General features: G+C 41.6%; 5 protein-coding genes and 1 pseudogene across 8 annotated transcripts; 4 read left to right on the top strand and 2 right to left on the bottom strand.

The window, feature by feature from the left end:
- Window positions 1-10,515: 10,515 nt before the first annotated feature.
- Window positions 10,516-14,446, top strand: LOC115670325 (AP2-like ethylene-responsive transcription factor TOE3). 2 transcript variants are annotated; one of them, XM_030591577.2, is made up of 11 exons: window positions 10,516-10,724; window positions 10,847-11,560; window positions 11,990-12,015; window positions 12,108-12,138; window positions 12,230-12,317; window positions 12,413-12,558; window positions 12,733-12,777; window positions 12,880-12,941; window positions 13,111-13,235; window positions 13,375-13,485; window positions 13,986-14,446. In XM_030591577.2, the coding sequence occupies exons 2-11, from the start codon at window positions 11,040-11,042 to the stop codon at window positions 14,265-14,267; spliced, it is 1,437 nt and encodes a 478-aa protein (XP_030447437.1). In that variant the 5' UTR covers window positions 10,516-10,724; window positions 10,847-11,039; the 3' UTR covers window positions 14,268-14,446. The 2 variants fall into 2 exon arrangements, with proteins under 2 accessions (XP_030447437.1, XP_030447434.1); XM_030591574.2 differs by having other exon boundaries at window positions 10,517-10,724; window positions 12,880-12,992.
- Window positions 14,447-18,030: 3,584 nt separating this feature from the next.
- LOC115670209 (uncharacterized) lies at window positions 18,031-18,815 on the top strand. Its single transcript, XM_030591424.2, has one exon. The coding sequence runs from the start codon at window positions 18,136-18,138 to the stop codon at window positions 18,727-18,729; it is 594 nt and encodes a 197-aa protein (XP_030447284.1). The 5' UTR covers window positions 18,031-18,135; the 3' UTR covers window positions 18,730-18,815.
- A 7,912-nt stretch (window positions 18,816-26,727) lies between these two features.
- On the bottom strand, window positions 26,728-36,808 carry LOC130134329 (uncharacterized). Of its 3 annotated transcripts, none has more exons than XM_056319984.1 (14): window positions 36,597-36,808; window positions 35,678-35,777; window positions 34,061-34,188; window positions 33,768-33,921; window positions 33,573-33,682; window positions 32,860-32,943; window positions 32,699-32,747; window positions 32,496-32,587; window positions 31,758-31,896; window positions 31,370-31,449; window positions 29,744-31,215; window positions 28,262-28,375; window positions 27,432-28,183; window positions 26,728-27,050 (listed from the first exon to the last, which is right to left on the bottom strand). In XM_056319984.1, exons 2-13 carry the CDS (start codon window positions 35,768-35,770, stop codon window positions 27,624-27,626), a joined length of 3,075 nt encoding a protein of 1,024 aa, XP_056175959.1. In that variant the 5' UTR covers window positions 35,771-35,777; window positions 36,597-36,808; the 3' UTR covers window positions 26,728-27,050; window positions 27,432-27,623. The 3 variants fall into 3 exon arrangements, with proteins under 3 accessions (XP_056175959.1, XP_056175960.1, XP_056175961.1); XM_056319985.1 differs by having other exon boundaries at window positions 28,262-28,372; window positions 36,597-36,807; XM_056319986.1 differs by having other exon boundaries at window positions 31,758-31,890; window positions 36,597-36,807.
- A 2,475-nt stretch (window positions 36,809-39,283) lies between these two features.
- Window positions 39,284-40,354, top strand: LOC130140537 (probable glycosyltransferase At5g20260). The gene has a single exon (XM_056320164.1). It carries the CDS (start codon window positions 39,284-39,286, stop codon window positions 40,352-40,354), a length of 1,071 nt encoding a protein of 356 aa, XP_056176139.1.
- A 2,011-nt stretch (window positions 40,355-42,365) lies between these two features.
- LOC115670255 (folylpolyglutamate synthase) lies at window positions 42,366-50,128 on the top strand. The gene is made up of 16 exons (XM_056319866.1): window positions 42,366-42,558; window positions 42,656-42,795; window positions 42,930-42,995; window positions 43,860-43,969; window positions 44,139-44,199; window positions 44,340-44,423; window positions 44,523-44,579; window positions 44,715-44,775; window positions 45,483-45,529; window positions 45,640-45,717; window positions 46,066-46,230; window positions 46,305-46,598; window positions 47,257-47,335; window positions 48,217-48,369; window positions 48,452-48,612; window positions 49,649-50,128. The coding sequence occupies exons 1-16, from the start codon at window positions 42,549-42,551 to the stop codon at window positions 49,706-49,708; spliced, it is 1,626 nt and encodes a 541-aa protein (XP_056175841.1). The 5' UTR covers window positions 42,366-42,548; the 3' UTR covers window positions 49,709-50,128.
- A 1,807-nt stretch (window positions 50,129-51,935) lies between these two features.
- On the bottom strand, window positions 51,936-54,899 carry LOC130140536 (lysine histidine transporter 2-like; annotated as a pseudogene).
- Window positions 54,900-58,520: the final 3,621 nt, after the last annotated feature.

Genomic DNA, 58,520 nt, shown 5'->3' with positions numbered 1-58,520 from the left:
CCTATTTCCTCGGGGAAACGCCGTGCCACTTAGCCACTCGCTTGTATCGCGGGGTCGAAACCCATCGCCCATCTCTCGCCTCCTCTCCACTTCGTCAACGTCGCTCGAGCCGCGCGCACTTCATCTCGTAAATCCGAAAAAACCGTCAGTGAGAGAGGTCAGCAATCGTTTCACTCAACGGGAGTAAAAATCATAATTTTGTTGATGGTTTTTCCTCGCCCGTAAGAAGATTTACGAAATATCTCCATCCGTTTAAAAGAATTCCGGGGTCGAATTCATGGGTCGCGAGCAAAAGGGGACGAAGAAAAGAAAGGCATCGTGCACGCTGCACAGAACGAGAGAGACACAAAGAGATAGGGAGAGAGAGAGAGAGAGAGAGAGGGAGAGAGATACGACTGTGGAGGGACCCAAAAGAGGTCGACGTGAAACCACTTTTGTTTCGACGAATCGAGGTCGGAGTGTCCACGTCTCTCGTCCCCCACCTTCCTCTAGCCCCAAACCTCGTACAGAAACCCTTCCGTCTGCCGACAATCCACGCCCCGAGAAAGGGCAAAAGCACACCCACCCACCCTCTCTCTCTCCATCGTGTGCTTTTGTACTCTGCTCTCTAACTTCCTTGTCCCGACCCGCTCTCTCTCTTTTCGTCTCCATCGTCGCATTTGACAGATGGAAATCCTCCTCAGTGCGTATGATGAGTCTCTCCAAGTCTTTCTATGTTCTTGCGTGTTTCGCCGGCACCGGGAGGGACCGGGTCATCGACCGCGATAGTGATGAAAGAGACGCAAACATCGTAGGACGGCCGGCGTTTGTGTCGGCGATTTCCGGCTGGAATTGACACGGATGCAAAAAGGATCGAGACTCAATTGGCCAATAACAAGGTTCATGACCGAATTGGTACAATTACAATAGGTTTATGACTTTTTTTGTTAAGTTTCTGGCGAGTGACCAGGTCATCGATCGCGACGGCGATGAAAGAGACGGTGACATCGTGATGGCATCAACGTAGGCAATCATTCACCGTCGCTTCGGTTTCTCGAGAACGGGGGATGGGTCTTGGTCGGATTTGACAATGCTTGGTCGAATATTTCCTCCATGCCTAATTTGAAACTGTACCCGCTCTTTTCTCAATCGATAAGAATCCGATGTTAGACCTCTCAAGTTTTCGTTCGTGGGATGCGAATGTTTTTTCGTTAGGAATCTCATTGTCGTAGCTGATTATTTCGTCGCATTTCTTGGATCGTGGCCATGTGGCAAGCGGCGACTCGGCGGATTAGTGCATCGGTTGAGATGTTGTGTCGTGGGGGATGATGAGTTGTACTTGCCATAATTGGAAAGTGCTTTTGGGTCGAGGAGACACTGAAATTTGAGATGGATTTTACCTTTCGAGGAAGGCAAATTGTCAACAAATAGCAATCTCGTTGGAGAGAGAAAGACATGTATAGGCCCCATCCATATGAAATTGATAAGTCCTAATCACAATCGTACGTTGTAAGTCTCGTTATAGATAGTATCTTCGCAATCGGACCCATGCAATTAATGGTCGAGACCCATTCGTCCATGTTAGGTATAGCTAGAAATTTGGAACGAACAAGAAAAGTCTCACACAAACCGTCTTTTCCATCATTGATTTGAAAATTATAACTAGAAGTTCGCTCAAATCAATAGCACATAAAGCCGTTTGTGTAAAATTATCTTTTTATATTAAGAGTGTCGCCACTAAAATTGCCCAAATCTCTTACCGTCGGCTTGAATTGGAAAAGACCGAACAAGGCAATTGTAGGTAATCGACAAAAGCGATGAGAAATTGCCGATAGGTGATATAAGAGAAAATCACCGAGTGTTGAGTCACAAGTATAGGTAAATGAAACTAGATCCAGTCGACAAAGGAATCGAAGCTGAAGTAAAAATCGATGGATCAAGGACAAGATAATTGTTCAAGTCACGAAGCCAACAATTTCGGCTACAATCATAACGAGCCATTCATTCAGTTCATGGAGCTGTAAATCTCAAAGGCCACAAATGACTATAGCTGAGAAACACGGACTATTATAACTACAACCCGATTGGGTCGCCAAGGCGCAACGGACCGATTCTCTATTTTCTTCTTGGCTAGCTCGTCCTCCCCAACCTTTATGGGAACTGTTATGTTTTGATGCCCCTTCGTCGGGTTGTAGTTTCATGAACACTTAATTTCCAATCAAATCGTTCTCTTTAGACCAAAAAAAAAAATTTGTCAGTGTGAGGCAAGTGATGAGGCCATAATCGTCGATAGTGGGTCATTTGGTAACCGTTTGTAAATACATGTTGCTATATTCCAGCACTCATGCAGGACATTATTATATTTTCTTTGTAAACAGTTCGCGTTTCGCGTTCAAGAATCAACAAAGACACCCTTTCACGTCCCGTGTCGATTTCCATGTCGACCCACATTTTGAAAAGTACTTTGTCGATATTTCTAGGCGAAACAAAGCGGATGTGCACACAAATGCCACTATTTGCCTTTACACGAGGACAGCACCCATGACTTCTATTTTTAACAACTGTTTTGACTTATTAGCATGTGAATGTTTTTCGACTCGGATTCGATTGTCCGAGAATATTTGCCAAATGTTGCCGGTGTCCCTTAAGGTATTACCTTCTTATATGTCACGGAAAGCAACATGGTCCTACATAAAAAATGGAAAGGGCATCGTTGAGCTACGATCTTGTCGAAGAATTCCATTGCTGTGTTTTTTTTTTTTTTTCAAGGAATCTTAGGGTGCGCATGAATACCATTCTGTGCCTGGGAATTATTTCTAAACAGAAATGATTTTTTTTTATTCTGTGCCCGAAAACAATTTCTGAGCATTTAAAGGCGTTTGATAAACTGTCCAAAATTTCTATTCCTAGAGTAGAAAAGAACAAATGCGTTTGGAACTACACAAAATTTCTGTTCCCAAATAATATTTTGAATTGTTTAATTTTTTTTTCTTTCTACCCATTGTCTTCTTTGGCCATGGCCGTCGCCGGCGACGGCCACGGCCAGGGCCGGCGAGGGTGTCACAGCCTCGCAGCTCCGGCGAGGCGAGGGTCCCCTTCGGCGAGGGCGAGGCGGCTCGCCGTCGCGACCCACCGCGAGGCTCGGCCTCGCCGATCTGGGCCGACCTCGCCGTGACCGACGGCGAGCCGCCTTGCCCGGCGGTGAGGGTCCAGGCGCCGCCCTCGCCGGCAAGGGGGTCCTCGCCTCCGCGGCCAGGCAGGGGGTCCCTCGCCTCCGCCGGCGGCGGCGAGGGCCGTGACGCCCTCGCTCGGCCACAGGCGTGGCCGGCCACGGCGACGGGCCACAACCCAAGAAGAACAACACAAAAGAAGAAAAGAAAAAAAAACCGATTCTCAAATTGTCTTGAAACAAGAAGCAACTTTTTTACTTCTTGTTTCTCTTCCAAACTTGTTCAAGGCACAAATTTTTGCAAAAATGTGTCCAGAACAAAAGTTTACTAAACGCATTGCGTCCCAAACTATTTCCGAGAACAAAAGAACAGAAATTTTTACTATTTGGCAAGTTACCAAACGGGCCCTTAGTCTTCTCGGGACCGCTTTCTTCGGAGCGATTCTATACACTCGGAGAGGCACCGTGCCCTTATAATCTCTCATCGTCGGATCGAAATGCAACGAATCTTGACCGTTCAACTGGTTTCAATCTAGACAGTTATGACTTCTTCTTTTTTTTTTTTTTTTCGAACCGACGGTGAAAAGCATGGGAGGCACGGTGCTTGGGACCATATGCACTCGTGCCTTTATTCGAGTGTTCAACTTTCACCTTTTTTAGACATTATCTTGAATGGCTAGAGAGCAATACAAAATTCTTGAGCTGGCAACTTTTGCCTTTGGTTACAATTTTGAACGTACCAAAATCAGATGGATCCATTTGGAAATACGCATCCTTTTGCTTTTCGCTTATTTTTATTGGGCCGATCTTCCTACAAATATCTCTCGATTTAGATCCAATCTCAATTCTATTTCGAATTCTTTTGTTGTCTAAAAAAAATCCCAAACTTTATAAGCCTCCTATTTGACACATGGAATTCGAATTATCGGTCTCTCTTGTCTTATAACATTTAAAATCCCGATAATTATTCTAATATTTGAATAATTTTAGACTAACTCAACCACATATATTATCGTTAATTTCTTAATTCTCTTAATAAATTGTCAGATGTAAGTATTCAGTTGTCAGGGGACTCGATGCGCGGCATGCACGCACTTTAATAATTTTCTTTTTAATCCAATGTAACACATAAAATAATTTCGATAAGGGAAAATAACACAGATGGTTAATGAATTTTGACCCGATGTGTAATGTCATCTCTGAATTTTTAATTTGTTCAATGTGGTCTTCTGAACTGTTAGTGAACGTTTAATGTGGTTCTTCTATTTGCTAAAACGACAAATCGGATGTTATTTTAGTGACGCGGATTATTACATGCTGAGTTGGATTTTCAAAAAATAATGAGTCAACATGTCCATTTTAGACAAGAGAAAAAAAAAATTTGTCTATCGTCATTTGACAACGTGGATTCTTATATCTTGATTCATTACCAATAGCTTATGTGGATAATCAAATGTGTAACTTTTTTTTGGGGAAAATGACATAAACAGTTCATGAACTTTGATCCAATATATAATGTGGTACCTAAACTTTTAATTTGTTCAATGTAGTCCCTGAACTTTAGCCAAATGTGTAATGTGGTCCCCGAACTTTAAATTTATTTCCCTGGACTTTTGATACAAAGTTCATGGGCCATATTGCACGTTGGGTTATAGTTTAAGGACTGTTTGCGTCATTATCCATTTTTTCTGTCCACCGCTCTCGGTTGGAAGTCACATTAACAGCTTCCATTAACTCGACCCAATAGGAAGACGGCGTTCGAGCATTTTCATATGGTTCAACAGATCGGATTGAACATTTATCGATGATTTAATAACCACATTGCACGTTAAATCGAAGTTCTCGAATCACGAGTCACGTTTCCCGATAAAGGTCGGCAAGCAGGATACAAACGAGAAGGCTCTTTATTTTATTTCCAATTTCCACGCAATATAGTCCCGGTATCCCAAAAATTCATTCCGTGGCTTTTTGCGCAACCAAGGGACAGCATATGGTCCTCTTCACTCTCACGAGTTTAATAAATAAGTATAAAAACTAAAAAAATAAAATAAATAGTTGTAATAAAGTCAGAAAGAAGGTAAAAAAAAACAGAAATCGTTCGGGACAAGAAAGCCGGCGTTAAAAATCTGTCGGCCCGGGCCCCACCCCGCGGCCACGTTTTGTTCGTGTTGGGCCTTTTATGGGGTGGAATGGAGGGCCTGATTGACGATGGACTGTTGGTCAATAGTGACTAATTTGATTGAAGTGAGAGGAGGACGGTACCTTCGCCCACGAAGACGTTCGATGCCTCCATCCTTCTTTAATTATTTAGACACGGACCCATAAAAAAAATATAGGTATAATAACACGAACAGTCTCTGAACTTTGGCTCAATATATAATTTGATCCATGAACTTTTAATTTGTTCAATGTAGTCCCTGAACTTTAACTCAATGTTCAATATGGTCACTGAACTTTCAATTTGTTCAACTTGATCCCTAAACTTTTAGTAAATATTTAATTTAGTCCCCGAACTATATGAAAATATACAATATAGTCCACGAACTTGAATTAATGGAAGGACTATATTGAACATCTTTATAAAGTTCAGGGACTATATTGAACATGTACCAAAAGTTCAGGGACCACACTGAACAAATTGAAAGTTTAGGGATCATGTTGCACATTGGATTGAAGTTTAGGGATTACATTGAACAAATTAAAAGTTTAGGGATCAAATTGCACATTGAGTCAAAGTTCAGGGACTGTTTGTGTCATTTTCCCAAAAAAATAATTATTTAGACAGGCTTTATTTAAAGGAAAATGATACAAACAATTTTTAAATTTTGACCTAATATACAATGCGATCCCTAAACTTTTAATTTATTCGATATAATCTCCCTAAAATTCAACCTAGCGTGCAGTGTGATTCCTCGACTTTTAATTTGTTTATTGTCATTCCTAAACTTTATGTGTATGTTCAATTTAGTCCATGAACTAAGAAAATTATTGTCATTTCATTAATTCAAGTTCAGGGAATACATTTAACATTTTCATATAACTCAAATTCCAAGGACTACATCGAATAAATTATAAGTTTAGAGACCGCATTACTCATTGGGTTAAAGTTCAGAGATCACGCGAACAAATTAAAAGTTCAAGTGCCACATTGCACATTAGGCAAAAGTTCAAGAACTGTTTGTGTAAAAACTCTACACTATACATGTGTGACATGTTTACCCTTCGTAAAAATTCTGTCAATGAGGACTGTTACAAATCTATCATGTCAAACGGTATTAATATGGTGCCCACGTGACTTAAGTGAAATTAAAACAACATTGTTTTGACTAAAAAGTAATCTAATGAAACTTTTATGGAGGATCAATGTGTCACACAATTACAAGTTTTGGGGTTTTTCATGTCACAAGAAAAAGTTTTGAGTAAATGTGTTATAGTGGATAGAGTTTGAGGAAAAGAAAAGTTCTGGGTAAATGTGTCAAGTGGGCGAAGTTGGAGATTTTTTGTAACTTTTTTCCTATTTTATTTTTTACAATTAAGGGTGGAACTCGGAACCTGCACGACCCCGATCCATTCTCTAGACTTGAAATCGGGAATTGGACCGGTTGGTTTCTCGGATGCTCGCTCCTGATCACAGGGGTCACTCGAGACCCGCTTTCAATTCAAGTTACTGCCCCGGTACACTCCGAAAGCTCGTTCGATGTGGATCGGGATGGGTTGTCACAATTTAGTCCAACAATATGATTTGTGCAAAGGGTACTTCGGCTTGGATGGCACGGTCTCATGGCATCACAAGAAGCTACGCAACTGCAAGATAATAATGGATTGTAGGACCATTGGCCTTGTATAGCATGTGAACGGTACCCAAATCAAGCTTAACCAAAAAAAAATCAAATAGCCTATCGACAAGTTAGTCAAATCAGGTGGTCCTGAAATTTCGAGGCACACTTAGATGCATCGATTTCCCACCTTATTGTAATGAGATTGGACCTAGGAATCGGTTGTACCCATCCAGTGGTTTCTTTTTTGGGGCCAATCTATAATATTCCAATGGTTGGACCAATCTATAATATTCCAATCTATAATACTTTTAAAGGTGGGAAAAATATGGTAATCTCCTTTCGTTTTGTAAACTGTTTATTTGGTTGCTTTGTTCTAAGTTAGGCCAAAGTATATTCTATATCCTCAAATTTCCTTACTTTAGCGAGACTCGGCGGAAAATGGCATCACGGGTTCGGAGATCCCGACCTAGATAGACGAACATAAAAAAGTGTCGTGCCGTTTCGAGCAGCCTCCGCTCGAAGCAATTTGCGCGCGGCTGGCAGCACTTGAACAGGTTTCACCTTGAGGAGATCTATAGGCTCACTATACTTTTTAATGCTACGTTGACATTCCCTTATTGGGCTGGAATGTTGCGTTGACATTTTACAAGGGGGAGTGAAGTTTAGCATTCCGCTTTCATGCAACATCAACATGAACGGGAAATTCTAACAAAAAAAAAATTAGAACGAAAAATTTCGACCAAAAAAGTTCTAAATTAATTGGACGGATGCGGCAGAGGTGGGAAGTTCGATTTCCCACTTTCTCAGGAAGGCTTGGGATGGGGACGTTTAGTTTCAGATGTGGGTTTTGATTCCCACGCTCTGCAAAGAGGTAAAACAAAAGTCTGAGAGTGAGTTGAGAGTTAGAGTGGAATAGACAAAAAAAATTCGTACGGATGTCAATCTAATCATAAACATATTAGTTTTGCAAATTAATTTAGCCCTAAATCTTTGCGCGAAATTCAATGTAGTTCTTCTGGTCAACTTCCGCCAGAAATTGTTGATGCGGCGGTTCAATAATTGCCGGATGCGTAGGAAAGCTAATAATAACAGATAAAATAATTTTATGGCAAGTAAAATGACGGGGGATTTTCTTTTTCATGTGTACGGAGAGCATGTGAGCCTATTTCATCTCAGCCTTTCAATAACGAGGATCTCACGTGAGATCTGTAAAATCCAACGGAGCGAGATCACGTCTATCGGGTGCGTACACTCCTCACGTGCCTAAGTGTTACGTATCGGTACCGTAGAGGACTGTATGCTGTTGTTCATGCCTACTTGCCTAGGAGACAAAAAGGCATCAGTCCTGTAAAATTGGGTAAAAAAAAAGAAAGAAATAAAATCTTCTATTGCCTAGACAAAATCAAATAATCCAACCACTAATATTAATGAACTGGTGACCGTTCAAGCAGACCGGTTGTTGCACCCAGTTGTGACAGAGTGGAAATATGCATAAAAATACAGAGACACACACCTACCGACCTAATTTCCTAAAAAATACTTAATTTTAGGTCCAATTTCAATTTTATCCCGAACTTTTTTTTAAAAAAAATTCTCAATTTTTACCCTAGTCCCGAATCTACCCACGATTCGAAAAATCGTTACTAATTTCTCCAAAATTATCAGCATCATGGTCAGTTAAATGCTCATCATCATAACTCGCGTCTTCATCGATGGTAGAACAACAGAATCTTAAAGAAATCAGCATTGATTTTTAGACCGCGCAAATAAATTTGGGATCAGAGTGAAAAATTGGAGATTTTCTCTTTTTTAGAGATTGAGAAAAAAAGTTCATGCTAGAATTGATATTTGACCTAAAGCTGGAATTATTTTTTTTTTTTAAGAAAAGTAGCCCCCACACCTACCCAATTTTTTTTTAAAATTTCGAGACATTCCCTACAATATGAATTATAAATTTTCCTAAGACTACTTACTCCTCAACACCCTTTAAATTTTTGGTTAATACCACGACAAATCATAAATTGGTACACTTATGACAAATTTATCATTTGTTAAATTAGATTAATACCACAAAAAATCACAAACTGGTAAACCCGTGACAAATAAAGGGGTAAAACCCTAAACTGATATACCCGTCAACTGACACGTGTCATTCGAGTCAACAACTTGACGATAAAATTTAACGGAAACTAACGGAGAGTAAATTTGTCACGGGTGTACTAGTTTGAGGTTTTTTAGTTTTGGGCAAATTTGTCATAAGTATAGCTGCTTGGGGTTTTTCGTGTTACAAATCCTTACATTTTCGACAAAAGAAACCACCCTTTAAATCTCGTAAATATTCAATCCCGGAACAGTGACCACACACGATCCGTATAGAATACAAAAGGTTCTGCGAACGTTTCGAAAGGATCCGACGAACAATGTTCGGTCGCTAATGACAGATCGAAACTGTTGCACCAACAGTTCATATTCCCTCCCCACCCAATATCGCGTCCTTTCAACATGTCTTTTAAAAAAATCGTGCCCACGACAAAAACGCTCTGCAAAAAAACCATGGCCGTATAAACGGCACTAAGGAGCACTTGCTCAACAAAAACATCATCCTCGGATAACATTGTTTATCTAATCAAATAGACAATCAGCACTAAAATTCACCACTTGTCATTTTTTTCTTGGCAGTTCGTATTCGCTGGTCGTGTTGTCTTGAGGGTATATTACAAAAGGGTTTTATTAGCATAACAGTTTTTGGACCACCGTGATAATAATATCAAGTTGTGAGCCACATATTCTCGAATAAATGGACCCCACAACGATATTATGGTTATTTGTTTTTTTTTTTTGGGACCAGAACATGCTGTTAATCTCAAGGACTATCACTTAATCATATCTCATTATAGAAAGGGTTGACCCAAGCACAATGTGATCGGTTATTTGCATCGACCCACTCGATACGCATGTGACCTGGAAATTAATGGGTTGACAGGATATGATCGTGCGGTCGATGGATCGGTACGATCGCACGGGCCCATTGTGCCAGCTGGGACGAAACCGGGTTTTTCATGAAATTCATAACAAATTGCTATAGTCCATCCACAAAGCATCACGAGACCAACAGGACGAATAATTTCCCAATCACGTACGCAGCTGATGAAATACCATCGATTGAAAACGTTAATAGCTGACACCATAGGGTTAAAAGTAGTTTTTTTCAAGCTCGTCACGAACAAAACAGCTTACACACATCTCGATCTCGTGCCGTGTCTAATGGGCTGGCTGGCTGGGCACGAACACGAACACGAACACGACCTGATTATCGATCGTGTCTTACCGGTCGGCGTGAAAATTGATCCCGACAAGATCGACCTCCTAATTTTTGTCCCATCGTGTCCACGCGATGTGTTAAAAAAATGGTCATCAACGGCCAAGGGTAATAATATATATATATTTTTTCATTTTTTCATTTTTGATAAGAGTATAGTGTTTGGTATATATAATTTTTATGAATATATATATTATACATATATATTCCCACATATATAAGTCCCATCTCGTTCCAAAATGTTCCGTCACTCGTCCCTCTCTCTCTCCCCGTTCTCTTGCAAAAAAATCTCTCTCTCTCTCTCTCTCCCTCTCTGTGTGCAGTGGAAGCGACGGACGAGCTTGCTCCGATGAGAATCGCGACGCCGGACGAATCCGAAATGCTACTCGCTCTCCGCTCTCCGGCCGACAGCGACGGCGTCTGAGCTGCTTCTTCCCGTCGCCGGCTGCTTCCTCCGGCGTCTTCCTGAGAGATCGGAGTACGTTGCCTTTCTCTCTCTCTCTCTCTCTGCTTTTGTTTGCTCTCCTCATTGATCTCTCTCTCTCTCTCTCTCTCTCTCTCTCTCTTACTTTCTCTCTCTGAGTCGTGACTCTGTTGAAGGTTAGGAGCCCTGCATCGAGTGTCGGAACCGCGATCTCGGTCGAGCTCCGTCGCTCAGCCGATAGCTCCGGCGAACTTCGATTAGCGGTGAAATGCGGAGGGGCTAAGCTGAATTCGAAGCGAGGACCGGTCGGAGCGTTAGGTGCGGGCTGTGAAGTGGAGCTAGGCGCGGCCGTTCGGTTGAGCGAGAGCGATGATGCTGGATCTCAACCTCAACGAGGAGGTCTCCACCTCGGAGTCGACGCGGAACGAGAGCCCCGTCGCGATCCTCGAGGAGCTCCCCGACGCGCCGCCGGGGGCTCAGATGGATGAGTCCGGGACCTCGAACTCGTCGATCGTCAATGCCGACGGTTGCGACGACGAGCCGTGCTCGGCACGCGCCGCCGCCGCCGACGTTCGCACTTTCACTTTCAGCTTCGGCATCCTGAAGGCCGGCGAGGGAGGTGCTGGCGTCGCAGACGACGAGGTCGACGCGACGAGGCAGTTGTTCCCGGTGATGGAGGTGGGTGCGGATATGGAGAGGTGCGGCGAATCGTCTGCGATGGACAAGAGGAACGACGTCTTCGCGGTCGATACTTGTACGGATAAGGAAGGTCCGAGGCTAGCGATGCCGCAACAGCGGAGGAAGAGCAGGAGGGGTCCGAGGTCGAGGAGCTCGCAGTATAGAGGGGTTACTTTTTATAGGAGGACCGGAAGATGGGAGTCGCACATATGGTTAGTGGACGATCAGTTTGACTTTTCGAAAATTCGATGCATCTGCTCTTATTTATTAAAATTTTTGCGGCCGTGTTTGATTTTCTATCCAATTCCTCCGGGATTGATGTGCTTGGCTGCTTGGTTTGGTTTAGTTTGATTGAATTACCCGAGTGGTTGCCGCTTTTTGTTTTACCCGGATAATAGGGACTGTCTTGAAACGGTCTGATTCCTGAACCGATGATCATTTGGCGCGATTGACTTGCTGAAATTGACAATTCGTTTGGGGAGTTGGGCCTATCTCTGGATTTTTCGTTCTGAGCATGGTTCATTTTGCTTCTGCTTGTCATGCGATTGATTTCAGTGAAATCGGATGTATGTATGAGTTGTTGAATTTTTCATGGAATTTAACTTATTGACTACGGATTTATTCTCTTATTTTTGGGACAGGGACTGTGGAAAGCAAGTGTATTTGGGTATGCATAGTCTTTTCTCGGGAAATTTGAGTTCAGTTTACTTGATGTCAGTTCACGTTTGGCAGCACTGATAATCTTTGACCTATTTGTAGGTGGATTCGACACTGCACATGCTGCAGCTAGGTAAGACATTGTCATACGTCATTAAGCTTTGTAGCTTTAGAAGGTTTCATTCATCTAAGAAGATAACATATTTGGGTTTTTGTGGACTCAGGGCCTATGATCGAGCTGCAATAAAATTCAGGGGGCTCGATGCAGACATAAATTTCAATTTGAGTGATTATGAGGATGATTTGAAACAGGTAAGATGTTTCACATGATTTAAACTTCCCACCATTGCACCATGTTAGTTTGCATTCTGGATTGGCTTAGGCTCTTTCTTGGTTGAGATTGGCAGATGAAGAATCTTGCAAAGGAAGAATTTGTACACATACTTCGTCGACAGAGCACTGGCTTTTCTAGGGGAAGTTCGAAATATCGAGGGGTGACACTGCACAAGTGCGGGCGGTGGGAAGCTAGAATGGGCCAATTCCTTGGCAAAAAGTAGGAAACTAAAAGCTTTTTCCCTTTAAAACCTGTTCCCCTTTATAAAGATTTTCTGCCCCTGTGAACTGAGGCAAGCTTTTGTGTTTATACACGAGCCAGTTTGCACTAAATATTCTGGAAAGCGAACTTTGGAGACATTGTATCTGAGTATCTTGCAATGCGTTTGTGCAGGTATATATACCTCGGCCTATTTGATAGTGAAGTAGAGGCAGCAAGGTGTCCCGACCAACCTGTGACCACATAGAGAATTCAATTCTATGAATACTCAGCCTTAACATGCTCGATCCCTCACTTATAGCTTTTGCTTCTTTGAATCAGGGCGTATGACAAGGCAGCTATCAAATGTAACGGAAGAGAGGCCGTGACCAACTTTGAACCTAGTACGTACGAGGGAGAGATGATTGCAAAAGCCAGCAATGGAAATAGCATCTGTAATCGCATATTTTGTCGCAAATGAGAAGCTTTCAGCGAACCGTTTCATTTTCATGAGAAGAAATACGTCAGGTTTCTCTACAAGGTTGATGAAGTATTCTGATGCAATTGATGCAGATGGTGACCAGGGTCTTGATCTCAATCTCGGGATATCAGCTTCTTCCAGGGGAACAATGGAAATCTTAGAGCCTTCCCAGTTCCTTGCTGACCCTGGCGACATGCATCGTGGAAGTAGTTTGAGGGTAATATTAGGGAACATTATCTCGATTTCCTTTCTCTTTCCTTTATACTCTTTAGATCCATGTATTCTATGAGGAGGTGCAGATTATTACTACTTTTCGATTTCCTATGGTTTCTGTATTCACTGAAAATGCTTCTCAGGTTGAAAACTCTGCTGCATCCTGGGGCAATCCATCTTTTGAAGGTTTTTCAATGACATCAGGACATCCTCCTCCTTGGACTGGTGTTTATCCTAGTGTCTTTCCTCACATGGTAAGTAACTATTGTTTTCCTATTACATCCTCATAGTGGAGTTGGCGTCTATCCAATGCCTTTTTGCTTTCAAGCAGCATCTCGATTCAGCTTTATGAAATTTCCAGTTGAGACAACCTACAACTGAAATGAACAGAATTTGATATAAATCTCTTATCAGAATTATCTTATTTCCTAACAAATAGGAAGTGGGAAAAAATGTGCTTGAACTGACGTGTCTGGGATTGTATGCACCGAACTAAGGTTCTGGTTAGAACATGGAGATATTCATACCAATATGCCAAGATGTCAAGTTGTACCGGAGAGATAAGTGATAATAAGAGATCGGAAAAAACAATCGACAAGTGATTTTGTGCGTGCTATTCCCTATTTTATGTGCTGCTTCATGAATAAAGCTTCAATTAATTCATAACCTTGCAGCTATCAGCCTAGAGGTTTCTGAACAGTGCTTGATGATGCATGTTTGTCCGCTGTTCTAATCCCGCGAGCCTAACTTGCAGGAAAGAGCTAAAGAGAAGATATGTGGGTTAGGCACGTCCCAAGGACTCCCTACCTGGGCAACACAAATGCATCATGGTCAGGTCAATTCTGCCCCATTACCACTGCTCTCTGCTGCAGCATCATCAGGATTCTCACTGTCGGCCGCTCCTCACTCTCCTGTCAATCTTCCCCTGCCGTTGACCGACTCAACAAGCCAAAGCAACCGTTTCTCTTTGCCCTCCTCGGCTGCCAACATCTCTCGTGGCTACTATCAGTTGATGCCTCAATGGCCTCCTAGGTAACTCTTAGATCTCTAATGAAGGGTTCGGAGAGATCAATGTTTAATTATTATTAGGAGGAAAATCTGGGCACTCTTAGTCAGCTCTCTTTGATGGCCAATGTCATGTTCATGAATTTATCCGAAAGATTAAAAAAAAGCCATTCATTATAAAACAACAAAGAGAGTTTTGATGGCGAATAACTCTGCTCGATGGTATTTGATGTGCGCGAGAAATTTCATTACACGTGTAATGCGGGTCAAATTTTGTGGATTCAAAAGAGGAATTGCGAGTTTATGATAGGCAGAGGAAGGAACCGACGTGCTCGGAGTCGATAATCTCCGAGTTCACGCTATTGTTGACGGAACCGAAAAACGAAACCTGACGCTGTGTTGCTGTTCATGTGTTGCCATCGTTGTTTCTTCCTGTTTCTAGAGAACTAGGAGGCAATGCGTTCGAGATGGTACTTCTCTTCTCCAAGAGCTATAATTGCTAAAACTGGTTGCGTCGTGAAATTGAGCTTAGACTAACCTTTCTCACCGAAAGCGGGGTAGGGACGACAAAAGGTTTGAGTGAATCAGGTGTGGACGTGCATTTGGACGGTGCATTGATCAAAACCACCACCATTAAATTTGTCAAATGGGTGGGTCGGGTCATATTCGATTCGGTCGAAAGTAGTCTTATCCAAATAGACATATTTAATATGTTTTGATCCATTATAATATAAATCTAACTATTCATATCCGATCAAATTATATCCTATCCGATTCATATTACTAAAAACACTTTCATATTTAACTCAATCTAGGAAAAATCATATCTAATTTGAGATGAGAGTGCGAAGTGAATGAGCACAAAATTAAGTGAGGGCGAGAGGGATGAGTTGAGTTTAAATAAGTTGTAAATCCATTTACGATCCATCTAATACTCATATTATCTTTATTTTAATTTATAATCTATTTAATGAATATAACTAGCTTATTTATGACTATTTATTGATATATGAGTTTTTTTTTTTGTTGTTGGTCCTACTCTATCTCTCACTCACGATACACACTCAGACTTGCGCCCCACCTCTTACAGGGCGTGGGCGTCGAAACCCACATCTTAAATTACGCGGCCCCACCCCTACCCTCTGCGAAGGTGGGGATTCGAACTCCCCACCTCCCCCTTCTCAAGTGAGAAGGGTGGCCACTGGGAGTTAAGGAATGAGTTTATGCTCTATTTTGACGGTTCTAATCACCACTTCTGCCATGTTTGCTTTCCCATGTACTTGCCTCTGGTGCCATCCCAAAATTGGCAAAACAAACTCGGGATGTTCTCAAAGATATAGATGATAAAACCAGCAAATCAAAGGAAAACAGAGGGGGAACGATGTAATGAATTTTGAAGAAAAAAAAGGAAGAAATGAAAATTGAATGGCATGGATCCACTCTCCTTTCCTTCTTCCCTACATCTCGGCGGCAGGCGTACGCATGCACCATTTGCCGCCAGCCACCGCCGTCGGCAAACTACGCTCACGCCGACCCGCTGCACCTCTCTCGCCCTTTGCGATATGAGCCTGTCATAACCATCAACAACCTCCGGTGTATGCAATCACGACCCCAAGCGAAATTCTCGCTCTGCAAAGCTATCATGATCCATTCTGTTCGGAAGTCCGCCTCAAGTGGTCCTTATCGAGGGAGACCTTTCAACCATCAAAGTACAAGAGCCGACTTCTTTGGTCATGTTTTCTTTACTGGTCTTGGTCGAATTTCATTGTTCTTTCTACTTTTTGGGAACACTTGACATTACACTTCTATGCAAATAATCATAAAATTAAACTTTTTAGAGCGTGAGGCTGAATGACAATGCTACCTCTATTCTCTACAACATAAATGAAGCTAACCCTAAGAGGTACTGCATGTGAAGTAGGCATTGGTACAGCGGATTCGTGTGAGCATGGTTTCTACTAGATAAAAAAAAAATATGCGAAAGAGAAAAATGTGAAATTTTTGTATATTTCAATGTACATAACTGTCGAAAACAGATTCCTAGAAATGCGAAAAGACGGAAACAAATTCCTAAAAGACGAAAACTCGAACCATCGAGTAACACCTAGGGGTGAGCGGCTCTCGGTCCGGTCCGGTTCCAAGGTGGAACCGGGAACCGGACCAAGAAAATCGGTTCCCAATTTTGGGAACCGCGGACCGGACCGGTTGGTTCTAGGACCGGGAACCGGTTACTTAGAGTTTAGGATTTTTTTTTGTCAAACGCTTAAGGTTTGGTTCACATTTTACTAATTTTTATTTTATGTCAATGAAGTTCACTTAGGGTTTAATTCACATTTTACTATTTTTTATCAATGAATTTATGATAATGAAGTTTACCTAGAGTTTAGTTCACATTTTATTAATTTTTTTAAAGAAAAAAATTACAAAAATATATATTAAATAGTCGGTCCGGTCCGGTCCGGTCCGGTTCCCCCTTGGAACCGGGAACCGGACCGCCCGGAAACCGGTTCCGCTTTTAGGAACCGGGAACCGGACCGATAGTCCCGAGAACCGGACCAAACTCGTCGGTCCGGTCCGGTCCGGTCCGGTCCCGGTTTGGGCGGTCCAAGTTGCTCACCCCTAGTAACACCGAAAACATTTGCAGAAACGTGCCCAAGAGAACTTGAATCACCAATCGTCTAAAGTATATCACCGGGAAGGATATACCTTGTTTTCCACGGATTAAATGCTTAAATTGCAACGTCGAGAGAGTGCGATTCTTCGATCGTCAAGTGAGAGCCTCTTTTCTTTTGAATGAGTGAATTTTTTTTCTTTTTGAGCGGGAGAATACTTGACACACCCATTCACATAGAGTGTTTCTCCCTTTTTCATTTTCCCATAAATAACTGCCTTGGTAGTTATTTCTCTCTCATGGGCCATTTCATGATTAACGGGCTGGGTTAGCCCAACATGGGCAGCCCAATATCCATAAAACCCACCAATAACGAAACGTAAGACATGGCGATTCACAACATCCACGTCAGCATGTCATGTAGGATGGCCGGCAATAACTGGACACTACATCAGCAATTTTTAACGGAAGTTGGCCGGAAGAACTACATTGGAACTTTGGTCAAAAGTTTAGAACTACATCGGCAAAATCGAAAAGCCCGGGATTGAATTGTCATCCGAGTAATAGATTTAGGACCGATTTGGTAATTTTTAGTCAATAAATGAAGCAGCTAAGCAAACCCTATGGCATCCTCTAGCATGTCATCAGTAGGTTTTGATTACATTAAGAGTTCCGCAGGGAGGTTCTTCATTGTTGCCGATTCACCAGCTAAAAACCATGGTCTTGTTTGCGATAGAGGAGAGACTTTTTGGACGGCGAAATGGGAGAATCCGAAACCCTCATGTTTAACGACTATGTTCGCCCCTTAACTAATTCAAATTATATATGACAAATGGCCGTGCGGACATGGACAGCGTCGGTGGACCTCGACTATGTAAAAGAAACTGCTCCATTTCCCGCGTTGACCAAACCTTAGAAATTGATCAAACATCGTAAGCATGTCAAAAGTCAACTCAAGCTCTCCTCACCTGCTCTTCTCCTTTTGTAGTGTACAATATTAATAATCGAAGCTTCTAATTCTCGACAGTGTGTATACATCCCTTTCGTCTAGAAAGTCAGAATTTCAACATTGGATGGCTTTTGGCGTGTGGACTCGAACGACATTTTCTAGGAAGGAGACTTGGGTCGTAATAAGTGGTCTTCGGTAGGCAACGAAGCCTATATATGAACACCCAGCTCCTCCATTCATTCCCCACAGCATCTCCAGATCTCCAAATTCGCTTAAGAGAACGCCAGTTGAAACCACGCCAAACACCATCATCTGTTCGAAAGAGAGGAGAGATCGGCGATGTCGAAGCCCGACCACGAGTCGCTGAGCTACGTGGACGAGGAGGCGAAGCGCAAGAAGAGGATGAAGTGGACGATCGGCATCACTGCCTTCGTCATCTTCCAGGTCGTCCAAGCCCTCTTCTTCGTCCTGGTCATCATGAAGTTCAAGTCCCCCAAGTTCAGGGTCGGCGAGTTCGATGTCCAGACCCTGAGCATCGGGACTCAGGCCTCGCCCTCGTTCGACATGAGCTTCGTTGCTCCCATCCGGATCAAGAACACCAACTGGGGTCCCTTCAAGTACGACGCGACTGCAGTCAACTTCACTTACGGAGGCGTTCAGGTAGGGCAAATGATGATTCCAAAGGGCAAGGCCAACTTCAAGTCCACCAAGAAGATCGATGTGAACGTGAACTTGAGCTCCGATGCTTTGCCGAGCAGTTCGAATCTCGGGAGCGAATTGAGCTCGGGGTTGATAACGCTGAACAGTCAAGGCGAGCTCAAAGGGAAGGTGACGGTCATGTTCATGTTCAAGAAGACGAAGACGTCCCAGATGAACTGCACCATGGCTATCAGTACAGCAACGAACGCGGTCCAATCCTTGTCATGTAAATGAGAGATGCGAGTGTGTGATTTTTTTTAAAATTTTTTCGATATGTCAGGTTGAATTATTTATTTTAATGAGTATTATTTTTCATTTAATTTAATTCATTATCAAAATTGACCTTAAAATTTAAACATTTAATTTCTTCTAGCTCTTAAATATGTTGTTGTGCGTGCATAATTATGTTCTTCCTACGTCATTGTCATTTCATCTTCGGTTACAGATGGACAACTGCCCTTCAAATAAGAGGGACATGTCACATGTCCTTACACATATGGAAATCCTCTAAGCATTCACATTGCCTATCAAGATTAGGTAGATTAACTATGCCAATTTGTCATGCAACTGGAAAGGCAAGATTGCCTATCTTTGGGATAATTGCATAAGGCGACCTGAATTTTACATCGTACATCAACCGTAAGTGCACTTTCATGGTCATAACCACCACCCTCCACGTTGCCGCCGCTGCAACCGCCATTGCCACCGGTATGCAACATCCACCTCATGCCCACCTTACATCGCCACCATCTACCTCACTTCGTGGCACGTTCATCACAGCTACCACCACGTTGACATTTTTAAATAATATTTTAAATTTTTTTGGTTTTTTCTTTTTTCTTTTCTTTTCTTTATTATTATTTTTTTGGACTGAGAGCCGATCGACCCTTGTCGACACTGGGCAGGGGTGTCACGGCCCGCACCAAATATGGGCAGGCAAGGGCATCGCGGCCTTCGTTGGCCCACTGGATCAGGCGAGGGAGTTGCGACCCTCGCCTGTGGTCAGTGAGGGTTGGTCGGCAACCCTTGTCGGTTCTCAATCCCAAATAAAAAAGAGAAACGAGAAGAAAAGAAAAAGGAAAAAAATAATAAAAAATTATTAAAAAACATTCATGTTGGCGTCGACCGTGTCAAGTACAACAGCCAATATCCACGTCAGTAATTTTCGGCCAAAATTGATCGGATGGACTCAATTGGCAAAGTGTGAACATGTTTAAGAATAAATTAGCACAATTGAAAAGTTTAGAATTGAATTGCAACAAGTGCAATCTTTATTTATATGTACCAGATAAATTTAAGTAAAAGCACAAGATAATACCACAAGAGTATGAACCATATAAAGAGGGTTCCTCCCCAATCGCATCAGAATTATCTAAATAAGATTCATGATTTTTTTAATTTATCAGATGTTTTACGCCCCGATATCTCTGTTAAAGATAAAGTTCAACGTTTTTCTTTGCCCTGAATCGACGTATCATTCGGTTCTGGCCTAGGTGTCAGTCTCTTAGTTCAACGGAATCCTTTAAACTCATCATGGATTATTTGATTTTATGTATTGGTATATTCGATTGCAGAAAGTGGGTTTGACAATAGAATCATGGCGGTTGGGGACCCGAAGGTTTGGCCGGCGGACAGCGGTAGAGAACTTGCGATTGAAGTTACCAACAAAGTGAGGCCCAAGTTATTACATTCCGAACTAATCTCTCATCCATTGCATCGAGATCGTCGAGTTTCTTCGAATTAAAAAGGTCTGTAATCGCTTCGTGTGTTTTTTGAGTATACTTGTAGGCTCACAGTTCGATAGGAACGTGCATTCAGCTGTACATGGACCTTGACGAAACAGTCCGCAACGTATAGAAATTCACGCCAGGATCAACTGTCGGATCACACATATTGGTAGAGATCATCTGTTTTGTTCGATAAATAATTAATGCTGCCAATAAATAGATTTGGTCCTTAACAGATTTTCAAATCGTTTCCTGAATTTTTGTTATCGTCTAACGGTTCTCATTCTGGGTCTATTGAATTCCGAGTGATAATGGTCGCGCCAAGATATTAAATTGGGAGCCAATTCCATTATGTGGGAGAAAAGCTTGGTGGGAGTTGGGGGGAGGGAGCATGCTTCGTGCATACGGTTCCAGTATATATACACACGTATACTGTGTACAATATATATACATACTCACGTAGATGGTGGAGACATACATCATTCGGATTCACAAAACCAGATCTTCATTTGTTGCACAGTCTGACAAGATCTAGGCAAATGGAGGGGAATTTCCGGGAACAAAGATTAATCTAATTGCACAACATTGGATAATCAGGTTTCTCTCATTAAGGACAAGCATGGTGTCCTACGAAGTTCTGGTTTCTCTCTTTTGGTGTATCTGGGCAAGTAGTTGTCTGATGCTACGGGGTGCGGGTGATGATTGATCAAATATCATCTTGTTATCGTTATGTGGCTCCTAATTGACATGTTTAAGTAGAAATTTACCCAACATTATGACTCCAAAGATGGCCATGGCGGCTCGGAGGAGAGAGCGCCGTCGACAGCAGAAGAGTTCAAGAGAGTGGCCGAGGAGAAGTGGAAGGAGGCTGAGCAAGGGGCCGCGAGTCAGGTGGACGATAAGATGTACGACGGCGCGAGAGAAGCGGTTCTAGGGAATGCTAACCCCGAATTGGCCAAAAAGAGGTATGGACAACCATGCTTGTGGCCGGCTAAGGAAAAAGGAAAAAGAAAAAAAATATTTTAAACAAAATTGAATTTTTTGGTAACTTTTCCCAAGAAACTCAAATCAGATTTCCATGCCAAACAATAGAAAATATATTCTAATTCATATTTAGGTTTAAGCCAAGCACCGAAAAATACTGTTATTTCCTGGAAAATGACACCCTGAAAACATTTTTCAGAAATGTCACATTTTCCGCAAAACAAACGGAGTCTTAGTATCGTAAAACTAAATTATTGTGCCCCAAATTGGATCGAAATTCTTGTAAGTGAGGCATCTGTGTCCATATTTATTTCAATTATAGAAACTCTAATCCTGTAAACAACTCTCTATTTTATCATATATGTGTGTGTGTGTAAGTGTAATGTGCTAGCAGGTTTGTGTTGGTTTTTGTTTTAGGCCGCGTCCTTTGGGTAAGAAGATGGCCGTGTCATTCCCCTTCCGTGGTGAGAATCGGGGCGTGACAAATTGATTCTCTCTAAGAATCCGTTTTAATGTCGTGAAACTGAACTACTGTGTCCTATCTTAAGTGAAATGCCAAACCCATCATCTTCGTGAGAACTAGCCTCCATCCTAAGAATTTCTATTTGTTCTCAGTTTCATGCTCCCTACTTATTTTCGGAGCTTTAAAGTTATTTATCTCACGTATCAACTATTCAGTATTAATCTTGTCGAACCCTCGTTTTTTACTCACCATTTTTCTCTATTCACAAGCATCTAATAAACTAATCCACTAATATTATCAACTAATTCTAGACTTCTAGTACAAATAGTATTTCCCATTCAAATCCCGTCATTATCTCTACTTTTAGGCTAATTCCAACTTGCACTGTTTGATTTCATGGTTGTCTCAGTCGAACCCCGTTATTTCTTTGCACAGTCAACATAGGATACTTTGATCTTTTTTTGTCTCAGTCCGAGCCAAAGTCCATTGAATCGGTTTCTTTCTGACCGTGCAAAATCCGATCTGCGTGGCATCGCATGCTCAATTACTGTTCATTTGGCAAAGTAGTCGGCTTAGTCTGTGTTTCCTCTTCGGCATGTGCAAGTCCCGAGCCCATTTTAATCAACCTCCTAATTAGTTTAGAAGTCAGGAATAAGGAAGGGAGTTGCTGTTCTTCTTCTTCTTCACGCGAGACATGCGGTCGAGGTTGGAGATTGCTCGGGAAAGGGTGGCCGCCGTAAACGTGGGTGATCGGGCGGCTGTCGATGGGGTAAGGTAGAGGTTTTGGTGGGAAGGACAGAGCTTGCAATGGATCGATTGAGAGAGGGGGGAGACTCATTGCTTAATCGCTCGCACGCTTTAATATTTCCCACACCTAGATTAAGCTCAAAGCTAGATTAAGCTCAAAGCAAATTTACAAGCATTATCTTACAATCTCTCACAGAGAATTCACTCAGAAAACTCACAGAGAGAAAATTTAGTACTCTTTGTGTTTGCTTTGTTGTATCTGATATTAGAGTAGAATTTTTGTTAGCAAGTTCACTTTAAGACAAAAGTGTAAGTAAACCTACATCTACGTAATGCTCTGAATTTTCATTGCTCTGGAAACTCGGTACCTCTTGACTCATCGGGTGCCAGCAAAGAAATCCCTATGAAAACAGACGTCATTCCCAGGATATACGTACATTGTTCTCAGTGCATCAGATACCTGTTCTAAAAATGGGTGAATCACACAAAATGATTGTCTAATTGTACGACCTGATATTCCTGAAAGTAAACAAATCTTGTACAAATGGAAAAGAATGTCCAAGCAATTTGAAACATTGGAACGATAAGATTTGCATCAAACAGTGACAATCCTTCATTCAACGTTGCCATCATCTGCAAAGCAAGAAAAGAATGTTGAGCTTTCTGCAGCAGTTGGGTATATTATAAGATCCATGTAAAGAAATTATGACAGCTATCTTACCCAAAATCGGGCAGCACTGAGAAACGGAAGAAGCTTTGAGTATGTAAACCAGCTGTGCAACTGATAGCTGCTAGACATTGCCAGTCTAAGCAAGTTAGACCTGATAACAAGAGAAATAACCGTGTTAATACCACAAATAGTTGCAGGTTTTACTGGTCACTCGCACCACAAAAATTTACGATATCTAAGGTACTTACAGAGATTTTGCAATACACTGAGCATGAGCCTACGGCACCTGAAACTCTAAGCTTGCTGCCAATGATCACATATGGAATCATCTTCACAGCCAAACGGGCTATGGACTCAACACATTGACAGACATTGTTTCGGAAAAAAAGAACTCCATGCAAACCTTCTGGAGCTAAATGCAGAGTAGAGAGCAAAATGAGATGGAACCATGCTTATATGACAGGTTGATAAATAAGTAGGATGGAAGGATGCAACTTGAAATAAAATGGCAAAGCTCAAAGTACAAAGTTACAGGCCAACAGCCATACGGTCCTGCCAGTAAAGGAATTGGGAGATGGGGCTAGAAAGTATTAGGCCTAGGGTTCGATCCTCGTGAGCACCGCACACATATGTACATAGAAAAGAGAAGTGAAAACAAAAAAAACGTACAAATTTATAGATTTTCAAAGGGACAATTACCAAAAAAGTCTTAAACCTACAATTTAACTGTGCCTTTTTTAGTTTTAAACCTTTTCACATTTTGCCAATTTAGTCCATCCAACCAATTTTGGCCGGAAATCGTTTACGTGGATGCCGGCCATCCTACATAGCACAGCTGGTACTGACATATACTTTTTTAATTATATTTTAATAATATTTAGATTTTTTTATATTTTTTTGGTTTTTTGGTTTTTTCTTTTCTTTTCTTTTCTCTACTTTTTTTTGGACTGAGAGCCAGCAAGGCTGCCACAGGTGAGGGTCGGCCCTCGCCAACACTAGACTAGGGCATGGTGGCCCTCGCCCGATGCCCTTGCTGTGGTCAATGGGGCAAAGCAAAGGCGCGCGGCCCCTGGTCCAGTTCTGATGAGGGCCACGATGCCCTCGCTTGATCTGGGCCAGGCGAAGGCACTGTAGCCCTTGCCCAAATTTGGCAAGAGTTGGCCGGCAAACCTTGCCAACCTTCAATCCAAAAAAGAGTAAAGAAAAGAAAATATTATTAAAATATGTTTGTGTCGAGATTGGCCGGAGCCTACGTCAACAATTTTCAACCAAAATTGGCCGGATTGACTTAATTGGTAAAACGTGAAAATATTTAGGGCTAAGGCTCCGTTTGAGAACTACTTTCCCACAAGGCTATGGGCTCCAAAGTCCTTTGGACAAAGGCAAATACCATTTGGCAAATTTTTTGGAGAGCTTTGGGAATATGCAATTGCATTTCGAAAAGCCTCTAAAGGCCTTTAGCCTAAGGCAGGTCTGAAGGTGTTTTGAGCTTTGAACATTTTTGGAATACAAATTCATTTTTTTCCTTCCAACTCTGTCTTTGCTATGCCCAAGGCAGGTCCAGAAGTCCTGTGACCTCAGGGTCGCTCGAACATAGGTGGTTGTCACTTGGGTCGGGCAACCTTAGGGAAGGCTGCTAGCTAGATCTAGCTCACCGACAGCCATATTTGGCCTCACCAACCGCTAAGTCCTCGCCAATTTTGAGTTTTAAAAAAAAAACAAAACAAAACAAAAGTGCTTTACAAAGTGTGATTTTTTTCAAACACCATTTAAACCAAAGTTGTTTCCCAATGCACTTTTAAATTACAATTTACCAAACACTAATTGCATTTCGCAAAACCCCTTTAACCTAAAAGCCTTTGCATTTTCCAAAAGACTTTCCCCAAAAACCAAACCAAACCCACCATAAATTGGCATAATTAAAATATTTAGAATTGAATTGACATAAATACAGTAGGTTTAGGACTTTTTTTATAATTACCCTGATTTTCAAAAGCCCGGATGGCATTTGATAGATGGGTGCAAAACTTAAGTTGGATTTTGGGATTTGCAACCTTTCCTTTTTATCTTTTCATTCAGCCCACTTGCAAAAGTTGCAATCAATCTTGAGGCTACATTTACTAGCTATTACTTTTTCCTCGTCGTATTATTTTTATTTTATTTATTGATAAAGTTGATTCACAAAATGATATGATAAATCACAATTGAATATTTAAAAAAATGGAGCATAGTTAAGCACTCAATAAGGATTTGTCATGTCATCTTTTATATAATTTTGTGTATCCGCATTTATATCTCCATCGTCATCTGTAGATTTTAAATAAGCAAACAATCGTGCAAATGCATATGTACGTCCAAAACTCAAAACATGACTGATTTTCATCGCAGATCCCAAGCAAAAGTGGAGCACTTCTTTACTATAGATCCCCCACTTTCAACCTTTTTAAGTGATGGGGTCATCCACATTATCCCTAAGCTTTTCCTACAGCAGCTTTACATCTTTTCGTTTCTTTAAATAAACATTTGACAAGCTGCGAAAAAGTGGACATCCCAAGGACCTATGATGGCACATTAGTCATCACATGGCTTCCAATTTTTCACCCTTTTTTAGTCTAAGAAATAGAATTTTTTTTACAACTTTTTTCGTGGCAGAAAACCGCAGAAATCTCTAAACATATACCCCAACTGGATATTTTAAGGCAATTGAAATTGCTACAATTTTGTCATTCTGATGAGGTCAGATGGGAGATTTTACTTTAAAAAAGGCTGGCCAAGGGGGACCTTTGTGTTATCATTCTTTGGTAACAATTGTCCTTCCAACGGTGACAGGCATGATCCGCTTTGGTGCAATTACTAGCTCTTGCTTTTTCCCTCCATCGGCAACATTCACATTTCACAACTGAGTTATAACAAATATTCACAACTACAAGGCGAATTCCCTAAGTATGACTTAATGAGATTTGCTTGTCAGTAAAAGCCACCAAATATATAGGATGAACTCTTGCAACGGACCAGTTCAAGTAGTGATTTCACCAGGTAAAAGGGAACAGTTGAGGTTCATACGATCGGGGACCGAAGGAACTCGTTAAGGTGAGAAATCGCCCGAAAGATAAGGTTTTTGGTGGTGCACACTACTCACAGTCTCGTCAAATTGTCCTCGCCACTGACCTCTTCTGAGAGGATTGAAATAACAATCCTGCCAAGGGGAAGTAGATCAAACTCAGGTACAGAAATCTCGGGATGTATCCCTGACTTTTCGAAGCTGCCATTAAGTCCACACGGGGCTACAATGAACGATAAATATATACGAGTCCCCACGACTGTTCCCATGAAAGTACATTGCACACATCATACGCTGGCACTATCTACAGATGAGGATTCACTAGTCCCAAAATGTCGTGACAACCTCTACTTTCCCATGTTCTCACTCAAAAGTGATTGCTGACCACCTGTCTTTTAAGGTTTATACTACTTGGCACGAGAAACACGATCCACCACAGTCGCCAGGAACAAGTTTTGACAGTTTCCAAACATGGAACTCAACCCCCCAACAACATGAATTCATGATGACTTTGCAAAGCGTAAAAAGAAACAACTGACTTCGCTTAGTGTCCTTCAATTACTGCTTAACTCGGGTATCACGCCAGGGACAATATATCAGTCAGGTATAAGATGAAAAACTCCAGAAGAGGTTATTGGGTACTTACAGAAGATATGCTATGCTATACGAGATTCACAGGCAAGTCATTGCAAAAAGCTCAATAAGGAGTCCATTTGTATTTTGTTCACACTGTAAATCCTATTACCCATAAAAGGACTCACTTAAGATCTCAGCTTGTGAGAGTGACAACTGGATTAATTCATATTTGTCAGGACCAGAACCCCTAATTAAGTGCATCAGCCAGAATCTGGAAGCAATCACTATTCCAACTCTGATGTCACATTCGGCCCACAACTCGCACACCTGCAAGTGCATGATAGAGCAAGACAACCAATTAGAAACTTCTTTTTAACAGGTCAGAGAATCGCAAAACTTGGATCTATTCTAAAGACGAAGGAGGATTAGATATAGACAACCACCATGCCATAGAAAGCTGTGGTATTACCATCATTCCAAGACAACCAAAACCAAGCAAGAAATGATGCTTCCACTTTCCTTAAAACTTCGAAAATTACCGCTAACTACTACTATACTAACTTTTGTATACACAAATAAGAGATGACCATATCCTCGAGACAAAAGCTATTCTAACCGCATCCTCTTTCAACATTATCATAAAAAGATGCAGAGTGGGAGCAGGCTACAAGCTTCAGTCACATTTACAATCAAAACGTCCACTTTTACCTGCTGCATTGGATACCCCCATTAACTCGGGAGTTGATCCTCAACAGGCTGCCTCCATCGAGAGCTTTCGTGAGTCTGTCCTGTGCACTAAAGTTCAATGTCAAGGAATCATCCAAAGTCATTGTCACTCCACCTACGATAATTTCCATCTCCACCAAGCCAACCAAGAAAGGTGTTGCATCTAACAAAGCATCACATCCCAAAGTTCCTGTTATAGAGATCTGAACCAGACATCCAGAGCTTGGAATCTTCATAACCATCATAAAATTTTTTTAGTCCAAGCCTTTCATTTCTAAGGAGCTGAGAGATGCCGAGGCTGTCTCCACTCTGGATGTCATTCCATCCATCCCAGTGCACATTTGTAGCTAGACCATTTCTAGCCTGTTGGAGAGTTGACTGGGAAAAGGGAGGTGTGCTGCCTACTTGTGATCTGTCCAAAATTCTAGAAGGAAGGCCATATGTACCATTAAGAGTAGAATAATTATCCCCCGAAATATATGTCAGGTTCTGGTGTGGAGAGAGAGATCCCTGCATCAACGAATGAAGTCTAGAATCACTCTCAAAAGCATTTGACTGAGGGAAAGGTTTAACATCAAAGCTCAGGTTATTGAGCCCATTCTGATGTCTCCCTTTGCCAACAGCTAATATAGCAGGATCCATGAACTCAATATCCACTGTGTTGCCAATGTTTCCAGCTGATGGTGGTTGATGTAAATTGCTCAACCAAGAGGTTGTATCGAGTAACTGATTCCCTGAAAACACAGCACAAACTGATGATACAATGAAAGCTAAATGTCGAAATATATTTAATATAATATTTGTCTACTTACGGGACATGGAGTCAAAAGAATGGTCCATTCTTTCCCGAGAAGAAAACCCTGGAGGTGGTGCCTTACTGGGCGCTGAGAAACCCGGAGGGGCCAACATTTGAGACCTTGAAACTGCTAAAAGAAAATTGACAGGGTCATACTGGGAATTTGCCAATACCACAAGAAAAGAAGAATAAAACAAGTGACCATTTAACCAACGTGAAATTTCCAGTATTGACTTGGAATCATTTGCTTTACTAACAGTTCTTGGGTTACAAGAGATTCATTATGTACAAAATTTGCAAGCCAAGGACATACAACAATGGTCACAGGGAGTTTAGTAGAAAACAGAGAGCAACATAGAATACTACCAATCCCATGCAGTGTGAGAATGCATTACTTTTCAGAGATCCAGATGTATCCACAACCAGCTATTTGAAATTATAAATGCTGATATACCAACTCAGTTCATCATCTTTCTGTTGGTCCTTCAAAGGACCCATGAATCTTCCCTCTAGCAACTTCTTATCGTAACTTTTATACAAGGGAAACAGATTAATAAATCGATGAACTTGACAAGGCAAAAATGCAACGCAGTACTCCATGACCCGTTGCGAGACCAGAAAGGATCGACAAGAATATTGAGAATCGAGAAATGCAACCAAATTAACTATTGCCTTCTCTTAACTCTTGATGATAGTGTGAAAACATTCAAGTTGCAGTAAAATCTCTGAAAATTGGTCATTAGAAAGCCAGATGGCTGAAGAATACTTACTAGAATGCATGCCACAAAGCACAAGTAAGTGGAGAAGGCACCCAAAATACACAACGACCGTAACAGCAAACATACTCAAGTGAAAATGCACAGTGATGGAAATTCAAACTTATTCCACTTAAACCGAGAAACAACAAATATGGACAAAAGAAACCACAAAGTTCAGAGCAATAGTATGACGGAAATAGTACAAATTACCAGATATCCAGAAAATGCACGAGGAAAAGAATTAGAAATCCTAACTAGTTTAAAGTACCACAGAAGCACAATCCACATATTAAGATGCCACACCCACGATAAAGTTTGCATTAGCAGTCAAGGAGGGCATTGCGAGAAAACCAGGCCATCTATATTCAGTGACCCACCAGAATAATAAAACAATAAGCAGGACAGAAAAGAAGGTGAATAATATGTTGCAACTGACAGACATATACGCATTACATATATTAATATGCATAAAGTTTGCATTAGCAGTCGAGGAGGGCATTGCGAGAAAACCAGGCCATCTATATTCAGTGACCCACCAGAATAATAAAACAATAAGCAGGACAGAAAAGAATGTGAATAATATGTCGCAACTGACAGACATATACGCATTACATATATTAATATGCATATGTTCATATACTTAAACTTCAATGGGACGAGTCTACCAAAAACCTTCAATAAATCAACTTATATACATATATATCACCAATAAACTTCAAATGAGAATAAACACTACTCACCAGAACTTTTTCCTGAAGACATAAGAGACTGACTACCAGAAAACTTGTCAGTATCGACAAGACTTTGATGATGAAAACCATTAGACATGCCAATCCTATTAGAGAACGACTCTCTATTTTCACCATCCTTGTGGAGCAATCCATTTCCTGATAGTTGGCCAGGAACACCATAAGGTGGCTCAAAGTCAAATGCTTGACTTAGTGACTCCTCCTGTCTAGCAAAAGAAAACCTGGATTGATTGCTGTTTGAAACCTTCCTGGAAGTCAATGTTTTAATAGAACCTGGCTGTTCATCAGTTTCTCCCAACAGTTTCGCCAGATACTGTGGCGAGGTCAATGAATCATCCCAAGCATCAGAGTCCAAGGACAGTATATTTGAGATTATGCTGCTCTCTCCTGTATCTGAGGGAGCACTGGCACCACCAATGGCAGAATTATCTCCCATCTGCCTTCCTTTCACCTCTTTTGGATATGCAATGAAACTTGCAGCAACTCCATTAGGATCAGCAGAGTCACTGGCAAAGCTATCATGGTAACCATTAGAAATTGTTGAACTACATGATGCAAGTAGCGAATGGTGACCATTTAATGTATTATTTACAGGCAAGGGGTCAGCATTTAAACTCCTCATGCCAAACGCCTCGCTGGGTCTATATGAATGAGACCTCGAGTGATTCGGACTAGATGAACAAAAGGAGTTTTGCCCAACTTCAGGATCTCTTAGTCTTTGATTATCAAAGGTTTGTATATCATCTTCAGCAACCTCAGCCAAAGCACTAAACAATTGATTTTGCAACACTAAATTCTGGTGACACTGGTCAGAAGAAACATCCACACGAAGACTAGGTGGGACAGTTTTGTTGCCTCCCTTTTCTCCATATTCCTCTAAGTATAAATGTTCTTCTGACCCTAGATTCCTAGGTGATCCTGTCAGAAGTGGATCCGGTGATTTAGGTCCTACAACCCTCAATGACTCGTGCTCAAAGTGGTTGGTGATTTTCATCGAAGAAATATCAGAACATAAAACTGGAATATCTCCATTTCCAATATTTCCTCCTGTCTGTGGGTCTAGAGTGCATGACACTCTTGCACTGTCTAAGGTACTCTTTACTCTTGGAAGCGCATTAGTTCTGCCAATGTCGTCCTTGCTAGGTGACAGACATGATAAACGGCTGCTTAGTGCTGAACCACTAAGAGCTCTGTCTGATGCAATATAATTATCGGATGGAGGAAGGTCAGTAAGTTGCTTCAAAGTATTCATTGGATCCATTAAGCTCTTTGTAGATATTGACTGAATCCCTTCGACCAATGATGTCTTTATTGAATAATTGTGAGACGCAGGTGCCTGATCAGTGCTTTCAACTGCTGCTGAAGGTCCATGTGTCCTTTCCAAATTCTCAGATTTCAAAATAGGTCCACTTAAACTACCTGAACTAGGAACGGAAGATTGGAAACTGGAAGCACGCGTACCCCTGGATCAATTTCAGAAAAGAAAATTAAAATTCAATTAAGCAATAACAAAAGGAACAAAAAAGATTGTGCTTGCTTTGTTCATGTCTTGATCTAGCCAAAAAAGAAAGCTATTTATACATAAAACCAAATTAGTGCAGATAGAAGAAGGTTTACCATGAGGCTGCAGCAGGTAGAGCTATTGGTCTGCCATTACTTCCATTTGGTGGAGAACCTTTGAGAACGCTCGCTGTAGTCTGCCACAGAAAACACCAATTGCAAATCAAATAAACAGGCAACAAAACTATGAATCAAGCATTTGGTTCAAGTACTGTTGGTTGCATTTCAGATACTAGTGCTTTGTCTAAAATTAATTAAGGAAAAAGAATCCAAAATATTAAATAATTATATCCTGAAAATATTCATCTGGAGAAATGCACTGGGAATGCTTAGCCTATTCTACTTAATGAGTGCATGATGAAGTATGGAACAGTACGAGGCAAATGGACAATAGTTCAAAGGTACCAGAAATATTGATTTCTACAATAGGCATAGAAGAGCTTACAATTGGGGCAGTTTTCATAATAGGTTTTCCTGTGGAAGCAGAGCTGTTAGTACAAATATCATCAACAGGTGGTGGCAACACATTGCCTGAACGCCTTTGCAGAGTACTTGCATTACCAGTGATTTGCTGAACTCTGCTCCTTCCAAACAAGAACACAATACAGTTAAACGCAGGATGAGAATGTTTAACTCAAGACCCAACAAAATCAGCACATGAAACTAGAGATGCTGATTTGGGGGTGGTATTGAGCAGAGCATACAGACCTTAAATCAATCAACATCAACAGGAGTCAAATACAATAAAATAGGCATAAACATGGCAGCTTCAGATACTTGATAAAAATACAATGTTTCTGGACAGATCGAAAGCTTAGGGTCAACTGAAATAATATCCGCAGAAAAAATTTCAAGGTACAAGTTCCATAAGTAGCTTATCTTCATCATACACTTATGGCATAATTGGTTCTCATGGACTAATACAAAAGAAGATAATCTACTTTATGAAACTTTGGCGATGCTCCATAAATACCACCAGCAATTAAAGGTGCAATGTAAGCAACATTAGATGGGAAAAGCTATCAATTCCCCACAACAATTGATGACCCATTGTTTCACCTGCTCTCGAAATATAAGCAGCACTAGACAATTCATTTTCCAGATCAAAGAATGAGAGACAAGCTATGAAATTGGAAAAACAAATTAAAGCAGGCAGATGTCAGAACCAGAAAAGGTAGTCCACCTCGTGTAGGCTGAAATTATTTCATCCTTTGTAAAGCTATCCTCTTGAGAACCAACTTCATGCAAATACAAGCAATCTGGGTTGGTGCACGGCTGGACCAGAAAAGTCAAACATCAGTTCAGATTCACTCCATTATAGAACTTCAGTAAATTTAGTTAAAAAAGTCAGGCCAATTACACCTCATACATAACTAATATTCATACCACGTTTCTTAGCCAAGCATGACAATACTTTGTGGTCCCAAAGCACACCCTGCATGTATTATTGAAAATCAACTTCTTGATAAGCTAATTTAGAGCTGAGATGCAGTAAGTTCAGACAGTCAAGTTAACTACGTTAACGGAGAGAAAAAAATGAAACTTACCTTAATGGTCTACCCTCCAAGACAAATCCATGTACAGATTGAATACAACGAATTGCTTCCTCCTCTCTTGAGTAAGTAATATATCTAAGGAAAAAGTAACAAAAGACAACATATTTTCCAAAACAATAAGTTTGGGTAAATTAAAAGGACTAAATGTAACAAGCCACCAAACTGCAGGCCAACACATAAACCATTACAAAAAAATTCAACTCCCAAAACAAGTGGACACTGTTGAAAGCTCACAACAATTGCAAGTCAAAACCACTTTGCATCAAAAGTAAGATGCCGCAAACTTGGAGGCCAACAGCAGTGTTGAGTTCATCAATGGAATGTCTTCATTAACAAAAGACTTAACAATAAGAAACAGAACAGTTTAAAAGCCATGCAAGAGAATATAAATCTATACACTTAAGCCAATTAATGATTGGAAAAAAAATGCTACAACAAATAGCACAGGCAGAGAATTTACCCTTCAACTCTAGTGCATGGGTCATGAAAGTTAAATATACGATATTTTGTTTCTAACATCATGTTGCCACTTATTACAGATAAAATTTATGTTAATTTAACTTTCAAAGCATTCATAACACATAAATGAACAGACAATGCATCTGCACGGTTTGCTAATTGGTTAACAAGTCTTGCTAACAAAATCCTTACTTCTAAACACCAAGAAAAATAAAACAATGACATCATAAGTGCTGGGTACTTACACACTACAAGTATTGTTAGGAAACTGCTGAATGACACCAGCTGATGTCCGAGACATTGATACTTTAAGAACCTTTCCATATTGCCCAAAATATTCTCTCCGTAGGAGAAGCTGCAATAGAACAATATGCATAATTGCTGATTCTTACTTAAAATTCTCATGTACATAGATAAGCAGGAGACAGAGGAAAACTCACATCCTCGTCAGCCAGGTTGAGCGGCAAACCAACTATGTAAACCAGGTTGCGTTGAATGACACGCACACTACTGAGTTGCTTTCTCCCCTCTGATAATTTTGTCTTTGCTTTCTGTGATTTGCTCTTTTTCTCCATATTAACTTCAGCCACCAACCTGTGGAGGACAGACGTCAATTTTGTGTGCGTGCACGTTTATATACATGTTTGGGTGTGTGTGTGTGTGTGTGTGTGTGTGTGTGAGAGAGAGAGAGAGAGAGAGAGAGAGAGTAATGTCTCTTTATAAATAACAACACCTCTCACAGTTTGCAGCCATCCCCACAATCTTTTCCTTGTCATAAGGGGCACGACATGCAGGACAACGACCCTCTGAATCATCCTTCTCTGCCATTTCTGTAATGTGATGCCAGCACCATACACATATCTGTCATCAAATAGAAACCACAAACAAGATGATTTAACGCAGAACAAAGCACTTAAGAACAGAAACAAACAGAAACCACAAACAAGATGTTTTTAAGCAGAACAAAGCACTTAAGAACGGAAACAAACAGAAACCACAAACAAGATGTTTTAACGCAGAACAAACAGAAACTAACAAATAGTAAATATAACACCACTTTACACAGACAATCGACCTTGCTCCTCAGGTTTATAACTTATGAAGTACTAAAACAAAATCCTTACTACTGTCACTGCGGACTCGGCAAAACAATCCACATAATATCAAATTTTCACACAGAAAATTGCCATAGTGTCCTTTATGAAGGTACAAGCATTAGAAAGAGCAGAATCAGAATCATGAAGGATCTGCATAATGCCAACGAGACATGTAGCAATCACTCACTTTGTGCCAATGGCAACTCAAAGAGCCATCAACCACTAAAATCAAGTCATACCCACATAGAAAGAAAAACTTATATTGACCATATTGGAACTATATAACTGACGAGTTCTCCTAAAGCTTGACGCGAATAGTATGAGTCGTATCATACTTGCCAACCAACTTAAAATAGGCTACACTACAACATTGACAGACTAAATAGTCAAGCCAACGTGGATAGAGTGGAGCCACCTTATGAATTGACTGCCTACAGACCAAATCAAACAAATGGGAGACTTCACAGTTGGGTCATGATCAAATCAGATCGCAGCAGCCCCTACATATAGACCGTATTAAGATTACAGGTGCACTCTGAATGGGATGACTCCATTTCCAGGACAGTGTCATTAGCCATAGAGTGAAGTCACGTGATTGCCATGGGCTTCGATTATTAATTATATAGGAAGCTTCACGATATATACCCCAGGCTATTGTTTGATTCTATTGACTTGTTACTGCTTTTTCTCATGAATTATAAGAAAATTTACAACTAAGGGAATAGCCACTCTTCTCAGAAAAAGCAACAAGCGCCAGGCATTACATCACAACAAAACAAAATCAACCCAATCACCAATAGAACGGAGGACACCCCTAAAAAGATCAAAAAAACATTTGACAATGCGTATGCGGGATATGAGAGATAGAACTGTTTCGCTTTTGTCGACATGCCCATAAGGTGTGAGCAGAGAAATGATGCCAGAGCCAAGCAAGTTGAATGATGATCCCAAATCCAAGTAGAAAATATTGTGTCAATCATTACCGAAAGCTCTGGAAACTGATCAACGGGATGATATTAATCCTATTAACACTGAATCGAAGTATTATCAATGGCTTCAAGAATTACGGGTTCTTTCAGAAGGAAAAAAAGGAACGACATTATTTCATACCTAGCTGATTTTAACTGAATGCAAGTGGTAATATATTTATATGAATTCATATATTTCAAAAAAGCCTGTGCTTCATGGCAGTTATACTTCTTAAAATTTGAAAAGAGTTCGGAATGACCAGAAAAAATAATTGTTAATCAGACCTCATAACCACATTTGCAAGGCTTCAGCTGCTGATCAGTTAAATCCATCTCTTCAGCACAGAGAGGGCATGTCTTTTCTCCCTGATCGCTCATGGTTTCCCTGAGACAAAAGAAAGTGAGAGTCAGGACTCAGTCAAGCTATCATCCAGGAAAAAGAAGAAGAAAGGAAAACAAGGGAAAAAGACATTGTACAAAATATAAACCCCTGAATTCTTCAAAGATTCAATCATCAAGTGATCTCAACACACAGCATCCCATGATGCCACTTTGATTGTCATGTTTTCCCATGTAATACTTCCAAAATTCCTCCTTTTTCACTCTTTCTTCAATTATACGAATCAAAAAGGCAGAAAACCACATCCATCAACGAGACGTAAAAGAAAACGAGCCACAAAACAAAAATCCACCAACACATGCATTACGGGGATCACCCCCATTCACAATTCTCCCGGACGCACGCGTCAAACCCTAGGACCCCTGTTCACCCAAACTCTCGTCGACCCCGTCCAAGCATCACCGACCACAGCCATTCACTGCCGACATCAAAAGGACGGGACCCACGAAATCATCCACCGCCACCAATGCCACCTCACACCAAGACAACCAATTCCCGGTAACTGACAGAGGAACCCACGAAATTCCCCAAACCGCCCGGCACGAGAAACCCGCGAAAAAACCTAAAAATCGACTCCGTCCACATGCAACCACAATCCAGACACATCCGATTCGAGAGAGCGCTCACGCGAGCCCGATGCACCAATCGCCAAGAGCCAAAAAAAAAAAAAACACTGCGAGATCGTACGGGAACTGGAGCAGAGATCTCGGGCGGATTCAAAGGGGGGGAAAAATCGGACTCGAACAAAGATACGGCGATCGGGGCGGCGATTAGGGTTTGCGACGCGAGGGCTTAAGGACTTACGGATTTGGGGGGCGATCGAGCAGGAGCGGAGATGGGGGCGGGGGGGAGGAATCTGTGCGGACGAGATTGCGAGCAACGCACGACGCAGAGCGAGCGACAGAGCGAGAGCGAGAGCGAGCGAACGAGCGAGATGGAGAGAGAGAGAGAGAGAGAGAGAAGGTCACAACGAAGCAACTCTAATGTGGAGAGAGAGACAGAGTGGGGCGATGCGCTTCGTCGTTTCGATGGCTTTCTGTCGCTTATGAGCCTGCTGGCTTCTCCGAGTCGCTGTCGTTTTGGGGATTTATTTATTCATTTATTATCAATTTACGCCTTAATCGCATTAATTATTTTTCCAGATTTTCTTGCAGTGTATATCCCGTGCAATCCCATCGTATTTTTTTCTCTCTTTTTTTTTTATTTCGGCTATTTGTGTTCTCATGTCAAATTCTTATTATCATCGCGAAAATACGTGATTTCATTGCGCCTTCTTTTTTTTTAAAAAAAACGATGTATTTCATAGGCTGCGGCACGGCAATTTCGACATTGTCCGTAATTGGTTGTATGAACTTACATTTTGTCAATTAGCTTGAGTATTTCCGGATATGTCGAGTTGTTGGAAGAAAAAAAGAAAAAGAAGGGCAAATGGAAAGAATTTGGGCGGGGGATCGCGTCCATACACGTGTCAAGCCAGCTTATCTTGGCGGGGCAGCGGATGCATTGCCACGTAGAGATGGTCGTCTGATCCGACGGTCAAAGAGGAGTCTCTGGTTTCTGATTTCTTTCCCTTTTTTTTTTTTTAATATTATGAGTAGGTAGGTGGTAGGCCTTCGTGGGCGTTTCTTCATATGATTAGGATTAGTTTTTCTTTTCGGAGACTGACGATGTTAATGTCACACTTTTTCTTTTCGGAGACTGACGTAGGCCTCCTTTTTTTTTTTGGGGTCGAAAAAAGAACAAGCCTCCTTTTTTTTTCACTCCATTTATTTATCTTTTTTCGCAATGATAAAGGAAAAATTACGCGCATCTCTTCGACATTTTTTATGTAATTAGATATATTTCTCCTTTACTTTTAATTTACAAGTGGATAATCTTACTATCACGAGTTATGCTCAAAATAATATAGCTGAAAATTTTATTGGAAGATAGTTTTTTCGGTATGTATCTTTTCGAATTTCAAATCAAAATATATTTTTCCTAAATCGTATGGATAATATTTCTTTGATGAGCTTTATCCTAAATAACATAATTTTTTTTAAAAAAAGTCAAGATGTTTTATCTTAAAATTTAAAATAAAAGAGACAAAAATTTGTGAATGACAAATTAATTAGGTAAAGCTTTGTTGGTTAAATGTGGACGATGTGGCAAAAAAAAAATACCATGTGGCTTGCCACTGGCGATCCTCGGCCAAGTCTGGGTAAGGGTCAGCGACCCTCGCCCAATCTTAGGGAGGGCCCGCAAGCCCTCGCCTACCGTCCCTCCACCCTCGTTGACCCCTCGTGGCGATGGTGAGGTGGCGGCAGCGGGGAGGGTCCTCCCCGCCGCTTATCCTCCACCTCCCTTTTTTTAAATTTTTTAAATTTTAGCTTACTTTTCAAATTTAATTTAAATAAAATTAACATTAAAATAATGATTGAAAAAGGTCACGTCATTGCCACGTAAGATAGAAAAAATAAAAATCACGTCAGTATTTTTCATTAGTCGATTTGGACAGTGTTAACTTTAGGAATCAATTTAACCAATTTGACAAGTTTTGGGACTCGATTGCACATTTTGCAAGTTTTAGGACTCAATTACACTTTGGTGACAAATTTTATGACTTCTGGTGAACATATAAGAAAATATATGTAGAGACTGGATCGAATATTTAGTCACAAGCAGTGATATCTCTATCCTCCAAAAAAACCTTTTCTTCCACTCCTTCTCTAAATGATAAATACTACGAAGTGTTAAATTGTCATTTGAATTTTATAATCATTTATTAAGTAAACTCGGTATTACCAAAAAGTTTCATCATCTATTCTTGAACAATTTTCTCAGTACTACTAATAATCCAGTTCATCGAGTCGTGCTCAATAAAGTATTAAATTCATTGTTGTGTTCGAGTGGATTCCTATCGATAAATTCATTTATACTATAATCTTAATAAGTTAGTTCATTGAGCCAGACTCTATAGAGTCTTCATTCATCATTGTGTTCGAGTGGGTTTCCGTCAATAAATCCATTTATATTGTAATATCTCTTATATTCACTTCTTTTTTTTGTTTCATACCTCTTTTTTATGTACAAATGCATTCATTGCTTATTGCTCAGGGTGATTGAACTCCGGACCTTACCTAACCAATCCCTTTACTAGTAGAATCGCATGCATGTTGGCTATGATATTTACTTTATTTGTAAGAAAAATTGAATTTTTAGCTACAAAGAATGGTTTGGAATATTTTGTATATTTCTTTTATTAAAAGGTTAGGAAAGGACCAAAAGATCAGACGGCAGTGTGTTCAATTCTCCGAAACATCGATCCGGACGACCCGATTCCGATCCAAACCCGAAATTTCATCTTCTAAGTCAACGCTCGCCGCCGGCGATGACTTGTTTTGTCCGACCTCACAAAACGCCACGGACCTCCCCCGATTCTTCCCCCATCAAATGTCTTGCTTTGATCACAACGCAAATCGCTCCTCCTCTCTCCTCCGCCTCCGGCGAAAATGCTCGTCGCCGACCTCTCTTTCCTCCTCCTCTTCCTATTCTCTCTCCTCGCTCCACCGTCCGTACACTCCTCCACTCCTCCTCCTCCGCCGCCGTATCTATCGCCCGCCATCTTCGCCGCCGACTACGACGACATGCTGGGGAACTTCAGGATCTTCGTCTACGACGCCCGCAGGGCCTTCAAGTTCAAATCCGAAGCCGAATCGCTCTTCCTCGCTTCCCTCCTCGGCAGCCGCTTCGTCACCGAGAACCCTAGCGAGGCCCACCTCTTCTTCGTCCCCTTCGACGGCGGCCTCTCCTCGCGCTCCGTCGCGCGCGTCGTCCGGGACCTCCGCGCGGACCTCCCCTACTGGAACCGAACGCTCGGGGCCGACCACTTCTACGCCTCCTGCGACGGGATCGGGTTCGGGTCGGACCGGAACCTCCTCGAGCTGAAGAAGAACTCCGTCCAGTTGTCGTGCTTCCCGGCGTCGGGCGGCAGGTTCGTCCCCCACAAGGACGTGGCCCTGCCTCCGGCGGGCGCTGCTCGGGTCGGCGAGGGCGAGCCTCGCGCGCCGCCGTCGGACGGGCCGGCCGAGCACCTGGCGTACGCGAGGCTCGGCGCGATCAAGGACCCGGGCCTGGCCGGCCGGTTAGCCGGAGATCGGGACTTCCTGATCGAGTCTGAGCCGTCGGATCGGGAGACCTTCGAGCGCCGGCTCGCGACGAGCGAGTTCTGCTTGTTTGACTACGGAGGCGACGTGTCGGGGATCGGGGACGCGATGCGGTTCGGGTGCGTGCCGGTGGTGATCACGGACCGGCCGATCCAGGACCTACCGCTGATCGACGTGCTGAGGTGGCAGGAGATGGCGGTGTTCGTCGGGAGCGGCGGCGGGGCGGCGGGGGTGAAGCGCGCGCTGAGGGGGATGACGAGGGAGCGCGTGGAGCGGATGAGGGGATCGTGCGTGGCCGCGAGCAGGCACTTGGCGTGGAACCAGTCGCCTCAGCCGTTGGATGCGTTCCACATGGTGGTGTATCAGCTTTGGCTCAGACGGCACACGATCAGATACGCGCGGAGAGATTGGAGTTAGATCGATCAGTTTATTTTTCCGGTCAAGAAAAAAGTCGTTATTTAATTTTCTAGTTCCCACTGAAAAACTTTATTCTGCTCTGATAAAGCATGGCTCCACATATTTGCACAAATTATTTGTACGATACAAGGCAAAACGGGCATTACAAATAAAAAATCCAAATATAACACGAATGATACGCTTAATTTTATATGTCGAAAGTGAATTATTTAAGGTAGAGAATCAAATTACGATAGTCATGTTAACACATATTGACACGAATAATAAATGCGTTCATTAGTCTAACACGAGTCGCCGATCTTTATATACATTAATATATGGATCATTTACCTATCAGTTGTAATTTCGATATTCGAACTCCGTGACTAGTTTAATTACAAAATTATCATCGAGAATTGAGAGTTTGTTATTCTGGACAATATTTTCACGCAAAATTTACTTCTCTACATGGAATTCGTTGGTTTTATTGAAAAGTTGCTGATGCTTCTCTTTTTACAACATGAAATATGTGGATCGAAAGTTCCAAAATATTAAGCGAGCATATGATTTAAGTCCTTAAGCTTATACAAAAGTGTAATTGAGTGCTTCCATTAATTCTATTAATTTTAATTAGCGACAATTGGTAATTTCTCAATGTTGTTAGGGGTGATAATTCTAGGAGTAAAGTTACTCCCTTACTGTGGCACCACATTAGGCACCGGCTGTTCCTAAAGAACATCAAAACAATCACATTTAAAAATTTTTCAAAGCTCGAAATGATGGGAAGTTAACATGTGTACCCGATTACACTTTTTGGACATGTTACTGGGACATTGATTCTTCTATTTGAAAATATTAAAATTCGAATGCATTTTATTTACAAATTTTAGACACGATAATGCATTTTTCATTAGCTATTAATACACATGTAAATCGCTAGCCAACTTTTATTTATATTTATATCACGGCCTTCTAAATTTAAAGGTCAATTTTGTTATGACCGAGTGGTGATTTACTAATACGCATTAACAACTTGCGCTCCCGACAATATATGAACACGAGAGTTACCATGCTAGTTAAAATTAACTAATTAGGAAAACTTACTATTCTTAAGATTAAGAATTACTGACACGGATTAAAGAACTCAATATGCAGGATAATATTGCGAAATTGCAAGCTTTATTGACACGGATTAAAGAACTCAATATGCAGGATAATATTGCGAAATTGCAAGCTTTATCATCCTAATGGAAGCGAACAACTTAATAAATGCATTAGTAATCATCATTGCTGCTTTATGTTAGTATCTTTTCTAATTGACTAGGTTCTTTTTAGTTTCTTTATTGATTTATGGTATTAGCTTCTAAAATTCCATTTGCTAAGTGATAAAAAAAACTCGACGAATTATAAAAATGGAATTTCCCTGTTTAAGAATGGCCATTTTCTATTATTTTAGCAAGTAAGGATTTCTCCATCGGAGGACAACACTAGCCTCGTGAGCACATGCTACTCGTGTGAAATACGATGTTCGGTACGTTGAAATTTGACCTCACTAAAAAGCGAGAATACATGAAGATGTATTGGCACATCTGAGCTCAAATCACTTGATAAGTTTTCTAGAGCTACTACGTGTTTTTATGGTAGTCGGTAAGTCTCCAATTTCTATTGTAGAGTTAGATAATGATAGTAAATAACTAAAGTATCTGTGTAAACTTTTTATTTAATTTTTCTAGGAGAATATTTTTGGGACACATTATTTGAAAATTAATTTAATTGCCTCGAGTTCACGCACCACCAACCATAAGACAAAGAACCAAATAAAAATAAAAATAAAAATTACAATGCATAAACTGCTGCACTTTGATTCCTCGGTCTCCGGTCGCTATCAGCCCTCCTTCTATCGTCGTCGTTCATCCACCACCCTCCCACCCACTCCTTCGCCATCGCCACCCGTTCGAGCTCGTTCCCTCCTCCGCCTCACCCGAATCCCTCCGCCGCTCGCCACCGCTCGCCTCCGCCTCGCCTCCGATTCCCTCTCTCTCTGCGCGCGTGCGCGAGCTTCGGGCATTCCTCGCGACGTGTATCTCTCCAATCTGCATGTGTGCGTTGTGCATGCCTCGAAGGTCATCGCCGTGAACGGAAGCTTCACTCCGTCGCTGTTGACCGTGTTTCAGGTCCCGAGGAGCGGGGCGCGGAGGAGGAGGTGGAGGAAAGCATGGCGGAAGGTACTTCCCCGTCCGGCGGCGACGGGTCATTTTGCTGGATTTGCGAATTCGGGTTGCTCTCGGTTGGTGCTCGCTTGACGATTCTGTGCATCCGCAGGTGAGGGCGGTTCGGCGGGGCCCGCGGCTTCCCCGTACGAGGAGGCGATGGAGGCGCTGTCTTCTCTGATCACCAAGCGCAGCCGCGCCGACAAGAGCAACAAGGGCGACCGGTTCGATTTGCTTTTCGATTATCTGAAGGTGACCTTTTTTTTTTTTGGTGGAGCTCTTGTGGTTGATTCTCTCTGTTTGGTTAGATAAGCGAGCGAGGACTACTTCATTTGTTTTTTCTCTCCTTTTATTTTTTGTCTTTGTTCGTGGTTTTCCGATTTTAGATGTTGGATTTGGATCAGCAAATCCCGCAGATGAAGGTCATCCATGTGGCTGGCACCAAGGGCAAGGTACTAGGCATTTTTGCTTGATTCACCAGATGAAGTTCATCTCATTTTTATGCGTCTGGATGTATTTATGTTCGAAGATGCTCTGCTTTCTGGGTGCAATGCTCGAAACGGCCAAGTGTCTGCAGGCGTTAATAAGATCAATTCAATGATCGACTGTTGGCGTCTCTCTTTGTATTCCAATTTGCTTGGCTAGATTCAGTATTTTTATGTATAAGGGAGGCTCATTCTGAATTGCTGCTGTCAGCTTATGAGGGGCATTGGTACCTAATTCTACTTCCCTAAGCTACCTAATGCTCTTTCGGGGCATCGGTATTGGGTTTCAGCTTGCTAACTTAAAGCAGACTGCTGCAGTGATGTTTGGGTTCTCACTTGTTTCACCATTTAATCAGAGAGCTTCAGCAGGGCTTTATTCATTTTCTGCTCACTGTTTCTTTTTGGACAGTGTAGAAAGTCAACATAGACTACTCCTAAAATCTGAATAAATGACTTTTGGGAAGTATTATTTTTCTGCGACTTTTTAGTTTGTCTTTTTCCATGGAAATTGTAAGTTGATACTAGTTTGTGAGCAGGTGTTATTTCAAACTGTCTACTCATTATTCTCTGGCATTTTAATTTTTAGGAGTTCATTGTAATTTTATTGGATGGAGTGTATGTTTAATTTATGCAGGTTTCGTAGAACCATTTGTGTGGGATGTCTTTATACTTTGCATAAGCTTGCTCTTGGCCAATATTAAGTCATAATTTAATTAGTAAGTCATAATGTAGCTGTATCATACTAGGACTTTTGAGTCTTACAGCGTGGTAGTATCTAAATTCAGTGAAATTTCTTCGTGCTGATTACTTTTTGCTGTTGGACCTGAAAAGGGATCCACATGCACTTTTACAGAATCGATACTCCGTAATTGTGGGTTCCGAACTGGACTTTTTACATCACCTCACCTCATCGATGTGTGTGAAAGATTTCGTTTGGATGGGTGAGTTTCACTTTTTTGGTTGGACTTTCCAAAACATCCTTTAGCTTTCCTTGGTTGGGTTGGTTTAAAGAGCATCCGAATAGACGGATGGATGATTTTCTACTATGCCTTTTGGGTGTGTGTTGCATGACAAATTCAGTAATTTTCCTTCTCATGTTTTTGGCTTCAGTGAGGACATTTGCGAAGAGAAATTTTTGGCATACTTCTGGTGGTGCTATGATAGACTAAAGGTATTCACGCACGCCATTGTCACGTCATTAAGTGTATGTCTGCTGCGGTGGTGTCCTATTGAGACTGCTGCAACCAGGCCATTGTTTTTTCAGTTATTTTTCTCTAGCTCTGATTTGGATGACTGTCTTTCTGTATGCAGGAAAAAGCTAGTGAGGATGTACCAATGCCTACTTATTTTCGTTTCCTTGCCTTACTCGCCTTTAAGATATTTGCAGCAGAGCAAGTTAGTTCGATATAACACTTGGATTCTTACTAGGAGTTTCTTTGTCTCTTTTGAATATTAGTAGATGATTCCCTTTTCAATTATGTGTTCGCTTTACAGGTGGACGTTGCCATCTTAGAGGTCGGTTTAGGAGGAAAATTTGATGCAACAAACGTGGTATGTGCTCAATTGTTGTACAAGGAGTAGTTTTGAGATGCACTCCACCTTTCTAATGGCTTATACAAAAGTGACAACTAGGACTTAAATTAGTAAGCTGCCCCTAAAGTGATTATGCATGCATCAACTCTGCAGGTTGAGGCACCGATAGTCTGCGGTATATCTTCTCTGGGGTTTGACCACATGGAGATTCTTGGTTAGACTTCAATTTCCTCATTTATTTGTATTAAATTCATTAATATATAAAGTATCTGCCATGAATTGTGCTTGAGTATCTTGAGTAGTGTAAACCCAAACAGTGTTTCATAGAGAATGAATGGTTCCTTACTGGCCCAAATTTTGCTGGTTAGTGGTCTGGGTGCCAAAATGCATTCTATACTAGCTTGGAGTAGACCTGCAGGTCACTCGAGCGATATTATGAGTTCAATAAGCAAGAAGCCTGCTGTCCACAATGCACACGTTATTGAAGGGCTCCCTCAAGTTTCCTGTTGAATGTCAACTTTCAGACTTTTTATCTGTAAACTACTGCTGCTTGATGGGACATTTTTGTGTGACTTGGTAACCTGTTCATGTGTCTAACTTTTTCCTTATAGTTGATGAGTTTAAGAAATTCTTTGATGTGTCAAACCATGAACCTCATTATGAAGTTTCACACATTTTTGACAAGTTTAGATTGTAGTTTCTGAAGGTTGACAAGGATCTTGACCAATCTGTACCATGTCTCGCATATGAATTTTCATCCAAGGCATCTAATCATGTTGTCTATGGATATTGCATATTGTGTTGTAATATAGCTTATGGTATAGTCCTGGCTTGAGATCACATGGTTTCAGTCTAAAATTATAATAGTGATGCTGGTTCCACTTTGAATACTTATCATTGTTATCTCTTTATGTTGCACAGGAAATACCCTGGGAGAAATTGCTGGAGAAAAGGCTGGTATCTTCAAGGTGTTTTTCAGCATTTGTATATTGCTGAAGCATATAATTAGCACCCTATCAGCATATTGTTCTTCTTAGGGATCCATTTGGCTTATATAGTCTAATTTCATGTGGCCCAGCGAGGAGTGCCAGCATTTACTGTGCCTCAACCTGATGAAGCTATGCAGGTGCTTGAAGAGAAAGCTTCTCAGTTGGATGTAAGATGTTCTTGCTTCGCTGGTCAGTTACCAAGAATTGTAAGATGCATGAAGTAGATTACTTCTTAAATAAAAGGATTGACTTTGCGCAGGTCATAATCTTTTCAATATGAAACTTCTTTCCTATTAAACATACGGAGTTCTGTAGCAGGAAATGAATTGTAAAACTCGCGGGTGTCTATTTCTCAAGCTTTGTCTAGTTTTTCTTCTGAAATAACTTGAATACTATATGTTTTCTTGATTGGATTTTCCTCACTTATTAGTGAGCTAAGGATTGATTGTATTTCAATTGCATAATTCCACATGTGAACATATAGTTGATTGACAACATAATAATTCTGCTTATAGTTGAATCTTCAAGTAGCACCGCCACTGGATGCCAACCTACTTAATGGTCTGAAACTTGGGCTAGTGGGTGAGCATCAATTTCTCAATGCTGGTCTTGCTGTTGCTCTATGCTCTACTTGGCTTCAGAGGACAGGTCATCAGGACATAATCTGTCTGCAACAGATGGTAAGCATAATCCTGAGTTCATTTCTGCCGGTATTTGATTATCTTTCCTCCTTTAATGTATTTTTGGGTGCTAGAGCAATTTGCCCGAGCAGTTCATTAAAGGGCTGACATCAGCCAGTTTGCAAGGGCGAGCTCAGATTGTCCCGGATCGGCTATTAAACTCTGACAGTTCAGGAGAACTGGTGTTTTATTTGGATGGTGCTCATAGTCCTGAAAGCATGGAAGTATGCGCTAAGTGGTTTTCTCTTGCTGTTAAAGAAGAAAATCAACCTCAGAACTGGTGTAACCAGCAAGGGGGCGACTCTAAATCTGCAAATCCAATGTTAGGCAATAACTATGGCAAAAGTTCCGGAAAAATCTCCACACAGGTAGAGCTCATTGACTTTGTTTTATATTTATTGTTAGTATTGATGCATCGAAAAGACGGGTAGGATTTGAAAAAAAGTACGGGATACTTTTGTATGCTTGTGTTCTGTTTTGATGGTCAGTCTGGGTTGATATATGTTCGAGCAAATGAGAACGTGCATAATCTATGAAATATTACCAACAGTAATTGACATCATTCTAATCTAAAACATCATGAGATTCATGTGATATTATCTTTGTTGATCAGAATACAACCGTAATTTCTTTGTATGAAAGAATGGACTTTTATGCATTGACAATGGGCTGGCAGTATTTCATGGTACCTTGTCATGTGGTTAAAAGGACCAGCTTAATGGAAAGAGTTGGCATAGGTTCCAACTATCTTAAGCTAGGAGTTGGCAGATCCAATTCCACTTGTACTAGACAGTCGGTTGGAATTATTGGCAACGTTCTTAGCTTTTTGCAAGAATTTACCTTAGCAATTCAGCTGCAGAAGTTGATGGCTATTATTTTGTTTCTCTATTTTTGTGTCCTTTTCACAATTGGTCACGGATTTCCTTGGGATGTAGAGAAGTAAAATATGTGGGAATGGTTTTGCTCCTATGACTAATCCATTGTGCCTTTCTAGTGAATCTGAGCTAATTTATCTGACCAATGCAGATACTTCTCTTCAACTGCATGTCCGTGCGAGATCCTAAGTTGCTCCTTCCTCGCCTGATGAATACATGCGCTAGTCATGGTAAAAGTTCAATATATATTGCATCATCAACTAGTCCTTTCCCCAAGTCGTGATATGAAAATACATTCTTTCATTTGTCTTCATATTCACTATTTACAAGGTGAAACCAGTACATTGCTTTCAATCAACAGTTGTAAAAATGAAGCCAGGGTAAATGTTTGACATTTTTGTTTTCAGCTACAGATTCAAACATCTCTTTACATGGATCTAGACTGATTTCTGTATAGCTTCGCCATACTTACCCACTGATATTGAGAAAGTAGAACTTTTCGATGGTCATACAAGCTTAGCTAGTAAGTCTCTAGGTATATGTGAAAGTGGCCAATGGCCATTGCTAGTATGCAATGGAATCTTCTACTGTCGTCTGTTGTTGTGTTGTTGTTTGCTGTTGTTTCGTTGACATCCTATATGTCACGCGTAAGATCTGGCTTACATGCAAGTGAGTGTTAAAGATACATGCTCATATGCATTCTGGACATGTTTTCAGACAGCTTAAATTTTTGGAGAAGTGCTTGTTCAATAACATCCTTGCATGACCAGCTAAGATGCACCTAGAAAATTTTGCTGACTCTGTAAATCAAAGAGTAGAGTCATGTTTTGAAACTAAAATGTAATTATGATCTTTACATAGGCTGAACTGCATTACCAACAAACTAACAAAGCAGTCAAACTACTGAACCAAAAGCAACCTCTTTGACCAGCTTTTTTTCTGATCCCGTTTTAAGGACATTTTCTTCTCCAGCATATGCCAGTTATCATTTCCACAAAGATCTCTAGTTCCGCATATTTGTCAGATGCATGGAATTGCTGGGCAGTATGTTAATGTGAGGATGTCTTTTGGACAAATGTATAATGACACGCATATGTATTATAATGTCCAGGAGTGCATTTCAAGAAGGCGCTTTTTGTACCGAACATATCTGTATATTACAAGGTTGGGTCACATGCTCTACCTCCTAGCAATTCTCAAGTTGATTTGTCATGGCAGCTTGCTCTGCAAAGAGTTTGGGAGAACCTTATCCACGGTGAAAAAGGTAGTATTTTATGTGCCTTAGATCTGTCTCTGTTACTCAATGTCTTCCACTCACATATATTCTTCATACATGTGATGTATAGAAGGCGAGGCCAAGAACATAGATGTCGCTGGTGATGAAGTTAGGGATGATACAGAAGCTTGCATTAAAAGTTGTGAGAATAGTGCTGTGTTTTCTTCTCTTCCATTAGCTATTAAGTGGCTGAGGGACAATGCACAACAGAATCGCTCAGTGCGGTTTCAGGTAAGGGTACTTTATTGAAGAGCATTTACCTGCTTCAGATGTCAGGAATCAACTCTGTTCCATTTGTGAACGTACAGGATCTATATTACCTCTTCTGGAAAGAAATGGCCTGCTCATTCCAGTTTTTCATATTATTTTTTCGCTTGATTATAGCATCTTGTATTTGGAAAAAAACTAAGTGTAACTTAGGCTAGAATGTAATGTTAATTCTTAACTAATTCGTTCATGTTGGTTTTTGGGTGATGTTAAGCACAATTTTTGGTAATTGACTGCATAGTTGGTACATAACTGAGGATAGCCAACTGATAAGTAGAGTGGGGGACCTGACAACAGAAATGCTGCAGAGGCCTAGGCACGAATCTAGTGAGAAATACATTATTAATATTTCTTTACTAGCAATCAGACATCAATGCTTAAGATGATTATGTTTGAAAGAATGTCGTATCAATAAATTTACTAACACAAGCTTGGTGAATGTCAAATCTAGGAATCGAAACTACAAATTTGTATTTTGCAATTCTAGCAAAAGGGTACTTCTCTTACCTTTTCTTTTTACATGCATCCTTTTCTGCCACTCTTATGTGGGCCTTCTCAATACTTGCGAAGGGCAAAAGAGGACTTGTATCTTTTCTAGTTTTCTTTATGATACTCTTCCAGCTCATGAAAACTTGTCACATGTTAATCAATTCACCCATTTACCATAGAATATCACATTAGTTTATTTCAGACTTTTCCCTTATTTTTTGAACAAGGAGCCAGAGTGAAATAGTAATCTTCTAGGATGAGAATCTTCACGTATGGTTGACTTGCTTGAAATGCTTTCAACCGGTGCATGGACTGTTGGCTTGATAAAACATTCATGACATAAACTTTCAACTTGCAGAAGGATGCATCGCTTGTCAAGCTTAATAAAATCAAATGTTGTCAAATTTCCTAGAAATGATCGCTACGTTTCAACTTGACCTTTTTGTGTTCCTTTACTACTGGATGATTGTATCATTTAACTTACAGTTGTTTCTTTGGGATAATATTTTAGGTCCTTGTGACTGGTTCTTTACATCTCGTGGGTGACGTGTTGAGACTTGTCAAAAGGTGAAGTTGTCAACCCACTTGAAGCCTTCTTAGATTGCTTTGCTGTGGAATACATTGCATTGCGGACGAGTTGGATCTGTCCTGAATGGAACTTGTCCCCTGCGCACTAGCAAAAGAACTTTACTGAAATGCCGAAACTGCATTGCTGGTTGTCAAACTGCCAGGAAATTCTTCAGCACCCGCAGGAATCTCTTTTTGGTGTTCTGCCATTATTCTACTTATTCGATGTTAATTTATTTGACGTCGAGCATTTGAACAATAGTCGAAGCGAAGAAGGTTGTTTGGATATTTGTTGAGAGCGGGCTTTTCTCCCTTTTACAGAAGAACACAGGCTCTGTTGTGTTGTTGACCGGAATGAACTGTATTTTGCTCATATGTCATTGGGGAAGCAACAGTGGATTGGCCTCCTTTTGCGACTTCTAAATATGCAGTTCAGTCGCCCATTTTGGTCAACTGGTAATATGTGCATAGCAATCACAGGATTTTTTTTGGATAATTGTGCTTTTAAGGTTTTAAACTAAATCACAATCAGGCCTAGAGCACGCCGTTGGTAGAATTCAGGAGTCAGAAGTCAGAATTAACACTTGGAAGATGACCAAATATTCCCACTCGAAAGATGTGGGAGCTTTGACGCTTGAATTCCACCCCATAAAACCAAAGTCCTTAAAAGTCATCAATTGACCAACGACCAGACCTCAAGTCCGATTTTTGCACTTATCCCATGTCAAATTAAGAGAGAAACAAAAATGGACTTGTACAAGTAAACCGTTACCTATACATACTTCCTGATAAGAGATTTTGGAAGATCAGACATGTTAATTTTACCGATTCTCCGATAAAAAATCCGCCCCATTTAACAGGAAGCTTTTTTCGACCAAGAAAACAGTAAGCTTTTAGTTGGTTATCGCAATTTTAGATCTTATCATACGGAACATGTACATCGTAGCAGACAAGAATTCGCCTTCAAAGCCACCACTAATAACTATTATTCGTCGAACGATGTAACATATATCCATCATAGGTGACATGAAAAGAAAGTAAACGGTACTTCCCCCATCCTGAGACAGAGACAAAAACATTCTTTTGAGGTTTCTAGAACAAAACATTCTTCAAACAGTTTTGAAAGCTTACATTGATCGTTGGAAGAGTCCCTGGTTCCAAGGCGGCTGATGTTTCTGACCTAAGATAACAGACTGCTAAGAAGCTCTTCCTTGGCTTCAACTCCTATTTTCTTCGAAGTTTGAACTTGTTCTGAATATCCAAGTGGAGTTCTGAATATATGAAGCGAAAATTACTATGCTAGTTAAAATTACCTAAACAGGAAAACTTACTATTCCAGTGTTGGGGAAGTCCTTATGCTTTGCTACGGTCTTCAAAATGCCTTCTCTATCAAAGTACAGCAAATTCGGACAAGAAGAAAATCCAACTCTAAAGACTTAAGTCGTGCATCGAACTTATGATTGTAATCGTATAGCTAGGGCACACTCCAGATAGTAATTGCCGATAAATCGAATTAAATTTTCATTTAAAAGTCAAAAGTCCGTGATAAAACTCGGAGAAGATATAGGACATGTAAACGACCCGAACCCATCCGTGTGAGATAAACCCCAAAAGCAATCGTTCAAGAGGTGTAATCTTTCATGTCGGGTCTCCATTAATGAATTAAGCCGTAAGTCATTTAATGTGAAGACATACGTTCTAAACTATGATAATTTCATCTTCAGGATGTCATGTAAATCGACAGGCCAACGTGTCCAAAGCAAAGAGGACAAAGCCGAATGGAAAAGGCCAATATGTCAAATTCGTCCTACATTCATTTTGCATCCATAATCAAACTTTGCTAATCATAACTCCTTATTTAAAATTAATTTCCCTGGGAACCTACACTTAAAGTCGTGTAAATTATATTTATTTTTAATTCCGAATTCTGAGATATTCTGAGATTTAGGATATTTATTGTCAATTTGTGGTAATTTTTTGGATTAGAAAAAAAATGAGATAACTTTACATACTTCCACGCAACACTTGAGCGACGTAACTACGTTATGGAATCGAGTAAGCAATTTTACGTCTTTAAATATAGAAAAAATGAAAATTCTCATTGCTTGCAATTGAAGAAAGAAATAGAGAAAGTCCTGTGGTTGAATGAATCACGTGGATTGATATGATGATTTATTTGGTGATCATGTGCAATGATAATTCAATCTTATCATACCAAAACTGTGGGTTGGTCAAATAATAATAATAATAATAATAGCAACATGGGAATGGGCATGATCGAGGACCTTCCCAAAAAGAAATTGCTTTTCCAAGTTAAAAAGAGGCATTAAAAACTGCAAAATGAAATTGACAAAATTATAATTTTTTTTCTTTTTAATTCCAGCGCGACCATTTTTTTTTTTTGGGCCAACCAATACTTGAGCAACAAACAACGAACTAAGAATAGGCATTTGATTACCCCAAACTATGAATCTTCCTTTTGTTAGCTGGAATAATGGATTCCACAAGATTCCAATTATCTTTTTCTAAAGTGAAGAAAATGGAATATTTGAACATTTTCGAATGAATTGGCTCAACTAATTTCAAAAATCGTTCTTTTCGTGTGTATTGATCGGATAAGACTCTACCCTATAAGGCGACATGCGTGCCGCCAAGATTACATTCGACGGGAGAACCCATCCTTTTGTTTCGACAAGAGAATTTGTTGCATTCAAGAGTAAAGCGTTTAACCACTCTAATATTCGTAAGATTTCAATTATCTTTTCAGGCTAGCAATGTCAACTGACCAATTGATTGGAGCGAGAGATACGTTATCCTTCTCCGCTTGTCATTCCATTGGATTTGCCACGGATTCGACAAATAAAACTCTATTTTGTAAGTTGTGGAGTAATTGCACAAGATTGATTAGTGATTATAATCCGTCGCATTAAGTCGATCTGACTTAATTACACCTACATGGATTGAGTACATGTGATGCACAACCAATTGCAGACAAAGGGAAGGCGTGCGCGTACAACCAATTGGAATGTTGTACCCGGTTGCGCCCATTGTACGAAATCGTGGAAATTATACAATCGGTCCCGTACCTATTGCATGGATGTTAATTCTGTTATAAACTTTTTAATTTTGCCAATTTCGATGGCCGGCGATGCATGGATGTTAATTCTTTTATAAACTTTTTAATTTTGTCAATTTCGATGGCCGGCGATGACAGGACCGCCATGTCATTGATTTCTGGCGAGAATTGGCCAGAAGGACTGCATTGAAATTTCGCGAAAAAGCTTAGGACTAAATTGGCAAAATCGAAAAGTTAAAGATAAAACTGGCATTTGTACAATATGTTCGGGACCGTTTGAGTTGTTTTCCCGTACGAAATCTATTTCTTAACTTCCTAAGTCTATTTCTTACCGTTTGAGTTGGGAGGCCGGACGAGATCAAGACTACGTCTCGATCATTATTTTTAAAACATTGCATAGAGCTGCATTCCACGTGATTAAAACATTGCACAGTGAAGCTGAATAACACTTTTAGTTCGATCGGCTATTCCATCGTCCAAAAGAAGATTTCTTTCTTTCTTTGTTTTTTTTTTCTTCTTCTTTTTGGGTATGTGCTAAACCACTCTTTCAGTCATTTTCAGTGAGAAGGATGTCTTGATTCTCAAATTTCACATCATCGCTGAATGAGGACGTATATGTAGTAGTGTCGAAGAATTAGACCAGAGCATTTGCATATCAGAGAAGAGCAAGCCATAACATACTGTCTAAAGCAATTGCGACTCTTTCAAACCCTTTGCACGACGCAATTAGACGGACATAGTTTGTGCAAGAGATTATACCTGGTAGCTAACAATGACGTGGATGACGACCGATGCATTGGCCAGGATGATCAACCACTTTAGGCTTCTCGAGCGAAATGAGAGTATTGTCCTCGACCTTATTCCTGAACACCAAGTACCCGAGTAGTGGAACAGGAAAGTAACGCAGCGCCACGATGATGTAGGCGACCACCACCCCTCTCCACATTGGGCCCTTGGATGGCTTCTCCGGGGTCGAAGGGATGGTGGCTTGGATCTCCAACACCACATTGTGGTGTTGAATACCTTTCAGGAGGTGGTGGAGGCTCGAGAGCTGTGGTCGACGTTCTTTTCGACAGCCTTGTGGACGGAGGCCGTCCACGCGGTGGTCGAGTAGCTGCAAGGACAACATCCAGCTGACGTGCATACACTAAAAGCTTATAAATAATTTGAAGTTCCCTTTCTCTTGCGATAGACCTTAAGACTAAGTAATGTTCTTCCAACTTTCAAGATCAATTTCTACGGCTTTGCACTTCTTGGAGCCAGTAGTGGTTGTATGAAGGGGGGAACGAACAAAAGAAGTTGACACCTTAAGGACATGACGGCTGCTGCCAAAGAAACCATGGATATCGAGTCAAATTTTGGGCGAGAACAAAATGAGCTGAAGCTAATATCATGATGAAATACGTAGTCTTGAGAGATTTGCCATTCGGTTGGGCCAAGTTGTGAATCTGGTGCAGCGATTTCCCTCCCGTGACCTTGTACACGATGTCGACACCGACCTCAACAAGCAGCTAAAGGCCGAGTTTCTCGCCGAACGCTTCCCAGGGACCATCTCGTGCATCTCCACCATTTGCTCAGGGTGTACAGTGTGATGACCCATGACAGTACCAATATTACCACACCAGGACCCGAGTCTAACAGGAGTTAAAAAGATATTGTGCTAAGTTATGGAACTACTTTATACCCGGTTTAAGGAAAGATTTTGATGTTCTTCTGAGTTAAAAGACTGTATCTTGATTTGAGCATCTAATCTTTTTGTATGACTCGATTCGGCTTTGTATAGTTTTGATTCGAAATATTAGGTTCGATTTTAGAGTTCGTTATCATTTAAGCTCTGACATTGCGTAAGGGAGACTCAGAACACCAGCTCCAACCATGGCAGCGACGTTGTGAAAGGTCGAGTACCGCCATTTCGCATTCCTGGAAGACGTGATCGGAAGCCAATCATCGATTTCCTTCTGCTTCGCCGATCGTCCGTCGTCCTGTCCTCGATCAAACCACATAACATATTCACCATTAATCACGAAAGCGAGCAACAGTTCCTCCTACAGATATGACGATCTTGACCGAATCACTCAACACTAGGACTAAGTAAATCAGCAGCGGACTTACATCACCGTCGCCGCCCCGAGTCCCCATGGAACGACGGGAATCACCGGCAGAACATCACCGGAGGAGGATGAGAGAAATGAAGCACTAACATAAACAGATGGAGGGTTATGTATGCTCGATGTGGTGGTCTACCCTAGGAAACTAGTCGATGGCTTCTATGAGTATGGAAATAAACCTCCAACCCAATAACTTGTTTTGGACGGATTTGCATTTGAGGGCAACACATCCGTTTTTGATACAGCTGGTGCCTAAGGGTCTGTTTAGTAACGTTTCTGTTTCTTTATTTTTCTGTTCTTTTGTTCCCCGGAACAGAAAAAGAACAGAAATTCGTTTAGTAAAAAAAATCTACTTTTTTATTTCTGGAACAAAAAAGTAATCCTGAAATAGATTTGGAACAGAAACAAGAAGCAAAAAAAATCTACTTTTTTGTTTCTAGAACAAAAATAAGAAACAATTTTTTTTGGAATCCTCCAAAAATAAGAAACAATCCATCGGCCGCAACTCGCCCACCGCCGCCTCTCGCCGTCCTTTGCTGCCACCTATCGCCTGCCTTCCGCCGCCGACCGCCTCCCGCCCGCCGGCCGCCTCTTGTCGTCGACCACTATCCTCCACCGCTCGACGCTTTTCGCCACCCGCCACCGGCCGCCGTCCTCCACTGCTGGCCGCCGTGCTCCATCGCCCGACACCGACCACCACCTGGTGCTGGCCGCCTCCCCCCGCCAACCACCCGACGCCAGCGATCACCCACCACCGGTCGTCGTCATTCGCCATCGGCGGCCACCCACCACCGGCGGCCATCCTCCGCCGCCCGCCATCGTGCTCCACCGCCCAACGTCGGCCACCACCCGGCGCTGGCTGCCCTCGGCCGCCGGCCACCTCCCGCCCCTGGCCACCCGACGCCAGCGGTCACCCATCATCGGCCGCCATCCTTTGCCACCGGCCGCCGTGCTCCATCGACTGACGTTGGGCACCCTCCGCCGCCAACCACCTCCCACTGCCGCCCCCGCTCCCGTCACCACCGCCCGACACCACCGTGCTCCACCGCTGACTGCCGTGCTCCACTGGCTCCCGCCACCGGCCGCCATCCTCTGCCGCCGCCGACCACCGTCCTCCGCCCCCCACCGCCACCCGCCATCCTCCGCCGGTAGCCCAGAAGGGAGAAACTCGTCCATGGAATAGAAATGGATCATTCGCGCCCTAAACACGTTTCTATTCTTTTTCTATTCCAGGAATATAAATTTTGTGCAGTTACTAAACGCTATTTTTTACTCAGAAATTGTTCCAAGAAATAGAAATAGAAAAAACTATTTCTGATCAGAAATTGTTTCTGGGAACAGAAACGTTGCTATGCAGACCCTAAGATTCTGATGAAAATGAGAGGAACCCTTTAGCTGAAATCCTAATTTTAGAAGATTGAGGCAGATTAATTGCCACCTATGGTGATCCGCGTTAATTGGGGCCGACTATTTTATGATGTTTGATTTGTGTCCTGACTCATATGACTCCGTAACGTAGAACAAAGGCAAGCAAAAGTTGTTGGCCTTGTGCTTTTGGCAAGTTTGCTTTGCAGGCTGCAGCTGGAGTTTCCTAGTTTGACCATTTCAATTTCCTAAATGGAATCAAGCCTCTCATAAAGACCAAATAGGGCATTAAAATGATATGTACTTCAAATTCCCTATACTTCGACCAAAAAAACAATTCCCAATACGGCCTTTCGCTTTTGCTGAGGGAAGCCCTTACCTTCACATGAATATTGGTCCCACATGAGTACTAACAAAACTGGGTCTTCTTGTTGCCAAAGGATCAACACTCGCCTATTTCAAAGTACTTTCTAAAGGTTGGATCACTCTTGTAGAACTTCAATGCCACTTTGTGCGTCTCCAACAAGTGATGCGGAAATTTTTTTGAGATGTATTTCTATTGACCATCGGGAAATGGATTGAAAAGCGCCCGCAAGAGCCATCATTAACTTAAATGGTAAAGAGATCAAAAGCAAACTAATTCACAAAGCGTCAATAGCTCCATAAAGAGTACTTGAATGGCGGTAAATGTTCAGACCTGTGAACCCACTTGTTCCTCAACATTCGTAATAGATCTGTGACTCTAGAGTAATTAAAATACACATTTAACAGGTCAGTCTTAAGTACAGGATCTAAGCAGCTTCTCCAACTCCTACCAAAGATCAAGCCACCTTTGTTATCCAACTCAGGCCCCGTTTGGTTCAGCTTTGGGAAGGGGCTTTCGGCCTCGAAAGCCCCTTCCCAAAATGCTGAACCGTTTGGTTCAGCTTTCCGAGTTAGGAAAGCCGAAAGCCGGCATTTGGTATGCCGAAAGCCCAAAGCTGGTCCGGACTAGCTTTGGGCTTTCAGCATTCCATAAATGCTGAAGCCTATTTTTCCTTCCCAAATTGCCCTCACTCAAATTTCTTTATTCCGGTTCTGCCCCTGTTACTGTTCATCTTCGCGAGGGTGGCCGGCGAAGGGTCGGCGAGAGCGATCTGGCCGGCGAACGGCTGGCGAAGGGTCGGCGAGGGCGGCGAGAGTCGCCCAGGCCCGGGCGACGGCCGCTGGTGTCGGGCGACCGCCCAGCGCGGCCATGTACTTTAGTGTCGGGCGGCTACTAAGCTGCAGCAGATTGCAACCCAGAGACGACGTCGGCCTGGGTCGCGCGACCCGGGCGGCCGTCGCTGGGTCGCGCGATCTCGAGGCGACGTCGGCTGGGTCGCGCGCGTCCTCGAGCGACGTCGGCTGGGTCGCGCGACTTAAGGCGGCGTCGGCTGGGTCGCGCGACCTCGGGCGGCAATGCTTTGAGTCACGCGACCCGGGCAGGCGGCGCTGGGAGGTCGCGCGACCCGGGCGGCACGGCGCTGAAAGTCGCCCGAGGCCCAGGCGACCGATCACGGGTCGCGCGACCTCATGAGACGCCCCTTCGCCGGCCAGATCCGCCCTTGCCGGCCCTTCGCCGGCCACCCTCGCCGGCCACCCTTGCTGGTGAAGAAGATGAACAGTAGTAGGGGCAAAACCGGAGAATTAAAAATAAAAATTGCCAAAGCCCTTTGCAAAAAAAAATTTACCAAACACCACTTAGGCCAAAGTAGCTTCATAAATTTTTTTTTACTAAACACCACTTACATTTCCCCAAGTGGCTTTCACCTAAAAGTATTTGCATTCTCCCAAGTTGCATTTCAAAAGCCGAACTAAACGGGCCCTCAAAAGGAAGAGTGGAAGTGGGATCAGCCACAATACACCATTGTGCTTTATCGGACATGTCACAAAAAAAGGTCATCCTCTTCTCTGGACTCCAAAAGAATGGATGTACAAGCGCGACCGCTGCCGTTGGCCTACCGGCAATCAAAAGAACTAGCAGCATTAGCTCAACATGCTCAAATAAATTGTTGCAATCTCTATAAGAGCATTAGCTCAATGAGAGATCTCTCACCTCACTGTAGGAACCCGGTTTAGCAATCCATACATAAGATGAGAAGCTTCTCTACTGAACGTCGCCGGGAAATTGTTCGCTCTAAACTTCTTTATATTCACGTCACACTCTGGAAAGTCACCAAATAGATGACTTCCCTGAGTGACACAATAGAATATAAGAGCGCCTATGCTGAACATATCGCTCTCGC

Source organism: Syzygium oleosum, unplaced genomic scaffold, assembly GCF_021117445.2.
Source record: "Syzygium oleosum isolate NSW1041296 unplaced genomic scaffold, Sole_v2.1 Sole_v2.19, whole genome shotgun sequence".
Taxonomy (NCBI): domain Eukaryota; kingdom Viridiplantae; phylum Streptophyta; class Magnoliopsida; order Myrtales; family Myrtaceae; genus Syzygium; species Syzygium oleosum.
This window is presented reverse-complemented; position numbering and strand designations above follow the sequence as displayed.

Excerpts from the sequence above, each read along its gene's own strand:
- LOC115670325 (XM_030591574.2), top strand. The coding sequence starts at position 11,040 with ATGATGCTGGATCTCAACCTCAACGAGGAGGTCTCCACCTCGGAGTCG. Across the intron at positions 12,318-12,412 it reads ATGAGGATGATTTGAAACAG|ATGAAGAATCTTGCAAAGGA; the intron begins GTAAGATGTTTC and ends TGAGATTGGCAG. Across the intron at positions 12,993-13,110 it reads CAGCAATGGAAATAGCATCT|ATGGTGACCAGGGTCTTGAT; the intron begins GTAATCGCATAT and ends CAATTGATGCAG.
- LOC115670209 (XM_030591424.2), top strand. The coding sequence starts at position 18,136 with ATGTCGAAGCCCGACCACGAGTCGCTGAGCTACGTGGACGAGGAGGCG.
- LOC130134329 (XM_056319984.1), bottom strand. The coding sequence starts at position 35,770 with ATGAGCGATCAGGGAGAAAAGACATGCCCTCTCTGTGCTGAAGAGATG. Across the intron at positions 32,588-32,698 it reads ATGCTTGGCTAAGAAACGTG|CCGTGCACCAACCCAGATTG; the intron begins GTATGAATATTA and ends TTTCTGGTCCAG. Across the intron at positions 31,897-32,495 it reads ATAATTTCAGCCTACACGAG|GAGCAGAGTTCAGCAAATCA; the intron begins GTGGACTACCTT and ends CTTGTTTGGAAG.
- LOC130140537 (XM_056320164.1), top strand. The coding sequence starts at position 39,284 with ATGCTCGTCGCCGACCTCTCTTTCCTCCTCCTCTTCCTATTCTCTCTC.
- LOC115670255 (XM_056319866.1), top strand. Across the intron at positions 44,424-44,522 it reads AGATATTTGCAGCAGAGCAA|GTGGACGTTGCCATCTTAGA; the intron begins GTTAGTTCGATA and ends TTCGCTTTACAG. Across the intron at positions 45,530-45,639 it reads AAAAGGCTGGTATCTTCAAG|CGAGGAGTGCCAGCATTTAC; the intron begins GTGTTTTTCAGC and ends CATGTGGCCCAG.